Raw genomic sequence first — 72,089 nt, 5'->3', positions numbered from 1 at the left:
TTCCTTTCCAAGTATGGGTCTGATGATTACATGAAACATGGACCCATAATTCTGGAATCTGGAATTGCATTTGTGAGTCCATTACTCCATTCTCTTATTTCTATCTTCATCTAGTTTTTTTGTGCTTTGAGAAATGATGTTGAGTATTTTCAAAATCTGGAATTCTTTGGATTACAAATATCTACTAACAATGTTTACAAATATACTCCGTATATAGCATCAATATAAACCAATAGAATTATTTTGGTTTTTCACTTTCTTCATTTTCACTTCTTATTTTATTGTCCCACATATGTTTGTAAATAATGTTGGTAATATTGATCTCAGGCGTTTGCTCATAGATCACCTTTGTTACAAATCTTTTCTGAGGCAGTTATCAATGTCACTGAAAGCGAAACTATGATGGAAATGAAGAGAAGATATCTTGGAATATCCGCTCTTGATAAATCACAACCTAATCGTGCTCTTCCACAAAGTCTCGATGTTCAAAGTTTTATCGGATTGTTCATATTCATGGGAATTGTGATGATAGGTTCTATTATTGCATCAGAAATTTCCCTCTTTGAAAGGAATAATAAAGTCCAAGACCAAGATGAAGAAGAAGAAGAGCCGAAAGAACTAGCTCTGATATATGTTAACAAGTAAACTTCTAATTAGCATGCATAGGGACTGTAAACATCAGATTATTTGGCATATAAAATAGCTAACCATTAGCATATATTTCTGTTTGCGCTGCAAATGTAAGATGGGTTATACTAGCGAAAAAACAGATATCAGGAAAAACTAATAAACTTACGACTTTAACAAATCAACCAGGGAAATTAGCAAGCTAACCAGCACTTAACGCTCAATATATATATATATATATATATATATATAACAAATGACTATCAACTTGGCAACTAAGAAATCTGCCGAACTGGTGAACCAAGCAAAGTAGCGAACATGATAATCAACAAAAGTTCAAAAAAATACCGCACGTGAGCAAGAACAAGTGAAACCGAATCAACTTTGCACCAAAATTAAATCAATTTTAATTCACTACTAATCAAGCTTCAATTCTGATTCCGGGCTCTCATACCAATTGTAGGATTGAATTCATGTAAAGTTAAGGTGTTTTAATGGATAAATTAGGGTAGTGTGTGAAAGATGTGTTGTGTGTCAGTGTGGTTTTGGAGTTGAGAGAGATATGTGAAAGATCTGATTTTCTTTTTAAGCACGCGTTTATAATTGTTAATATAATTGCAATGATTGAGCCTAATACATTAATTTGAGTTTATTTTAGCTGATCTAAGGAATGTTTTTGAATTTTAATGACTTCTTTCACATGAAAGCTTTGGATTACAATCCTATACAAACTGGGGTTGCAGTTGCAGAGTAAGAATATCAATTTGTAAAACAGGTCCAATGTGTTCCCTGCTAGATGCATAGAAGCGATGTCAAAAAGGGGAGTTGGGTTGGGTTTCTAACCGTAACAAAGTGGTGAGGGGCGGTGAGTAAAAACGAGACGAAAGTCCCCATAAAACTTTCCCCCTTTGCTATACGGGTTACTTGGGGTGGTATCCCCTGGGTACCAGAACCTCTGAAGGCACTCCGACCACCCTAACAGTGAACTCAAATTTCATAGGTTAGTCCGCCGTCAATGCCAAATACCATGGACTAGTTACCAACTAAAAACTTAATATCGAGAAAATTTCCATACTCAAAAACATAATTCTGCAGAACTTTCTATGGGGAGGGTCAAGTGCGGGGTAAAAAATCATTTGGATTGGATGGGAAATTAAATGTGGATATGCTACAGAAACAGTGGACCATGCCTTACGGGGTTGTGTGGTTGCTAAGATTATGTCGAGGCCGGTGGGTGTTTGGTACGAGTGTCCAAGCTTGGCGTTGAGTGATTCGGTTGGAGATCTAATGTCCAAGATTGATATTCTGAACATTTCCCCCAAGAGAAAGAAACCAGTTAGAACTATAGCGATGGCAGCTATGTGGATGAATTGGGAAGCCAGAAATAACAAGGTGTTTATAGGAAAACATAGTTAAACATACATCCATCCTCAGTTGTGAAGAAATAAAGGAGGTGACTTTTTATGAATGAAACATAGGGCTAGGTGGTCGTTTTTGTCTTCTTAGTTTTGAAAGATGGCTTAAATTTGATGTAAATTTTTTTGGATTATTGTATGATGTCCCTGCTAGCATCTTGCTTGTAGGTTCGTTGTGTTAAATGAAAGGAAGCTCTCTTGCCCATTCAAAAAGAAAAAAAAAAAGATAAATTACCATGGACAATAGAAATAAATGTATAACAAAGACTTTTTTTTTTTTTAAAGGTATAACAAAGACTATTTAAAGTCAAGACCAAACAGTTGCATCAATGCAGTTGAATGGTAATTTAAGTCAAGACCAAACAGTTGCATCAATGCAGGACTACACCTTTTTGACCCAACCTCTCTAAAGGTACGTACTACTTTACAGCACGGCAATAGCTAAGTACATATTAACAGTAGTATGCCTGGTAGAAGCCAATTAAATTAACAACAGTTAGATAATGAGAAGTGATTCTTTTACTAAATATAATGAATGTTTTAATGGTTTGTACGGTATATTTAATTTATCAATATTTGTGGTATGAAAATCATTTCCCTTAGATAATAGACTTAATTTACACTAGTTAATTACCAAACATGAAACATAAGGGTACGTATTAGAATTACCCTCCGTTAATCATACCTGAGTGGAATGGTACCCTTGCAATGTCAACAAAGGCTGAATACTCATTCTTCAATGATTGTTTTCATGGTTCTCCAAAATTTGCATAAAAGCTTTTTTCCATGCTTCATGAAACGACCCAAATGCAAAACGACAAACTTATTTGATTTAACTTCTTATTTTAAAAAAATCGGCATGACCTATCCGTAAAATCATGTATCTAACCTGTATTTTCAAACTAGTTTAACTATCAAACTTACTAAACACAACTTTAAAATATACTATTACATGTCAAAAATACATTTTGACTAAAATATACGACTAGTCTAATGATCAAATCAATACATATTACAACCTTAACATTATCATTTGACCGATAGTTTCTTGAACTAAAACTTGACCAAATTACAACTCAAAAGACAACACTTTCAAAATATTTGATCGAGAGCTCGGTTATTAAAAAGGATTAACTAACACTAAATTTACACTATCTTTACTTCAAAAGCTCTACCTAGTTACTCCAACTTGGCTTTGTTCTTTGATCCACTTGAGCCTATAAAATATAAACAACTAAAAAGATAAGCAATTTGGCTTAGTGAGTACAAAATACAATTATTGTAACAATCGTAATTCTTGACTATTTGACCATGTGTACATTTTAACTAAGTAATAGTTAATCAATATATATATACATTCAAGTGCAAATTGAGGTTCAATTTAGTGCAAGGTGTTAATATGGGCCAATTTTTATGATTTAATTTGTATGATTTAATTTGAGATTTATGTGCAAATTGAGGTCATTAGCTAGTGCAAATCGACTCTCGTTTAGTTAACATCTAAGTTAACTAGTAGAATGAATATGGGTCATATCCATGGGTTCAAGCCCAACCCATGACCCATCTAAGAGATCCAACCCTATCCTTTTCTCTTTCACTCATTCTTCCTTCCATTCAATTCTCCTTCATTCTTTCTACACTAAATGCAAGAACATTCAAACATCTCTCTCTCCCTCTAAAACTTTAGTTCATTTAATGGTGTTTCAAATGGAATAATAATAAAATCATCATCCTTATAATCATTCTAGCATCATATCAAAAATCCAAGTTTCAAAGTCCAAGAAAACTCTTCATCTAGGTCAAATTCGGGTTTGAGTTCTTGTGGAGGTTTTGGTAAGTGTTTTCTAGCTCAAATGCACCATATCAAGTTATTATATATGTCTTTCATCTGAATCTAAGCATCCTTGGTCGTTCGGGCGTAAAAATCGGGTTTGGGTCAATTTGAGTTACAAATGGGTCAAGATCGAATTGAACAAGGAAATGTGTTAAAGGGATGGATTTGGATGTTGAAACATATTTAGTTATGTCCAATTATGTTTAACTATGCGTAAAAATGGGTCTTGAGGCTGTAAAAATCGATTTCATGGTCTACCTATCAAGAAATTAGGATTTTGGGTCGTGTTTGGGTCAAGAACACCTGCTGGTGTGTATCTGTTCAGAACCAAGCGTAACTTATGCCCCTTTAGGCGTAGCTTACGCCCCTCTCCATCATCATTTTTGAAATTTCCTTCTGTTTACGCCAAAACTTGAAAACCTTACGCCAAAATGCACAATTCCAAGGCACCGTAACCTACGCCCCTCCCTAGCCGTAGCTTACGCCAGTTGAAACTTGCCCAGCGTAGCTTACGCCCTCCCTAGCGTACCTTATGCCCTTTGAAATTTTTCCTCGCGTAACCTACGCCCAGATGGGCCGTAATTTACGCCCCCTCTAAAGTTCATTTTTCATGTTTTGATTTCTAGCTAGACTTCTAGTTTCCTTGGATCGAGTCGAACTTTAAAATGAGTCCCTTCTTGAGTTCTAAGGTATCCTACTCGCGTCTTAATACGTATTCAAGTCCCGAGTCCCATTTAAAAGTTCATAAAAGATAAAAGAGAACATAATTGCGTATATATTGATACGTACATGTATGTTTTGATAGGTTGTGATCGATTGACAATTAATTGACGTCCTAGCTCACTTTAAGTCCGATAATCAAGGCAAAAGTAAGCTTTCGTAGTTTCCCTTGCTCTTTTAAAAGTTGGGCTGAAGAGTGTACCTTGTGCATTGATGACATTTGTGATTTACATGTTGTGTGATGATTTTGTAGTCGTGCAACTATGTGTTTTCATTGTATGGTTATTGTATGTGTATGTTGAGATGTTTTTAGGATAGTTGTGTATATATGGAAGACGTTAATGCCTTTGAAAGGTTGGAGATGTGGTGGGAAGGCTACGGGTGACCCTATATATAAACATCAAAGGCTTTTCAAAAGTAGTAACGCACAAAGTATATACGCAAGGTGTTTCATTTTGTGTAGACAATGACGATCAAGTTACGTGCAATGAGCATAATGGGGTGCATGATGACTTTTCAAACGGGTACTTTTAGTACTTGATGACATTATACGGGTACGATATGTACTTGATGACATTATACGGATACGATATGTACTTGATGGCATTTTACGGGTACTTTTAGTACTTGATGACAATTGTTAATGATATGTGGACGTTGAGGGACATTGGGTACAAGTGTGCAAATCTTAGGTCATGTATGATGTTAATTATGTATTGGATTACATGGGTATGTGTTCTTGTTTATTCTTCCCTACGAACTCACCAACCTAGTGTTGACATTCTTTAGTACACTTTTCAGGTAACCAAGAGAACCCAAGAGTTTGATGTGCTTGCTAGATGTCGGACTTGACCATGGATCTATGATTCATTACCCGTTGAAGGGACCTTGCTTAGGATCATGAGCCATCTTTTGATATTGTTTTGTAAACTTTTGATGGTTGTATGCTCCTTATGCTTTTGTCACGTTGTAAACTAATTGTTGGGTTCACGGAATCCTTTTAAATTCATATAGTCTCGTTCTACGATAATTCCATCTTGTGTCATGCTCTTCAGTGCATTTCGAGCCTAGCTCGGGGTGTTACAATTATGCAAGTTATCACCTTATCTATTATCTTGGGCTAGCACAATCTTAACACTTTAACATATAATTTAAGCTACTTGTACTAGCCACCTGACAAGCATATGGATCCATAGCTACTATTTAACTCTACCTACAAGAATTTAATCAAATTCTTGAAGTCTTAAACTCTACATACAAGAGTTAAACCATAAGTCAACTCTTGTAGTCTAACTTTAACTACCTATAAGAATGGACAACGCCAACTCTTGCAGTATAACTACCTACGAGAATGGACAAACATAATTCTTGTAGTCTAATTACCTACAAGAATGGACAACGCCAACTCTTGCAGTCTAACTACCTACAACAATGAACAAACGTCAATTCTTGTAGTCTAACTACCTACAAGAATGAACAAACGCCAATTCTTGTAGTCTAACTACAAACATGAAGATACTGTGTACTCACCTTCATGGTTTAAAAAAGCGGTTTTGAGGCGCGCCTCGAGACGCGTTTTGAGGTGAAGCGGTCTTGTAGCGCGTATGAGGTGGCGCCTTAGGGTAGTCTTTTGGTGCGTGCGCCTCTGGTTGATGAGGCGGTAAAGAAGCGCATGAGGCGGAGAAACAGCCCGAGGCGTTTTTTTTTTGAACTGGCTGATCCAGATTTGTGATGCAAGTTTCCAAGTTTCCCCAAGTTTCCAAAACGTTTCTATTTAAATTTAGGATTTGAATGGGGTGAATTTAGACAGTATATTTGGCGGCGTTGATTTTTTTCACATGGTGGTGAGAGTTGAAGAAGGAGAAGTGAAAGCCAGGAGAGAGAGAAACAATTAAAGTACGAGTACATGATAATTTATACAAAGTGGATGTTAGGTCAAAAATCGACCAAGCGTAATTTGTTCAGAAATACTGAAGTTCAGAGAAAATACTTGTACAGAAATTCTGAGGACTCTCTCAGAATTAGTTCTCTAAAACTTCACTTCAGATCAAGATCAGCCCATCTGAAGACATTCATATGGAAGTCGAAGACTGAGACTGAAGAAGAGAATCCATTGAGAAGCAGAGCTCTGAGGAGATTCTATCTGATTGAAGATCTGAAGCTGCTCAGTGTAAAGTACTTACACCACTTTTCACTAATTATGGGGAAGCCTTTTTTACTTTACCATGCTTTATCCAGACAACAACATTGTCTCTGGAAAGCTTTTTGGTTAAATCAAATGGTTGGGAATAAAGTGTGAAATGTCACATCAAATGACTTTCACACTTAACCTTAAAATACACATTTTAAGGAATCTTATTGATTTCCTTAAATGTATCCCAATAAAGTACTGTACGGCCTAGTCCACGTCATCATGGACTTTGCCTATAAATACAAGGCTTCTCACACTTTGCAAACTGCTTGAAACTTTGGCATTGCAACTTGTGAGATATACTCTAAGTAATTCTTACGAGTATTTCCTAGTTGATAGATCATTTGTATTTCAAGGTTGTTTAGATATTTTCACAAGTGTAATTATCTTTGTTTCGCAACAACCTTTGTATATTGTTTATATCAATGAATAAAATACATTGAAAAATACATCGTGACTCTTTGCCTAATACTTGATTATACATATTATTTATATAGTTTCAAGCACTTGTTTCTCATATTTACTTTGTGTTCATATATATATCTGGATCATAATTCTGAACTAGTCTTTATCTAGATCAGAATTACTTGCCAGTCGGGTTACTTGATATACTTGTATTATCTTGTTATATTCGACTAACATCTTGTTTAGGGGACTTACATTTGGTATCAGAGCCTCCAGGTTAAATTTATAAATTTTACAACCTTTTTGATCCTACAAGATGTTTGGCACTGAAGAAACTAACCCTAATGTTAATGTTAATACTAATCCACCACCTCTACCACCACCTATACCTCAACATAGCGTTCTTGTGCATTTTCCAAATAACCCTGTTCCTAAGTTTAATGGGGATAGTGACTATTTTATTACATGGAAAGTTGTATGATGAAGTATATTGTTGGAGTTGAAAGACACTTGACCACCATTCTCTTAGAAGGACCTTATATACCCATGAATGCTTCAACTGTTGTCTTCAATGCCGATGAAACTCCTAGGCAGACACCTAAGGAGAAGGATCATTGGTCTGAGGAAGACCATAGACTGGCGGATCTTGATTCCAAGTTCCAGAATATGATCCTTTTCACAGTTCCTGAGAACTTAAAACCCACACTTGTTCTTCTTGAAAATTGAAAATTAATGTGAGAAGAACTGATGACACAGTTTGAAGGTACAAAGGAAACAGTTGTCACAAGAAAAGTTGCTTTAAATAAAAAATATGAATCTTTCTTTGCATACCCAAATGAAACTTTAACTCAGGCTTACATAAGATTCACAAATCTTGTAAACCAATTGAAAGCTTTGGGTGTTGAAAAAGACAAAGAAATTTTGTTAGAAAAGTTTTGTGACATTTTACCTTCTAAATGGGAAAATTTGATCTTAGTTTTGAGACAAGGAAAAACCTTGCACAGCTACACCCTTGCCTCTTTATATGGAGCTTTCAGATATACTGAGGAAAACAAGGCTGAGAGAGCTGTGGCTGAGCAAGATGCAAAGAATCATGCTTCTACCAGTTCTGCAATGGTTCAATATTCTAAGCCACATGGTACTGCCCTACTATCTTTTGAGAGTGACAATTCTGACTCAGTGAAGAAGATGGTAGCTGAATTAATGAAAGCTGGTATTACTGATTATGCAACACATGAGTGTGATGAGGATGATAATGATGATCTTGTTGCAATGTTGGCCAAAACTTTTAATCGTTTTAAAGCAAAATCAAATAGAAATGGCAAACATATTTCCTCAAACAATTCAATTGATAAGTCCAATCTTGAATGTTTTAAATGTGGAAAGAAATGACATTTTATGAAGGAATGTAGATCAAATCAACCCTCCTCATCACAATCTGCTCCTAATCATTCTATCTTTCAGAAATCTTGATGAGTCATATAAGGCCAAATACAAGAAATTGAAGACCCATATTGCACTCATGGCACAAGAAGAATCCAACAAGAATAGTTGGATGTTGGCAGATTTAGAAAAATGGGAGGATTCTGGTGTGTCTTCTGATGATGAAGAAGAAGTGAGGGACATGTGTTTCATGGCTCGTGAAGATCAAGGTCATGTTGTTAAGTTTGATGTTGAATATGGTCGTTGGGCGGATATAATCATGACAAAGGTTAGTAAATTTGGTTTTGAAAGTAATGAGGAACAAAAACTGGATTTTTTGTTCTTATTGAAGCCGACATTTCTTATGTTGAAACTGTGCATCCAGAAAGTTTAAAAATGTTTGAAAATAATGCCTCTGAACTGAATGCCAGTCAGGCTAGGCTAAAGGAACTAAAAGATGTTCAGTTGGCCCTGAAAAGTTATCAATCTTTAGTAGCCAAACTGGAACTTGAAAAAGAAGAACTGAGAATATTTCTTGAAAAAGAACAAAAATATACAATTAAATCATGGATGAAATCTCGAAACCAAGATGTTGCAATTAAAAATACTTTTGCAAATCAAAGAGCAGCATATGAATATGGTGATCTTCATCTAGCATATGTTATAACTGATTTAGATGCACTTCCAAAAGAAATGAGACCAGAAATTGGCAAACCAAAGAAGGAAACTGATAAGGCCTAGGAACAACTCGAGGGCAAATCTGAAGCAGCTCAGACCACTGCTTCAGATAAGAAGGCTAAATCCAAAATGCCTCCCCCTCAGTCTTCATCCAAGGTTCCTAAAAACCAAAAGAAGAAGAAAAATGTCTCCCCCTACTGAGCTATCTACCTCAAATTCAGGTAAAGCTCAGGTGTCTAATGATGAATCAATTTTGTTCAGGATTGAAAGCCAATTTCAACTATTGGCAAGACAAGTCCAAAGCTGTAATGCACGTTTGAAAAATGTTGAAAGCACTCCCCTTAATCCTAAACAAAATCCAAAACCTTTTTCAAAGCAAATCAAAAAGGACAAACAAAAATCTGAGAAGAAAAAGATTGAAGAGCCCATCAAACCAACTGTTTTTGTTTCATATGAAATTATGACTGAGATCCCCTTTGATCCTTCTGTTCCCCATGTACCAAAGAATTCTGTGGCTGCTAAGGGAGAGCCCATTGGACCCATCATGAGATGGGTTTCTAAAAAGATCTAATATTTGTGTGTGTGCAGGAAGACCGAAAGAAGTATATATGGTATCTAGACAGTACTGCTGGTAGAACCATGACTGGTAATAAAACCCTGCTGGAGGAATATAGGATGCAAAAGGGGCCCTCAATAACTTTTGGAAATGATGGCAATAGACAAACTGAGGGATATGGTGTTTTGAATAATGGACAAGTCAAATTCACAAAAGTTGCATTTGTGAATGGTTTGAAATATAACCCGATCAGTGTCAGCCAACTTTATGATGATGGCTTCAAGGTTTTATTCAATGTATCTCAAGGCACCATATTAAACAGAGATTGGAAGGTAGTATTGGTTGCACCAAGGAAAGGAAACATTTATGTCATTGGTATGGAAAGTTCACCCAGTGAACAATGCTCCTATACAAAGGCAGATGAAGACACAAACTGGTTGTGGCACAAGAGGTTATCCCATCTGAACTTCAAGAACATCAACAAGTTGTCAATAAAGCAACTCGCTAATGGGATACCACCAATGTCTTTCAATAAAGACAAGCCATGTCCAAGTTGTGAAGTGGGAAAGAAGAAAAGAGCATCTTTCAAAACCAAGCAAAACTTTAGCATCACTGAACCTCTTCAGATGCTTCATATGGATCTTTTTGGTCCTGTGAACGTTCATACAAGAGCTGGAAAAAGATACACCCTTGTTGTTGTTGATGAATATTCAAGATATTGTTGGGTGATCTTCCTCAGAACCAAAGGTGAAGCTGCTGCTGAAATTATTGCCCTCATCAAACAAATTGAACTCAAGCACAAGCGAAAGATACGTCAGCTCAGAAGTGATAATGGCACTGAATTCAGAAATTCCACTCTGGAGTCCTTCTGACACTGGCATATCTTAGAACTTCTTTTCAGCTCATACACCAGAGTAGAATGGTGTAGTAGAAAGAAAGAATCGAACGCTGATAGAAGCTGCCAGAAGTATGTTGAACGAATCTGGTCTTCCCAAGAATTTATGAACTGAAGCTGTTGCAACTGCTTACTATACTCTAAACAGATCAATTTATGTCAAGAGATACAAGAAGACTGCCTATGAAGTGCTCAAAAAAAGAAAACCCAATATTGGATATTTCCATGTATTTGGATGTCCAGTATACATTCTGAATGATTCCAGCCAGTTGGGAAAATTTGATGCCAAGGCTGATGAAGGTTACTTCCTAGGTTATTCAAAAAATCGCAAAGCCTTTAGAGTCTATAATAAAAGACTAGAAAAGGTTGATGAGTCAATTCATGTTACCTTTGATGAATCAAATTCTGCAATCTTTAATAAACCAATCTCTGAACCACCCTCAGAAAGTCCTATCAGTTTTGGTGAATCTGATCGCAATGCTCAACCTGATCAATTATCTGAGCGTCTTTCTAATCATCTCAGTTCAGAACCAGCAAATACTCAGCAAAGCAACATCCCATTCTATCCTTCAGTCAGTTTTAAACTACCTTCTGAAATGAGCATTGGATCAGACGTGCGTGTTGCTTCTCCTCAGATATCAGTTTCCACTGAAATACCTCAGAATGAAAAATTTCATGATGCAAATCATGACTTACAAGACGATGATGATGAGACTGAAATAGTCTTTTCTGAAGCTCCTCCTGAGACAATTCAGAGGAATTTTTGCACTGATATCATTGTTCATCCTGGTCATTACTCTAAATGGACTCATTCACATCCAATTGATCAAATCATTGGAGATCCAATTAGAGGTGTTCAGACCAGAAGAGCCACAAGCGATCAATGCTTAAATGTTAGCTTCTTATCACTGATAGAACCGAAGAAGATTGATGAGGCTATAAAGGACCCAAGCTGGGTGGAAGCCATGCAAGATGAGCTCAACCAGTTTAAGAGGAACAATGTTTGGGAGCTTGCTCCATGTCCCAACAATTTGAAGAAAGAACCAATTGGGACAAGATGGGTCTTCAGAAATAAAGTGGATGAAGATGGTCATGTAGTTCGAAACAAGGCAAGATTAGTTGCCAAAGGTTATGCTCAGGAAGAAGGTGTTGATTTTAAGGAGACTTTTGCACCAGTTGCTAGACTTGAAGCTATCAGAATTTTCTTAGCTTTTGCAGCTCATCATGAGTTCAAAGTCTATCAGATGGATGTTAAAAATGCATTTTTGAATGGAGAATTGGAAGAAGTTGTCTATGTTTATCAACCACCAGGATTCGAAAATAAAGAAAAACCTCACTGGGTGTACAGACTCAACAAAGCTTTATATGGTCCGAGACAAGCACCTAGAGCCTGATATGATACTCTAACTAGACATCTTTTAGACAATGGTTTTAAAAGGGGTCCAATAGATAACACTTTATTCATTCTTCATGAGAAAAGTGATATCTTACTTGTACAAGTATGAAATGAGTATGATGGGTGAACTGACATATTTCTTGGGTCTTCAAGTAAAATAAACCTCAGATGGTATCTTTATAAATCAAGAAAAATATGTCAGAGATTTATTAAAGAAATATCAATTTGACTCAGTTTCATCCAAAGATACTCCAATTTCTGCACCATTAACTTTAGTCTCAGATCCTAATGGAAAACCTGTTGATCCCACAAAATATAGTGGTATGGTGGGATCACTCATGTACTTAACTGCTAGTAGACCTGACATAATGTTTGCAACATGCCTTTGTGCAAGATTCCAATCTGATCTTTGAGAAGCACATCAGAATGTTGTGAAAAGAATCTTCAGATACCTTAAGGGTGTCCCCAGACTTGGTCTTTGGTATCCCAAAGGCTCAAGTCTATATCTAATGAGCTATTCAGATTCTGATCATGCAGGTTGTAAGATAGATAGGAAAAGTACCACAAGTAAGAAGCAGACTGCAGTATCTCTTTCCACAGCTGAGGCTGAATACATTTCTGCAGCAAGCTGTTGTGCTCAGATCTTGTGGATGAAGAATCAACTAACTGATTATGGTGTTAAGTATACAAAGACTCCAATTTTCTGTGATAACACAAATGCCATTGCCATATCTCACAATCCTGTTATGCACTCCAAAACCAAGCATATCGACCTCAGGTATCATTTCATTCGTGATCACATTATAAAAGGTGACATTGAAATTCATTTCATTCCCACTGATAAACAACTCGCTGATGTTTTTACAAAACCTTTGGATGTCAAAACTTTTAAACATCTCATTAGTGAGTTAGGAATGCTAAATCCAGTATAGCATTTCAGGGGGAATTGACAAAAAAAATTTTACTCTTAAAGGAAATTTTTCTCTGAGGGGAATTTTTGTCTCAGAAAATATTTTATCTGAAATGGTTCAGAATCTGAGAAGTTTCAGAATTTTTCGAATAAGATGGTTCAGATTGCACTAGCTAACCATCCTCAGAATTTTATCAAGTTAAACCTGAAGTAACTCACAATCTTTTTATATCTGTTGGATACTTGGTTGGTATGTGGACACGTGATTTTAATGTAAAACGATACCTTTTTGCTGACGTGTCACCCAAGTTGTGCCGTAAGAAAAATAAAATGATTAGTTTTGCATTATAAGCTTAAAACAACTTAAAACAGCCAAATCTTCCATTCTATTCTCGAACCAAATGATACAACAACATTTTAGACATATAAATGAGAAGTACCCACTAGTTGCCCAAGTTCTTTTTTCTCTCTTTTTCCTTTTTTTTTTTTTTTTTTTTTTTTTTTTGTTTTTCACTTTTTCTCTTCATATTGAACCATTTTTACTCTACTAGTAGGCACCCTCTTACAATGATGAACAATGTCTATAACAAAATACTTTCTTTGAACCATCCAAGACTATCCCCAATAGTTTGACCAATAGACGTATTCCCAAAGACAAGAATATTCCAACTGACAACCCACCGAAATTCCCCCAAACCGTCCAAACAAATCAATGACAATCAATGGTCCCCCAAAATTAGACTATCGGTATGGTGAGGTAAAGTTTACATATTTGAGTGCATTTATACAAAGGAAAAGGTTAAGTTCAAAAAGGGTGTCTAAATATATCTTGCACTAAAGACGAGTGCAACAAAGGTTTACAAAGAAAGAAAGTCACTGACCAAAGTAGCCAGCAACACAAAATGTGTATATGTACATGTATAAGAGTAAAGGTATGTATACTAAAAGTAAAAATATACATAAGCGAGGGGTGAATAGAAAGAAAATACGGGTAAAACCTAATATGCCAATTCGTCATCCGATGTACTTATATCACAAAAGTGATCTCACTGCAGTCTCGTAACGATCACCAGACCAAGTTCTAAATCAACACATCACTAGCACACTCATTTCAAAGAAAAGAACCCGGAAATGGAATAGATCAACTTCAAACGTGCACATGTTAGTGGAGAGTTCGAAGTGGAACCCTTACTCCCGAATAAATTTAAGAGCCTAAGAGAGGGACAAACTTACAAGGCAATCAAACCAAAACCGCAAACACCTAGCACATCTATAAATGAATCATGAATCTCACAACTTGGGTGTTTGGGATATTTGAGTATGCAAGTAGTGTTATCAATCCACAAGGATTAGCCCAATAACTGTTTAGAACACATTTCGCCGATTAAATTTGTACCAAGGAAAAAATTTGTAGTAAAATTGCTCATTAAGTTATTAATAATTAAGTTACAAAAGCAATTTACCACAAGGACAAGCTCAACTCAAATTTCAAATCATATCATCTTCCGTCATCCTACCAATTTGAAACAACTAATCTCAAACATGCACATTATAGTTCAGAGCTCGAAATAGAGACCCTTACCCTTGGATAAAATCCAAAAGCCTATGAGAGAGACACATCCACAAGACCGGTTGAATACTCAGTGGCAAAACAACAAAAGAGATATATCTGGTTGCTTAAACCTATTTGCCATCCCCCCACACTTACGAAGGACAATGCCCTCAATGTCCAATATTTGGTCAAAACTAAGGTAAATAGGGATAAGCAAGATGAATAGAGAAAGTGAGAACACATACCGGATTAAGAACACCTTCCGTTTCAAAACAAGTAAGTCGACCCCGCGTCACAAATGACGCTTCCTAAAAAGGAAGAACACTTTGCTTGACGGGAGGAACAAACTAGTCCCAAAATGGAAGGTGAGAGAGCTGTGTGTGCATTAAACATACCAAATAAAAATTTTGCACTGAACTTACTTCCAGCATATGCACACGATCACACAATCAACAATTTGATGCCACTGAATATAGGTGAGAAGAGAATCCAACGGGTCCCCCCCCCCCCACACTTGGGTTACACAATAGGTGTCGCCATCTATAAGGATAGAACCTGCTTCAATTGCATCAAGCAAAAACACATCCAACATTCCCAACAATAATCAAAATATCTAAAGTCTCATGCAGAAAAGTAAGGAAACAAAAAGAAAATAAAATAAAAGAGTATAAATGTTTCATCACTCCATAGGGTGAATACCAGACAAAAATAATAAAAGAGTACAATCATCCAAATACCAATATCATCAATCAACCAACTTATAATTCCATCTAACGGGAATGGATAGGAATCATCATTGCCTCACTGCTGCTGCCCGTGATAACCATATGGAAGTCCGGGTGGACCAAAAAGATCAGTAACCCAATTGCGCTCCTCTTCTTGACCCGAACCTGATCTTCCAGCATCGCCTCCGGCATCACTAGAACTCAAACCTGCAACAAAATCAGGAACAAAGGAAGAAGAACCACCCGCATCATGTCCACCACCCTGATAAGACCCAAACTGTACGTGTCCTCTAGGAGATCCTCCTAAGTCATGAGACCGTGGTGACATGTTCCCCGGGGCAGTCGGAAGAGGAAAGAACGACTGACCACCCTGGAGATAAGTGGGGACATGAATAGGAGGTGGTCTAAACTCAGGAACCGGATCTGGTGGAACAAACCCCTTCCTATGATACTGTGCATTCCACATAGGCTGATAATAATCCAAGGTATAGTTCGTGTATGCCTGCTGTGAACATGTCATGTCCTGATCCATCCGCCTCTGATATGCATCAAACTCCCTGCTGCTCCTCATATATATTCTGAATAGTCTGCCCCAATAGTGTAAGGTCAAATGAGCGAGGGACGGGAATGCTACGACCAGTCATCCTAAGTGGCTCCTGTGGAGGATCGGCCATCTCAACATCAGCCTCAACTTCAGCCTCCTCCATATCCAGAGGTGGTCCCTCAATCACTCCTGCATCATCCAACAACAGGTACGGCTCATTCCCCTTTGCTTTCTTAATTATCTTTGCCCGAAACAACTCATTAGCGGAGAAAGTCTCTTGATATATGGGCAAAGAAAGATACGTCTGGCACTCATCAGAATCGAACACTCCCATTCTCTTGTAGATCCTAGTGATGAAGTGACCGAAAACCATGTTTGAATTGGAGTGGTTGCACATACGGTCCAAAAGCACAAGAGGTGTTAAAGCAAACTTTCTAGGAGAGCCCTCAGAAAATAACTTCAATAATCACAGATCATTTTGGTATGCCTTCTCCCAATGAGTAGACCGCTGTACCAAGAAAGTTACAAGCATACGGTGGAGTAGCCTAAGTCTAACTTTCTTAATCTTTGAAACACTAATGGAGCCAGAGGAGCTCCAAGTCTCCCCCCCCCTGTTATCCTAGTGTAATAGGCTTCAATGGATTTTCCATCCCCCAGGTCGTTTTGGTAAAATACCCCTTTCTCAAAATTGCCCTCAGCTCCTGGCTCTACAATTCTTCCCTTGAATACATTCCCACATAATGTCGAAACTCAGCAATCGACAGCTTCCTCTGCTGTCCCCTACAATAGAACCACACGATCCTCTCTTCAAAAATATCTTTCACCTTCCCTAGCTCCCTCTTCAGTTTTAAAGTAGAATAGAATTCCAAACATAACTCACGGTACGCGGGTTCACAGTTACCAAACACTCGATGCCAAATTTCAGAATTCCCATCATGCCCCCGAGACCCCCTAGGCCCAACTCTCATACTCATCGAGAACCACCTACAAATGTCCTCCTGTACCCCATATAATTGAGCCTGAACAGGAGGTAAATACCTTGGTGGACAAACGACATGCTTAACAAGCTTAAAAAACTGATTCAGGTAGTTGTTCCTATGGGGCTGCCCAACGCACGTAAATTGTAGCCAAGCATGTCTTTCGTTCATTTGATCAGGAAAGAAACTAAGTGGAACCTCCAGTTGTTGCCTAGGAGTTTTGGTCGGCACATCAGCGGCTTCACTGGATTGTCCCTCGCCATCCTTTCGCTTAGAAGATGGATTCTGAATACACAAACATTAAAACGAGTAAACATGAAGGAATGCAAAACTGGAACCATGTTAAACAACGAAAAATTTTTGGCAGGGAAGTCACCCCACTGTGGCGTAGTGGGCATGAACAACCCTCACTGCGGCGCAGTCAGGCAAACTGATAAAACTGGGTCGAGGATTCCCACTACGGTGCAGTGGGACATCACACCCCTCACTGCGGCGCAGTGAGGCGGAAAATCTGGGCAACACTCCTAGGGTTCATCTCGACTTGCCATAGCAAATGGGGGCAAACAACAATCGATTTCAGGGAATAACAACAATAATCTCCACATAATACAACAAGAACCTCCCCCACACTTGTTCATCATAAATCCCCAATTTTTCCAAAACCCTAATTTTCTAATTAAAATCAAAATTGGGTGAACAAGTGATTAAGATGAAAGATTAAACACCCAATTAGCTTCTATAGCCCACAAACATCAAAACCCCTAAATTAATTCGGAAGTATAAACCCTAGAAATTGAAAATTCAAAATAAAAGAAAAATACAAAGAAATAGACTAGAAAAACTTACTCCTCTTCCCATTATGCAATGTAGATAGATGATAATCTAGAAGAGAGATTAAAGATGGAAGATTTGATGTGAATTAGTGGATGCAAGAGATGGGGTTTTTGATCCTTTTTTCGGTATTGAGAGTAGAGAGAAAAAGAGAGATAAGAATTTTATGGTGAAAAATGAAAACACCCATCCTTTTGACCCTTTGTTGACCGGCCTACCAAGTGCCTCACTGCGGCGCAATGAGGACAATGTACTTCTACTGTGGCGCAGTGAGCTGTTTTTTCAATCTTGTGACATGGATTCGGACTGCGGCGCAGTCAAGCAATTCCACCCCACTGCGGCGCAGTGGGGGACTTTTCTGAAAGTTTTTCTTTCTTTTCAATTTTTTTTGACAAAGCTCAAAGTACACTTACCCGGAACCTCTTCACATCAAAATCACACCTACACTTACTAATAAAACAAGATTAAATCTAACTAATTCAAAGAACAGTAAAATGCGATAAAATAAACACGGGTTGCCTCCCGAGAAGCGCTTAAGTTAGTAACGAGTCTTTAGCTCCACTCGACTAACCTTCAAGTTTCAAATTCAAACACGGGGATCTCATCAAATATCCCCTCAACCTGCTCCTCTTCTAAATATAGCTTGAGTCGATGACTATTGACAATGAACGACCCTTCACCATTTCGTTTGAACAACTCAACGTAACCCGATGGGTATACGTGTTTAATCACAAATGGTCCAATCCACCTAGATGTTAGTTTAGATTGTTTGATCTTAAATTTAGACAGGAACAACAACACTTTTGCTCCAACCTTAAACTCCTTTCTACGGATCCTTTTATCATGCCAAACCTTGGTCCTTTCCTTATAAAGCCCCGAATTCTCATATGCACCTGCCTAAGCTCATCAAGCTCATGAAGTTGCAACATTCTAAGTTCACTAGCCTCCATCATATCTAAATTTAAATTCCTTAACGCCCAATACGCCTTATGCTCTATCTCAATAGGAAGATGACAAGTTTTACCATAGAGCAACCGGTGTGGCGTGGTGCCAATCGGGGTCTTAAAAGCCGTCCTAAACGCCCACAAGGCGTCATTTAACTTCTTTGTCCAAACCTTGGGGTTATCTCCAACAGTTTTCTCCAAAATTCTTTTCAAAGCCCTATTGATATTTTTCACTTGACCACTGGTCTGTAGATGATATGTGGTAGAAAAATAATGGACAACACCATACCTCTTCATGACCTTAGCTAACTGATGATTTGCAAAATGGATTCCTCGGTCACTAATCAAAGCTCTGGGCAACCAAATCGACAGAACAACTGTTTTAGGAAATCAATGACTACACACGGGTAGTCAATGGCGACAAGAATATATTGAAACTTATTAGATGGTGGAAATGGTCCCATAAAGTCTATACCCCAGATATCAAACACCTCACATACCATGCTCTGTTGAGGCATCTCATCCTGTTTAGTGATGCTCCCTTGTCTCTGACAGATGTCACAAGTCTCTACCAAAGTCTGGGCCTCCTTGAAAATTGTAGGCCAATAGAAACCTGCATCAAAAACTTTCTTACCAGTAACTGAAGGACCGTAATGACCTCCAGTTGGACCATAGTGAAAAGCATCCAGAATCTATCTAGTCTCAGCTCCAGCAACACATCTCCTAACCATACCATCTGCACAAAGACGAAACAAGTATGGACTATCCCAAAAATAGTACTTAGCATCCGATATGAGCTTCTTCTTTTGCTGGGACGTGAAATCATTTGGTATCTCACCTGCAATCAAATAATTAGCCATATCTGCAAACCATGGAACTTCATCAGAATTAGAAATAAACATTAAAGATTCATCGGGAAAGTTATCATTAATATCCCCTTCTCGAAGTTCCTCACGGCGAGGGTCTTCCAAACGACTCAAACGGTCGGCAACCAAGTTTTCAGCCCCTTTCTTATCCTTTATTTCTATATCAAATTCTTGCAACAAAAGAATCCAACGGATAAGTCTAGGTTTAGCATCTTGTTTCAAGAACAGGTACTTCACGGCTGAATGGTCAGTAAAAACTATGGTCTTACTCAAAACAAGATATGATATGATCTGAACTTTCCAAATGCAAAGACCACTGCAAGCAACTCCTTCTTTGTAGTGGTATAATTTTGTTGGGCAGGGTTCAAGGTTTTACTAGCAAAGTAAATGGGTTTGAAATGTTTCTCAACCCTTTGCCCTAGCACAACTCTAACAGCATAATTACTTGCATCGCACATCAACTCGAAAGGCAAATCCCAATCTGGAGCTACCATGATAGGAGATTCAGTCAACTTTTCTTTTAACACCTGAAAAGCATTCAAACAAGCATCGTCAAAAATAAAAGGCACGTCGTTCTCCAACAAGTGGATCATCGGATGAGTAATCTTAGAGAAGTCCTTAATAAATCGACGATAGAAACCTGCATGTCCCAGAAAACTCCTTACCCCTTTCACATTGGAAGGCGGGTGTAATTTGGCAATTACATCTATCTTAGCCCTATCAACCTCAATCCCGGCCTTAGACATTTATGCCCTAAAACAATACCCTCGGTCACCATAAAATGACACTTTTCCCAATTCAAAACAAGGTGTGCCCTCTCACACCGTTCCAACATCCTATCCAAGTTACTTAAGCAAGTATGAAAAGAATCCCCAAAAACCGAGAAATCATCCATGAAAACTTCTACTGAAGTTTCAAGCATGTCCTGGAAAATAGCAATCATGCACCTTTGGAAGGTGCCCGGGGCATTACACAAACCAAACGGCATTCTCCGATAAGCAAAAGTCCCAAATGGGCAGGTGAAAGTGGTTTTTTCTTGGTCCTTGGGATCAATGGGTATTTGAAAGTACCCAGAAAACCCATTCAAGAAACAAAAGTATTCATTTACCTGCAAGACATTCTAACATTTGATCAATGAAAGGAAGGGGAATGTGATCCTTACGGGTGGCATCATTAAGCTTATGGTAATCAATACAAACCCGCCAACCCATAATAGTCCTAGTGGCCAAGAGCTCCTTATTTTCATTTTCAACAACTATTATGCCCCCCTTTTTGGACACACAGCAGACTGGACTTACCCATGAACTATCGGAAATAGGAAAGATGATCCCTGCATCTAACAACTTAATCACCTTTTTCTTAACATCTTCTTTCATGTTCGGATTCAGTCGCCTTTGTCTCTGGACAACGGGCTTAACATCATCAAGAAAATCTATCTTATGCTGACAAAAATTAGGACTAATACCTAGAATATCGGTGGTCTTCCAAGCAAAAGCCCGCTTATGGGCTCTAAGCACAGACAAAAGACAATATTTCTCGTCACTCGAGAATGAGGACGAGATAACCAAGGGTAAAGAAGATTCACCTGGAAGATATGCATACTCTAAATGGGTCAGAAGTGGCTTAAGCTCCAAGTCAGTAGGTGGTACGTCAACAGAATTAGGTACCTTCGAACTTCCATCAGCAACCACCTCCTCAAAAGTCTCATCCTCGGGAGGTGTCTCTTCCGAGCTAAGCGACATGACCTCTACAAACAAATCTTCATCGAAAATATCTCCAGATCCTAAATCAGCGATCTCTCCCTCTTCAATATCTGTTTCCATGAGTTCCTGAAATTCTCTGTCTAAAGCATCATCAACAACATCAATCCTGAAACAAGTCTCATCAGTAGAATAAGAATGCTTAATAGACCTCTCAACATTAAACACAATCCTATCATTACCCACACCCTAATAAATTTCCTTGTCTTTCACACGGATGATAGCATCCGCGGTATTAAGGAATGGTCGTCCAAGAATAAGGGATACCTTCGTATATTCCTCCATCTCGAGGATAACGAAGTCAACAAGAAAAACAATATGGCCTACCCGGACAATCATGTTTTCAGCAATCCCAATGGGATACTGAAAAACAATATGACCTACTCATGCGGGTAGGTCGAAGGACTCCCAAAGCTAACTTGGTCCAAACCGAGTAAGGCATCAAATTAATGCTAGCTCCTAAATCAGCTAGTGCCTTACAAGTAAGAGTTCTAATAGAACAAGTAATAAGGAAACTCCCTGGATCCTCAAGCTTGGGTGGAATGCGGTTCTGCAAGATAGTAGAACACTCGGCATTAAGAAAAGTAGCTTTCACCTCATCCAATTTCCCTTTGTCAGTCACAAGCTCCTTAATGAACTTGGCATAATTCGGCATCCCCTGAATAAGATCAACTAAAGGAACATTAATGTGAACATTCTTGATCATGTCCACAAACTTCTCATACGGCTCCTTCAACTTTGCTTTCCTAAACCTCTGTGGAAATGGTATCTTTGGCTTGAATGGTTTAACCTCAGGATCCACAGCCGGTTTTGGAGGAGTGACCGGAATCTTCACGGTCGGATTGTCCTCCATCTCTATCTCTTCATCAATATCAACATCATCAAATACATCATTGCTCCCCTTATCCTGCACATTTGAAACAACAACATTAGGCATAGGAGGAGGGTCATAAGATCTACATGTACAAGTGGTAATGGCCTTGGCTTGCTCTTGGCAGACTGGAGGTGGAGTGTACTTCTGACCCGTATTAGGTCCCTGATTCTGCCCCTGACTAAATTGAGGCCTCAGATTCTGTTGAGTGTTACTAGGTAAAGTCCCAGGAGGCCTAGACAAAGCAACCATCCTACTCTCGAGATCCTTAAAATTAACACACTGATTCTTCATATTAATTTCCACCTTCCCATCTATTCTATCCAACCTCTCACTCAAAGCCTTGGTATCATCCCTGATCATTTGAATGCTAGTGTTTGTTTCAGCTTGATTACTAACCAACTGCTTCATCATCTCCCTCAACTCGGCATTAGGATCGGTATTAGAAGAAGAAGAAGAACCTGATCCTTGGCCTTACTGAGTCTGCTGTTGAGGTTGATTCTGATAACTATCTATTTGCCACCTGTTACCTGGAAAACGAGTATTATTAGTCTGAAAAGAAGAGTTATAAGAAGAATTACCTGAAGATCGATTTTGGAAACCCGTGTTGCGGTGGAAGCTCCCTTGGGGTTGATTCTGAACATAGTTCACATCTTCGGGTGCCCAATTCGGACACTCATCAGAATAGTGCATATCACCACAATGATCACACCCATCGGCTAAGGCCTTAACATCCCTCTCTAGTGCTCCAAACCTAGCCTCTTGAGCAGTGAATCCCTTATCCATTCGCGCAGAGAGCCCCTAAATCTCTCCAATAACCCCTGAGTCATCGCTAGCTTTAGTCCTTGCCACTCTCCCCTCTCTTGTACCTTTCTTCATCTTTCTTTCATTCTTCAAGAACCTTTCGTCGTCCATAGTTGAGTTATCCTTTGCCATACCTTCTAAGATCTGATACCCTTCATTGGGTGTAATGTTATTGAAACTACCCCCAAAAGAATATCCTAATTCTTGTTTGGACTTCTTATCTAACCCATCAAAGAAAAGCTCCACATATTGTTCCCTAGTCAAATTGTGGCCTGGACAGTTTCTCAACATTTCCTTGAAACGAACCCAAGCATCCACCACATCTTCTCCATCATCTTGTTCAAAAAACCTAATCATATTTTCCAACCTTCTTTGAGTTCGAACTGAATAAAACTCACTAATGAAAGCCTCCTTTAGTTGGTCCCAAGTAGTGATTGAATTCTCTGGAAGATCATTGAAGCAATCAAGTGCATCTCCAACGATTGAAATGGGAAATGTCTCAAGCTTCAGGGCATTCATTTGATTTTGACCATATTGATAAAGCCGAGCTAACTTTTCAAACCTATCCAAGTGTTGGTAAGGATCCCATTTCCTTTTTCCATGAAATTGTTGCTCTTCTATGCTCTTGAGATGATTCCCTTTCAAATTGAAAGTATGATCGATAGCCAGAGGTCTAATGGCGGAGCCAAGGGTGGTAGGAATAGTTCGAGGCCTCTCGCCATAGCAAGTATCATTTGGATCCCTTGGTTGTTAGTCAGCCATCTCCTCTTGCTTAACGTCTAAATTGAAGAGTTCGTCAAAATAAAACCCTTCCTCGTCTGAATCAGGAGTGGGTTTAGCTATAGGTGAAAATGGTGTTGGTATTGGTGTTGTCGGTTCAGTGAAGTTAAACCGGCGTCCTCTTGGCCTTCTTAGAGTAGACAATGGACTATGCAAGGGTAGACCCGAAGAACGCAAGTTCATCAACTAATAAATATGCCTGCAAACACATCTAACACAAACACGTCAAATGCACATGTGATAAGAAAAGAAAACTATACTAATAAAACGAGTAACTTCCTCACGCATGAAAAAGGATCAAACCACTAAACTAACAACTAAATTGGCACACAATCCCCGGCAGCGCCGCCAAAAACTTGATGTGCAAAATCGAGTTTTAAATTTATAAACACGAATTACCCTAAAACTGACTACTACACACTCTCGGGCAGTGGACCCGTTCGTATATAGTATAGCTAAAAAGCAAGTCCAAGGTCGTTCACAGGGATTAGTTTTGAAGTAATTGTTGCAAAAGTAATTTTAGAAACAGGATGGGACCGTAGCTGAATTGCTACCTCACTTTGACAAATTGTAATTAAAGAAATTAAAATGACAAGGCGAGTAAAAGTAAAGAAATTTCAAACAATATAAATAAAGATCATCCACTTCGACTCCACTTGACTTTAGCTGTGATTGCACACGTTTAAGGACAAATCGGCGCAGTGGGGCACTACCCATCCCACTACGGCGCAGTGAATAACTAAAATCTCCGATCCTTCTCTATTAACAGCTCTCGAACACTCGGATCAACATCTTGGCCAAAAATCGTCATAAAATGCACCAAATGGACACGCAACCAGCTGAGAACCTAAAAGCACTAACAAGCACCATAAACACGCCAAATGCATAAAAAACTGACTTAAAACACATATGAAAAAGGCTAATAATGATGTGGGAGATTTATATAAATTGGTCACATACATTTACAAATGGATATAAAGAAGTAACTAATGTGGACTTTTCCCCGAAATATTAACCATGAGTAGTTATTAAATAAGTTAATAAGGTTTAGGTTGAGGAATAATTTGTACATACTTTCAATCTAACCTTTTTTGGTGTAATTTTATTTGATCAATAATATAACTTAATTAAATGGATAAATGTTTGAGATTTTTCTTGATCAAGTAACTTTGTAAAACATGAGCCTTTACTTGAAATGTTGCCTACCTAAGATTATAAGTCCTAACTATTGCTAGATGGTTACTGAAGATACATCTATGTCGATCGTGAGATAACTTTGCAATACGTTCACTGTATCTGGACGTGACCAGTTACAGTGAATAGTATACCAGGTCAACTGAAGATTACTTGATGGAGGCCCAAGTATAGAAGCCCAAGCCCTATTGTATTTAGAAGGCTAAGACATGATGAAAAAGAGGCCTTCATTAAAAAGGGCATAACCTGAGCTACAGGACTTCGTTTTGGGCCTATGACCAATTAAAACGACCGCATAAACGAGATGAATCAAGTTGCAAATGCCAAAGGCGATTTGGTCGGCCTTCGAGCCCTAAAACGGCCTTTTTCTATGAGTTTGGGACATTTTTATATGTTTTTTCGGTTTTTCTGGACTTTGTTTTGCTTATAACTTTTGGCCCACTTGTATTTTAAGGCCCATTCGAAGTTCTCCTCTCTATTTATATGTAATAGAACCTAGGGAAATGATCAGTTGATGATAAATCAAAATTTCATTTTTTCCCTATTTACAATGTGTGTTTAGTGTGAGAATCCAGATTATCGGAATTCAATCTGAATCAATGATAATTTGAAGAATTGTTTTCCAGGTATTACTTAAATTTCCGTCTGCATCATTACTTATTAAGGTGATAAACGTAAATAAGTAAATACAATGCAATAAAGTAAAGTACTTCTAAAGTAAATTGGTGAGACAATATGTATTTTTCAAGTGTATTTTATTTATTAACTTTAAATAAAATACAAGGTTGTTGCGAAACCAAGATAATACACGAATGTAAATATCATAACAACCTATGAAATACAATTGATCTAAATTTGGAAATTCTCCTAACAATCGAAACACTTAAACTTGTGAAATATTCTTTTTTGCGTTTGAGAGAATATTGCACAAGTCACCAAAAATACTGCAAAGTGTGTGTTTGCAAAGTTGTATTCTCGTTGTGCAAAGGCCTCTATTTACAGGCAAAGTTGTCATTGGAATTCCAACTTTGCCGTACAAATATGGTTGACAGCATTTAAGGAACTATTATTTAATTCCCTAGAATGCTTAATAAAGCAGGACTAATAGCTACTTTATTCAACCACTTTACACCTTTTGTACTTTATACACAGACAAGATTATTGTCCGGGTAAAAGGATGTAAAGTAAAAAGTCCTCCTCGTATGTCGAGATGTGTTTTGGAAAAATAAGCCGAAAGCCACCTCAAGAGAGAGAAAAGAGGGGAGGAGGTCGGAGCTATACCAATCTAGACCTCAAGGTGGGGACAGCCGAGAGCTACCTTGAGGAGAGTTGTACGAGAGGTGCTATGCGAGAGCTTTCGGGAGCAATTCTATGCTTGTTCAATTGTTACACATCTATACATAAATGTGTTTTATATATGCATATCTAATTTCTCGTATATATATATATATTAACCCGAGAGATGGTCAAGAGCTACTCTGTATGCATTGGAGATAGTCAGGAGCTTGTCGAGAGTTATTCATGACAAGAGCTTGATGAGAAGGCAAAAGATGTCGAGAGAAAAATAAGTATTCCAAGACTAGCAAAAATTATATTAATATGAAGGTATTTTTACCTAGTCACAAGCGAGAGTATGGCGATTCCGGTGAGAGTAAATCCTGCTGAGAGGATAAATGGGCTTAGGGCCCAATAATAACAAGACAACAGCTCTAAAGCCCACTAAATCAAAAGCTGTGCGGGAGCCATGCGAAAGTAAGCGAGAGAGTTATATGGGAGCAATAAAGGCTTATGCTCCTTTCGACTTACATCCCTCTTGACTCACCCTTGTTGACACTTGTTTCAAATTCAAGAAAGAAAGAGATAGAAGGTCACTTTTAATTAAGAAATCTATCCTTATTTATAAAAATTAAATTAAGAAGAGAAGAATGAAATCCAAGTCCTCTTAAACCAATTTTATGGCAAAATAACCTCAACTCGAAACCAAATATCTCTCGATGTTTATTGTACAACTACTCAATTATATTCAAAGAAAAGCTGCTCTGGATCCGAAAGATAAAGAAGAGAAGTTCAAACTAGAATTTTTTGAAGAGAAAATTATAACTTTGAACTTGGGGGACTTAATGAGGTAGGGAGTAAATTCCTACCCTAATTTATATATGGAAGAAGGGAAGAGGTCGAGAGCTATTTTGGATGGAAATATATCGAGAGGTGCTTGGGGAAATTCGGTAGGGAGGTGATAGACAAGAGAGAGAAACGGGAGGTAACTCCTGAAGGGCAGTCGAGAGAAACTCAAGAGAGAGCCTCTTGACTGAGAGTGAGGAGAGAGAGGCGAGAGCTAGTTTGGTGGTCCCAGGGTCGAGACCTAGTTGGGGATCGAGAGTGAATCTGGAAGGACAATAACAATATATTAACAATAATATATTTTATCTCCAACCTAGAGAATGATACGGAAGGAACAAGTGGGTAGGGTGGACCTTAGATGGAGCAAATAGGCTTAAGGCCGAGACCCATATATAAGAAATATACACTATATGTGTCATTATTTGCTCTGACTTTACGAGAGGTCTTAAATCCCATCCATCTCGACGAGAGTGAACTCAGGAAGTAGTCGAGAGTGGGTTGAAGCCCATCTACTTGGAAGAAAGTGAGTCGCAAAAGGATCTTTCCTAATGTGTCATGATTTTCACACATATTTTATATATGTGTCATGAAATATTTATTCAAGGAATAAGGAATAAACACAGAGTATACCAATCATTCTCGAAGGTTCTATTCTACACACGCTCTCTCTTTGGATTATGGCCTGCGAGTAAAGGCCCATATCTGACAGGCCCAAAATACAATGTAACCTAATTTGTCTTCTATAAAGACACAATCATTGTTGATTGTCAAAAAAACTCAGTCAACAAAACATTCAATATTCATTCATCACAATTCATAAAATCATTCATTCTTTCAATCAATCAAAAATACATACATCCTTCTAGAGAGATAAACCAAGAGCATTCTCACTTTAGGTTATCCTTTTATCACCTTAGGTTCATGAAAAACTTAGTAGGTTTGCACTCTAAAAGTTAAGGAGATTAAAAGGATAACAAGGTTAAAACCCCATTTTGATTGAGCTCAACATCTTATGCTAAAACACCCATATCTAGAAGGACCTGGCGAAAATTAATATTTTGGGATATTACAACTGGAGACTTACCCTGTCTCCAATAGTTGAGGTGTAAGGCATCCCTCAATGTTTCCTTTGTAATGGTACACTTGACTGATCCATCTTTGAGGGTGAAAGAGATAGATGAACACTCATCGGAAAGTTTGGCAGTGTACCAGAACTCACACAAGTAATCATGGTACATCTTGCGCGGGTTCAAGGTGAAAGACTCACCTAATGGAGAATTTCGAAGAAGGGTTTGAATTCGTCCAATAAGTGTGTCAGAAGTCTGAACACCTTGTAAACTTGCCATGGGGTTGTTTGGATTTAATTTCATTAATTTAGGGTTTATAGGGGCACCCACGGCATGTTTAACGTTTTCGGATGGATTATATTCGACAGTAAGTAGATTTGCATCACGAACACGGGATGATGTTTTAGGGGCCATTTTTTATCGATTGGGAAATGAAACTAAGAGTTTTGGAATTAGGGTTCTTGATTTATTGAGAAGAGAGGGAAAGGAAGCGATTTTGATGATTGAGAGTAAATGAAGGAATGTGAAAAGAAGTAAATGAGAAAATGATTTAAGTGGGGGTATTTATAGGAAATAAAATATTCCAAATAAATACTAAAATATAATTTTAATCCCTAAATTTTCGAAAACCGTTTGGAAAATTGATTTTTAGAAAACTTGAAATTCAAAAATATTTAATACCAACTTGTCAAGCATTTAATGCTACGACGGTTGGTATTCCCACGCACCCACTAACTTCAACAATCACCGTAAAAAGTGCATCTTTTAACAAAAATGGTTTTGACACGTCATGTGACGGTTGTGAGTGGGTTAAAACACTCGAGTACCATCGTGTCACAAAATTGACAAAGTATACTTATCGTTATGAAAATCTGGGTGACCACCAGTTTTAGATAAGACCAAACATGTACACTGGAGGATTAATCCAGCGCCAGTTTCAACTGGAGAGTTTGCCAGTTGCATTTTTCAACCAAAAAATAAATTTTAGTCAGAAAACATTTTGAGTCTTTTCCCCCTAGAATGATGATCCATAAATCAATTAGTGCCATGATAGTATCACAAAGGCGTTTGATAGCCTGGCGAGCAAATATTATATGGACCTCCTCAACTGGAGAACTTCATTAGTGTCACTAGTGCGTTCATAACAAAGTCTCCGGTTTTAAGGATTTAGCATTCCCAGTTCGCTGATGAGGTGTTTAAAAGTCTTTTCATCAAAAGGTTTTGTAAAAACATCAGCCAATTGTTTATCAGTGGGGATGAAATGTATTTCAATATCTCCTTTCATAACATGATCTCGAATAAAATGATACCTGATGTCAATATGCTTTGTCTTTGAGTGCATCACTGGGTTGTGAGATATAGCAATCGCACTGGTGTTATCACAAAATATTGGGGTCCTCGTGTATTTTTGACCATAATCTAGTAACTGGTTTTTGATCCAAAGAATCTGGGCACAACAACTTGCCGCAGAAATGTACTCTGCCTCAGCAGTTGACATTGAGACTGACGTCTGCTTCTTGCTAGTCCAACTCACCAGTTTTCCTCCAAGGAAATGACAACCTCCAGTTGTTGATTTTCTATCTATCTTACAACCAGGCTCTTGGGGATTGACGAAGACCATACAAAGCTTTGTTCAGTCTGTATACCTAGTGAGGATGCTTCTCATTAATGAAGCCTGGAGTTTGTTTAACATACACTTCTTCTTCCAAAGTTCCATTCAGGAACGCACTTTTGACATCCATCTGGAAGGCTATAAACTGCAGATGGGCTGCAAAAGCCAAAGCGTCTTCTTGTGTCGTTTGACATAGACTTACCAATTCTGGGTATGGCAAGCTGTTGCCACTGCTTCTGCCCAAAAACTGGTGGGAAGACATGATTCAGATAGCATGCTCCTGGCGGCTTCTATCAGTGTGTGATTCTTTCTTTCAACAACTCCATTCTGCTATTTCCATGTGTTTGGTTGTCTAGTTTACATTTTAAACGATTCCAATCAACTAGGAAAGTTTGATGCAAAAGCTGATGAAGGTATCTTTGTGGGTTATTCAGATATTTGCAAAGCTTTTAGAGTTTATAATTATAGACTCCAAAAGATTCATGAATCGATTCATGTCACATTTGATGAATCTAATGATGCAATTAATAAAAGGACAAATCTTGATATTTCTCCAGGAGTATAACGTTTTCCAGCTCTAGTTTGAACATTCGTTGGACCAAATAGATTCATATGAAGCATGTGAAGAGATTCAGTGATGCTAAAGTTTTGCATGGTCTTGAAACTGGCCCTTTTTCTGCTTGCCCATCTCACACCCTATACATGGCTTTTCCTTTTTAAAGGAAACTGGAGGTATCCCATATGCCAGTTGTTTGCGAGACAACTTATTAATATTCTTAAAATTGAGGTGGGATAACCTTTTATGTCATAGCCAGTTGGTGTCCTCATCAGCCTTTTGGAGCTAGTTCAATATCCATGATGTACACATTTCCTTTTCTTTGTGCAATCATCACCACTTGCCAATCTATGTTAAATATGGTGCCTTGTGTATTATTGAACAAAACTCTGAAGCCATCATCACATACATCTTGTAATCGTCTGGCCAGCTGCGTTGTCCAGGTACCATGTATGCTTCTTTCGATCGCCCTGCATACCCACAAAAATCATCAGTTATCTTTGTGAACCTATCTTTTCTTGATGGGTTCACTGGACTTCACCTGAGAAGTCTCAGTTGATTGTAGAGGGGTAGAACTAGAGGCTGAATCTGGAGCTTTTTCACTAGCTCCAGCTTCAGGAGTAAAAATGATTGGTTTGATGAGAACATCCCCCTTTCCTTTTCAGTTTTAGTTCCAGTTAGAACCTTTTGTTTGTGCTTTTTATTTTGTTTTTGAGGGGGTGCATTTTGTTTTTCAACTGGAGAGGATGAGGTTCCCTCTGGGTTTTTAATTCTGGCAGTACAACTTTGAACCTGCCTAATCAACTGTTGAAATTGACTCTCCAGTCTTAACAAAATGTCTTTTTCAGTAGGCTGCTGAACCTTGGACTTAGGTTCAGCTTGGTTTATAGTCTTAGGATTCTTGGGCTCTTTGGACTTTTGAGGTAAAGGCTTTTCACCGGCTGCCTTTTTACCTGGAGCTTTAGCCTGATTGGCTCTAGTTTTGACCTCAACGGGGGTGGTCTCAACAGTTTCAGTTTTGACAATCTTAGGTTGGTCATAATGAGAGCTGCCATTTGGAGATCTCCAGATTTCGATGTATTTTTCTAGGCATCAATTGTTCTTGAAAAACATAATTCTTTCCAGATGCTTTTACCCATGACTTGATAATCGTTTTTCTTTTTCCAAGTCGGATTTTAAACTTTGATTTTCAAGTTCTAAAGTTTCAATTTTCAAAACTGACTCTTTGAGAGTCAGCTGGACACTTTGCAAATCATTCAGTTGTGGTTTAATATTGTTTAGTTCAATTAAGATAGTTTCCAAATATCTTTCATTGTCAGCTTTAACAGTTTCAACAAATATTAAATCAACATTTAATGATTCAACCAAGTCCAGTTTTAGTTCTGGATCAATCTCATTGTCATAATCACTAACCTTCTTCTGTATGATGTCCACCCATCTTCCTGAAATGACATCATCTTTCACCACATGTTGCTGATCTTCGGATGCCATGAAGCACACATCCCTTATCTCTTCTTCATCATCAGATGACTCATCTGAGAATTCCTATTTTTCTTCAGTCTTTGCCATCATGCACTTGTTCTTTTCTTTTTCTTTTTCAAGTTACAAAAGGGCAATCTGGGCCTTAAGCTTTTTGTATTTTGCTTTATAGCTATCATCAGCCTATTATAATTTGGGACAGGGGGACCACTTTGGTTGCTCATCTGACTAGATCTGCATTCCTTCATGAAATGACCCTTCTTACCACACTTATAGCATGTAAGATTGGCCTTATCCAGAGAGTTGGAGCAAGAAGCATTGTTGGAACCATTAAATCTATTAGATTTATGCTTGAACCTGTTAAAGGTTTTAGCAATCATGGCTACCAGATTATCATCGTCAGTTTCATCACAACCATCACTGATTTCAGTGGTCAGGCAAGAGTTCAGAAACTATCTAACATCTCCTTCATAGAATGTGACTGGACATTCTCAGCAGACATTAAAGCATCACAAGGTCGCTCAATGAAGCTAGCAACCTTGGAACTCTGAGCATGGTTTAAAGCATCCTGCTCAGCCACCAGTCTAGCAGCATTATTATCTTTAGTGAATCTGAAGGCTCCATAGAGCGATGCCAGTGTGTGACTGTGCAGAGTCTTTCCTTGTCTTAAGACAAGAACCATGTTCTCCCATTTGGAAGGAAGAATATCACAAAACTTCTCAAGAAGTATATCCTTATCCTTCTCCACACCCAAGCCTCTCAACTGATTATTGAGGCTAGTAAATCAGGTATAGGTACCAGTTAGACTTTCTTTGGGCAGTGCAAAGAAAGATTCATACTTCTTGTTTAGGGCAACTTTTCTGGTGACAATGGTGTCATCACCTCCCTCAAACTGAACAACTAATTCATCCCACATTGCCTTGGCACTGGGATATAACACAAGGGATGGAATTAGGACTTTCTGGACAGCTCCAAGGATCATGTTTTTCAGTCTGGTATCAAGGTCAACTAGTCTGCAATCCTCATTAGACCAATGGTTTTTGAACTTTTCTCTTGAACCTCTTCTTCCAGTTGGATCTAGAAGAGGACTGACCCCATGGGGCATGGGTATATAAGGACCATCCTTAAGGATTTTCAGCATATACCTCTATCCCATCAAAATGCTGGAGCATTATGGCCTTTCATATCCCAAACGTCTCACTATTCCCATCGAATTTGGGAACAGGAGTGTTAGAATAATGGACATGAACATGGTTAGGGGTTGGAGGGGGAGGAGGATTGGTGTTAACATTAGACCCTGGTGGAGGATTATTAACATTTTCAACATTTGGACCAGAACCATTCTCACCTTCAGTAGAAATCTAAGCACATCTAGGCAAATATATTAGCCTTCTGCTCTGATACTACTTATAAGTCCCAACTATTGCTAGATGGTTACTGAAGACACCTCTATGTCGATGGTGAGATAGCTTTGCAATACGTTCACTGTATCTGGACGTGAGCAATTGCAGTGAACAGCATACCAGATTAACTGGAGATTACTTATTAAAGTGACAAACATAAATAAGTAAATACAATGCAATAAAGTAAAGTACCTATAAAGTAAATTGGTGAGACAATATGTATTTTTCAAGTGTATTTTATATATTAACTTTAAATAAAATACAAAGTTGTTGCGGAACCAAGATAATACACGAATGTAAATATCCTAACAACTTTTGAAATACAATTGATCTAAACTTGGAAATTCTCCTAACAATTGAAAAACTTAAAGTTGTGAAATGTTCCTTTTTGCGATTGAGAGAATATTGCAAAAGTCACCAAGAATACTGCAAAGTGTGTGTTTGTAAAGTTGTATTCTCGTGGTGCAAAGGCCTCTATTTGTAGGCAAAGTTGTCATTGGGATTCCATCTTTGGCGTACAAATATGATTGACATCATTTAAGGAACTATTATTTAATTCCCTACAACGCTTAATAAAGCAAGATAAATGGTTACTTTATTCAACCACTTTAGACCTTTGTACTTTATACACAAACAAGGTTATTGTCCAGGTAAAAAGATGTAAAGTAAAAGGTCCTCCTCGTAATCAGTGTAAAGCTTTGTAAGTGCATTTACACTGATGGATCTCCAGTTCATTGATCTGATAGAATGTCAACTGAGCTTCGTTGCCATTGTCATTCTCTTTCCTCCACTTGATGTCTTCAACTTCAACTGGAATGTCTTTAGGTGTGTTGTTCAGATCTTCAACTGGAGGAAGTCATCAGTTGCATAAACTGTACATTGCAACTGGACTTCTAATATTTCTGGACAATTCTTCTGCTCTTCAAATGCAACTGGAGAGGCTCCAATTAGAACTGGAGAAGCTCCAGTTTTCAGCAAAACTGGACCTAACAAAGATATCATTATTTATGATTGTTTTTGAACACTTTCTTTCGCTATAATAAATATTGTAATTATCCACAATTTTTGTTAATATTAATATTTAATAAGATTTTTCACGTTTTTATGCATGTACTTTGATGCTGTGAAAAATTTAATCGACGCTAAAAAGTACGTGTAAACTTTTAAAGTACTATTAAACAAGGAAGTTCATATTAAAATTTATGGTATTTTAAAAGTTCACATTTTTAAATGTGAACTAAATTATACACAATTTTGGTTAAACATAATTTAACATACATAAAAGCTTTACAAATTTTCATAATTTGTGTTTGTTCACACTAAGAATGTGAATAATTGTAATATTACTTGTAATGTTTAATTTCTTTTATTATTTTTTTTTTTTTGAAAGGTGAATTTCGTTAGAAACTTCGTGTCGCGATTCGACAGCGAGAGACCTAGTATACGTTGTTTTAACCGGGTCCGCGTTGGAGTTCTCTCGAATTAGAAATGCCTATTTAATATACCCGATGGGAGAAAAACCCCCTATTAATCCGCCTGAAGGCACGACGATTAATAGGGATAAACTCGATCTGCCCCATAGACTTGACTCTGGATATACCCATGCTAAGCTCTCATAACTGGACATAGTTCTTATGTTCTCTCCAAGCTTGAACACAAAATCTCTTAAAAAAAAAATGGTCTTTTAGCCATTGAACTAAAGCTCAAAACAGAGAAAATTCAATTTAACATTACATATCTTATGAGGATATGTCACCTTTGGCCAAATAATTGAACATATGGAAAATACAGTTATATTACAAAAAATATAAAATCGTACGCCTTTAGTTAATCGATCCCCGGCCACTGGTTTTAGTTTATGATGCAGCCTATTTGGAAACAAAAGTTAAATAAATTTTAAGTCGTTGATTCCTCAAGATTCAGTTTTAAACTTTTAATTCATGAATCTAAATTAAAGTGGATCTTAAATAAAGGCTAATTCTTTTGTCGCTAGCTAGCTTGGGGACCATGCATTACGTACGTGCCTTTTGTCCTGCACGTATTAGTGAAGTACGTGTTCTTTGACTGCTTGTTTCGTAATGAGAACTGATATTCGTACCATTTTTTTTTATAAATGTATCACTACGTACAAACTGCGTAGCTAATTGTACAAGTCAGTAATGCATAACTGTGATACATAAATCAAAATAAATGGTACGAATATCACTTTCCTTTCGTAAGATATAAATTTCTTATTTTGTGTAGCACAAAGTCTTGGAAAACTCTTTAAAAATCTTATAATCGTGATGTGATATAATGATATTTATATTTAAAAAATTTTTAGTGATAGTTTTAAAGGCTGTTATTAACACACACACATATATATAACACTCCGGTGACAATACTTTTAAAATAAGAACGGTGAAAACACTTAAAAACATAATTTTGATATATTAAAAGTCCATAAAACTAACATAGTGTTTAACTAATTATTATTATTTAAGTGTTTAATAACACATTGATCCGTCAAAATCGAAAAAATCACTTTTTTTGTGCATCCATCTTGGATGTATATTCATCAATATGATGCATCCAACAAAAAACGAGATTTTTTCGATTTTGACGGATCAATGTGTTGTTAAACACTTAAATAATGATAATTAGTTATACACTATATCAGTTTTTTGAACTTTTAATGCATCAAAATGTAATTTTTAAGTGTTCTCATTTGTTCTCATTTTAATTTCGTTCTTATTTGATTGTCCCTGTATCTTTCTTGTCAAAAGTTTACTCCTAACACAACTTATTTATATATGTTAGTGACAGCACATATAATTATTATTAGTAAAATCCTTATATAGTTATATATATTGGTTAATTGCCAATAATGACTAGTCCGTCCAACGGTAGTTAATTACGTATCCTTATCATCACCATGCATGAAAGCTTTCCTTTCTTTATCGCTTGCTTGGTTCTGGCCGGTTTCTTATCACATTCAGGAAGCATATATTTGCCACATATAATTCAGGAAATTTCTATGAAATATATATGGTAGTAAACTTCACATCTCGAGTATAGTCAACAAATAATTAATTAGTATACATAATTAATTTTCACATCGATCACTGTCTTCATCCCGGCCCTAGCTTGATCATGAAATAAGATAACTAGTAGTACTAGCAAGTTGCAATTGCTAGTCAAGCAAAAAACATGAACTGCATTAATGCAGATGTGTAAGTAGTATATTTCTTTGCAATGATTCTGTTAACCTATTTTGCCCGGCCTATATATACCGCTCCTTCAATTCTCTATTATATATTCTAATAACATTCTTGCTGATAACATAACCACCCAAATATATGAAGCATCAAGGTGGTTTCAATTTCCTGGTGCTCTTTTTACTTTTACTTTGTGTGTTAGTAAATTCCTCCGTCGGATATAAATTCTGCCATACAAGACGCTTTGTCCAGGAGCAAGAAAAAATTAACGGATCCGTAGTGTGTGCAGGTATATATATATGTGTTATTTCAGCCAATATTTTTGAGAATAAATGTATCAATAATAATATTATCTATAATCTATATCTATCTTAAGTTACGAGAGAGGTACTCGCGCCCATTGGCGGATATGAGGCCTGAATTTTTCCATTTAGTTTTTCACTAAATTCTTTCATTCAAAATTTATACTATCTACAAATGAAATATGTAAACTATAAAACATATATGGGTTTTTATGTTCAAGACTAGACTGAAAAAGTATGTCCTATTATATTTTTAGGCAAATAACACATTAGTTTCAAGAAGTTATAATCTACTCAAACTAACCGGGACATACTTACAATGATTATATTACGCTTTACGTCTCAATTTAAGTGTCTTATTTTGACCTTTTTAGTCTTATTCTTTTAACTTTGACTGTAAATATTGATTAAGTTTAACATGTAATTTTCATTTATATAACTTTCATCAACTAATATATAACACAAATAAAGATATTTACAGTCAAAATCAGAAGAAAAAGACTTGACCAATCAATATTGCACAATTAAATTAATGGGACGGGGGAGTATATAAAAAAGTTATTATAAATTTACAAATATTACCTCAACTTGTCACTTTTTACTTTATTGAGTTCAAATCAAAAAAGTGTCATATTTTGAAGAAAAAACCGCTAAAACGTCTATTGTGGTTTAAGCAACAGGTTACTAGTCATATTTTAATTTGTAATTTACTTTTACATTAAATAAAAAAACAAAACAATAAAGTGTATGACATATCATCCCATATCATCATATTCATATTATCTCATCATCAATATCATCTCAAATCCAAAGAATACGGAGATCAAACCTCACAAAAACCAAATCAATTTACTATCCAAGTCAAATTAAAATCAATCTAAAATTTAGTCATAAAAGTATTCCAAAGTTCAACTTCCAATTTGATGAAGATCTGAATCTGATAGCCAAATATAACCAAGAAAGAGTAACGTTGGAGGGTTGTGGCGGTATGGTGGTTACCTTCAGGAGGTGTGGCGGCGACGGCGCAACTTGGGGTAGCGGCAGAGGTGGCGTTATGTGGTGTTGGGGGTTCGTTAGTTGCCCTTTGTTGCTTAGATTACGATGGAGGTTATTTTTGTAGCGTTTTTAAGGTGTACCCATTTTTCCGGCGAGATGGAATAAAAACATACAACATACTCACCTTTTTAGTTGATTATCCGGCCGACCGGCCTAATCCGGACATATTTTTCAATTATGTTAGATATACAACTTCTCGATTTTCCCAACAGCAAAATGTTGCCACTTTGCCAGTGCCAACACGGTCAAATTCTTTGCTGACCTTGAGGATCCTGCAAATGCAGATATTGTTCACAGATGCCTTCAAATCATTCTTAAACAAGGCTTGCGAAATTCAATGTTATTTGTTGCCCTCTTCTTGAGAAATTCAATGTTATCTGTTGCTATGGGCTTCAGAACCTTAATTCAAAATGTTGGGGTTTACTATATGAGTGCACTTGAAGAAATAGATATTCAAGCTCCAAATCTAGTTCATACTGAGTTATTAAATATGAGCGAAAGTGATATATTATATATATATATATATGGTTGGGGGAAAGATAAAATGAGTTGAGCCTATTTTGAGTCAAAAAAAGTCCATTGATTTTCTTCCATCTCCTCCAATTCCAACCACCTCCTACCACCACCATCATCATCTCCGACCACCACCATGATCATCCGGCGACGGCGACGGCGACCATCTCCGGCGAGACTTACACATGTGTAAGTTATGCGTAAGTACAACTTATGTACACAACAATGAAGGTTAAAGGCGGGGCCTGTCAATCCATGGCACTATGGCAGTGGCCAAGGACGGAGCCCGTTAGTCCATGGCGGAGCGATAGCGGCTAAGGACGGAGCCTGTTAGGTAGATCACCCATCACCGGTCACCCCTTATGACCTATCACCCTCTATGACCTATCACACTATGACATATCACTCTCAATTACCTATCACCCCCACCACCTTTGGTTTATGAATATCCTTAAGGGTGAAGCTCGCTCCGAATCATAATTTTTGAAGCCACCACCATCGCTGGAAAATTAACTTACACATGTGTCAGTCTCGTCGGAGATGGTCGTCGTCACCGGAGGATGATGATGGTGGCCGGAGATGATGATGGTGATGGTGGTGGTGGTCGGAATTAACTTACACATGTGTAAGTTACATAGACTTTTTTTGGACTCAATTTATCCCACCCCAGGGGTTGGGTATTGTAAAACAAGTATTAAAGTAAAATAACTAAGACAAGATCTTGACCCTTAGATCATAGGTAAGTTGATACACGAAGATTCATGAGGCAATTGATGCATGATGGTTTTATGATGCACGGTGATTTTCACTAAAGAGAAACTTATTATTTTATTTGTTTTACTTTAATACTTGTTTTATTTTACCTGAAACTATATATATATATATATATATATGGGGGGGATGAGAATATAAGGTTGTCGGGTATCCAAGTTTAGGTGTGGAACACTCACATATTGTTTTTTTAATCTATAAAAATCATGGGGGCCCATGCATTTATTCATTAAACAAGAAATAATAAAATATTAATATGTGAGGGGTTCCACACCTAAGCTTAGGTGTCGGACAACCTTATATTCATTTTTCCATAGATATATATATATATATATATATATATATATATATATTGTTAAGTGGGGTTCTTGGTGTACCACGTAAGTAATGACCGGCCCCACATTATGCCTTAGCCGGTACTGACCTATAATAGACGTTTTAGCCGGTTTTTGTCCCCAAGACAGGACACTTTTTTGTTTTGACCTCATTAAAGTAAAAAGTGACTCTTTGAAATACTTTCCAAATAATTAGCCCTACCCAAATATAATAAAATCATAACTTATTAGGACCCATCTTTAACTTTATTAAAAAGGTTGATAACATATTAAAATGTAATAACAATACTATGTATTTTATTATGATAAATAATAAGTTTTAAAGTTTAACGACTAAACAGAAACATTAAGATATAAAATGGATTTAAAGTGACAAACATCAAAACGTTGTCATCTTCTTCCTAATGATAAATCTACAAGTTATACACCATTTTAGGCGTTCAATTAACCACAATCACAAAACGTTAATTGACATATAGCTTTCTTTCTTTATTCTCTGATTTAGTTAATGATATAATTATAGATGTTTAGGCTCTATATATATATATAGATAAAAATTGGAGAGTTTTAACGATAGTATATATATATCTATAAAATTTAGAATCATTTGTTTTGATTGAAAATGGTTTATGATATTGTTTTAAATATAATGATCTATTTAATAAGGAAAAAAAAATCTAGAAAAAATGAGAGAGCACTTAGAATAAATAGGAGAGAGTTTTAGGCTAAAAAAAGGTTTTGGCAATGTCAAGTGTAAAATCAACATCCTTTTTAAATTATAATAAAAAATTACATTTTTGGTCCCTCAACTTAGTAGGATTTACAGTTATTGCACTAAAGTGAATTAAACCCTAAAGTTGGTCAATATTTTCATTTGTCACTCTGAAACTAACAACAGTCTATTAAATCCGTTAAGTGAAGGGTAGATTTTTTTTTTCTTCTACACTCAAACACAAACACAAATTTTGAACCCTTTTTTTTTTAATTTCATGGAAGATTAAAAAGTGAATTTGGTAAATGAAGTTTTGCAGAAAACGAAATGTCAACTTAAATCACGGTGGCCAGAAATTAGAAAATTACATCGAAAAAATTAAAATTAAAATCTATCTTTTGTTTCTTCGAATCAAAACACGAAATTTGTTACAACCAACTTAGGATTCAATTCTGCACTAACCCTAACCAAAGTAAATCACATATATAAGATTAAAATGATAAAATATTTAGGGGGCGTTTTGTTACAAAAAACATCCTTTATTTTTCATTTTTGTTTTCCAAAAAAACATGAAAAACAGAAAATGTGTTTTAATTATACTTTTCTAAAAATGTTTTCTACGAAAACAAAAAACAATGTTTTCCACTTTTCAATGAAAACTTGAAAAAATCTTTTTCTTTTTATCATTTTCCAACATCTCTAATATGTTTCATATTTTTCCAATTAGAATGCGTTTTCAAAAATTTTATTTGTTTTTTATAAAATAAAAATCGCTTTCACTTTTTACAAAAATAGAAATAAAAATTAAAAATATTTTCTACAACCAAATTAACGGCTCTTAAGTTTTTCACTTTTTCTTACTAGACTGAGGTTCAAATTCCGGTTTGGACCTTATGGGGTTTTTGGAATTGTACAACTAGACCATGTTGGCCGTAAACAATAAAACTAATTAATACAACTATATAAATTTCACACCTTTGCTATATGAATCATAATCTTCTAATTAAAGACCAAATAAATTAAAATTGTTATTAATTTGATCATAAAATCTGTTTCGGCATAAATGTTTCTGTAATTGTATTATTATTTTAATAATATTGAGGAGTATGTTTTGACATATGATTCCATGTTGAAGACATTACAGGGTCGAAATGGAAGATGAAAAAGCCAATGGAAAATTCATGCAAAACATTAGAGGTGTGGGTTCCAAAAAAAGTAGGTTTTACTGAGTTTGTTAACGTCAACGAGCATAATGAAGTTGAAGGAGGGTTCTCCATAGCGATTTTTTGTTATGTGTTGGAGACGTTACCCTTCAGCATCGTACCTAATTTCATACCCTTTGTCAATGCGACAGGGCATATGAATGGAACCTATGATCAACTTCTAAAGCAAATTGAAAACCAGGTGTGTGTACCCGGTTCTGCAGATAACTTTTTGAATATCCTGCACTAAGTAATTCTTATTTACACATTTCCGGCCTAATCTTTTGTATGCCACATTCTTATTTAAATGAATATATATTCGCCTAAATAATAGTAATTGGTAGCCAACATATTAGAAATTTTATTTACTGTAATAAAGAACCCGTAGGTAACTTTCAAAGAAAGCAACTATGTGTTGTAATAAAACTTTAATTATAGGCTCAAATATATCAATGGTTAATTTTATATCTTGTAGACTTGTGCGGCCGTGGCAGGTGATGTCACTATACGGGGAAATAGAGCTCAGTATGTTTCATTTACGGCTCCCTATCTAAGCGCTGAAGTTTATATGATTGTGGATGCTACACGTGCATGGAACCAAACCTTGTGGACCTTCTTAAGACCTTTTACCAACAGAGTATGGATCACATTAGTCTCTGCATGTATCTTGATTGGAATCACGATTGCCATTTTAGAATACCGGGCTGAGAACCCTAATTTTACTAGCCCGTTTTATAGGCAACTCATCATGGTCATGTGGTTTCCTATTTCGACAATTTTCTTCAATGAAGGTAGCTAGTGATCATATCAAGATACATTATCAATATATAGTTGAATGCCTCCCCTTATTCCATATATACTGAAGGTTTTGTCAACCTTAAATGTTTTTTAATTCACATAACATCTTTTGAAATAATTACTCTTTCTATATAATTCTTTGGATCGATTTTCTTCTCTTTAAAAATATAACATGGTTAATTAATAATCAGACGTATTAACAATATATCAAACTTTAGCATAATATCTAAGAAAGTTGTTTCATCATACATTTTGCAGGGAAGATACGCAACAAAGGCTCTAAAGTGATTCTAGTTGTGTGGCTTTGTATGTTTCCCATAGTAGGACAAATTTATACAGCTAGTTTATCCTCATGGTTGACACTAAATCAACTGCGTCCAAATTTGCCTTCAAGCTTTTGTGATGTAGGAATAGGATATCCAGCCGGTTCCTTCATTAACGACCTTATTATCAAACAATACAATTGTAGTTCTGGAAACAAGCTACGAGAGCTCAATGGTTATGAAGAATACAGAAAAGCACTTTCCGATGGTACTGTAATTGCTGTAATTGATGAGCTCCCATACGTTAATCTCTTCCTTTCCATGTATGGGTCTGACTACATGAAACATGGACCCATAAATCAGGCATCTGGAATTGCATTTGTGAGTCCTTTCTTTTCTCTCTTTCTTCTCACAATATTTATGTGCTAAGCATCGAGTATTTCCATCTTTATCTCGTTTTTCTATACTTTGAGAACTGATAGGGATGAGTACTTTCCAAATCTGGAATTTCCTAGGATTAGCCTTAAAGTGTTTGTAGTTTACCTTATGGCCAAGAGACTAATTTGGAAATAAAGGGAACCTAATTAGTTGTCGTCTATTAAAAGAATTTTGTTTCTAAATTTTTCTCAATAAAGATAAGATCGCTAGTTTTAAACATTAGACTTCCATTAACCTCCGTTAGTTTTTAATGTCCATATAGACTGTTGAGTTGACATGTACATATCACACAATCCATTTCCCAAACCATCCCACCCTTTTTCTGATCTGCTTCTTGATTCATAGCAAACAAACTAAAACCAAAATCAAATTCTAACACTAAGTACATTTGCATCTCAATATATATATATATATATATATATATCAATCCCCAACTGCACCTCCTTATATTGCATTTCATCTTATTCTCAATTCCAAATTAAGATTTTCAAAACCCCCAAATTCAAACAATATCCGGCAATCAACCTTAATTAAAGAAAGAAATCAAGTAGGTTGTGATGGAGATGCACAAAACCACATTTACTTCTGTTCTTGTTATCCCATTTCTTTTAACGAATCTGAATTTAAAAATTAGATATTGATACGGAAGGTGATGGAGATGCAGTGGTGGTTCGCAGTGACGGGGCGACGGTGGTGGTTCACGATGGTGTCTGGAAGACGGTGGTGGTTTACGGTAGTGTCTTGATGGGGGCTACAGGTCTACACGGTGTGGTGCTGGTGGCGTGACAGGTGATGGCGGTGTGGTTATTATTATAAAAAGTAATTAATTTAAAAGGGGTAGTGCAGTTATTTTAGGAGCTGATAGGTCTATGTTGTAATTAATTTCATTAAGGGTATTAAAGGTATTTTATTAAGTAGACATGTTTTTTAAATTAATGAACAAAAGAGGGAGAATTATTTAATTTATTAAGGGTAGAATGGTCATTTTACGAGGGGACATTCTTATCCGAGAGAGTGTTGAAAAGTGTTAGGAGTTAAAGTTTGATAATTTTTATAAAGTAGTAGATATATATATATAATATATATAGGAAAAAGGGAATATAAGGCTGTCCGACACCTAAGCTTAGGTGTGAAACCTTTCACATCCTTATATTTTATTATATATTGTTTAATGAATAAATGTCTGGGCCTCCATGATTTTTATGGTTTAAAAAATTAATATGTGATTGTCCGGCATTTAAGCTTAAGTACCTAACAGCCTTATATTCTCATCCCATATATATATATATATATATATGGGTGAAGATTTCATCAAGTTACTATTAACTTAAGGGATAAAGTTAGAAAGATTTTAACATTTAATTTTGATTCAATGGCAAAATCATTTCATCTTTACCCTTTAAGTTGAGGTAACTTGTGAGGATCACCATCATTTATTAATTATACAAAAATATTAAAATATATTATGTGACGGTTTTCACCTAAGTTAAGTGTGTGACAAGCCCCTACACTTATTTTTATTATCTTTCTCCTATGTACTCTAGTTATCTTTCTCATATATATATATATATATATATATGGGAAAAGTGAATATGGGGTTATTTCTCATCTAAGCTTAGATGGGGAACCCCTAACATACAAATATTTTAATATTTGTTTGAATTTTAAATAAATACATGGCCCCCCATGATTTTTATGATTATAAAAATCAAATGTGAGGGGTTACCTATCTAAGCTTAAATGGGGGACAACCCGATACTTACTTCTCCCTATATATATATACTAGTGTTCAGGCCCGTTCAATGAACGGGTAGTCTCAAAATATATTAATCAAGCCTAAAAAATTAGAATTCAAATATATTAAATAGATATACCGAAATCAACTTGGAAATTTGCTAGCTGAATAGCCACTTCATTGGTCAAAATACTCCTAAATTTTTCCGTCAATTCACCATTGACCGAGGCATGTATGATAGTGCGCTACTAATAGCATTAAAAACATGAAAAAAACTGGTAAGTTTTGTTAGTGTGTTTTTATGTATTTAATCCAATTTTAAAAAAATAAACCCTAAACAAATATAAGAATCGAATAAACATCTTTGCATACAGATCCAGAAAAATTATTCAGGATAAAAAAAGAACCCAACCAAGAACATTTCAAACATCAATCAAATGATTTTATCGGCTAATGCAAGAAAGATAGAGAAACAAATTGTTGATAAAAAAAAAAGAGTCGAGCCAAAAACCTTGCAAAGCCATCTCCTGTTGTGTTAAATCCTAAACATAACATGGATCAAAGGATTTTATCTAAAGTTCCAGTTTACCCTTTTTTTTCCAACTTTAGTTAAATAAAAAATTTACAGTTTCTTATATTTTAAAAGTGTAAACTATATAATTTGAAAAATACATATCAATTCATCAACAAAGACCATCTCGAACGTTTTGATTTTTTTTTTGTTCCACTCCGAAACAGTCCATACATGCATAACACGGAGTCGTAAATGATGGTTAACATTTGTTGGCGTAAGATCTTCAAGATGAACTAATGTGGTCATATTTTTTGTTGTTGAAAAAAAAGCCATAATGAACCTCAAACTAAATTAAAAGAATTAATAATAACAATAACATAAGAATTCAATGTTAAAAATAATAATAATGATTAATTATGTGCAAAGTACATAAAAAGAAAACCCTTTTGTAGTTAATCGTAGCTTCTTCTTTTTTTTGTCGTACGCGAGTTATATTATAGATTACCAATAAAACCGAAAAGTGTAAATTAATTATTTTTAAATTGGGTGAAATTGTAAATTGGTGATGGAAAACAAAAAAGTGTAAATTAATTATTTTTAAGTGTAAATTGGTAATGGAAAACTAAAAAGTATAATTAATTATTTTTAAATTGAGTTAAAGTGTAAATTGGTGATGGAAAATCAAAAAGTGTAAGTTAATTATTTTTAAATTAGGTTAAAGTGTAAATTGTTGATGGGAAACCAAAAAGTGTAAATTAATTGTTTTAGATTGGGGTTAAAGTGTAAATTGGTGATGGAAAACCAAAAAGTGTAAATTAATTTAGATTAATATTAGAATATTAAAGGATTACTAAGGATGGAGGATTAGGCTAAAGGAGGAGAATTAAGGGTGTCAAGTGTACCCCAACCCCCTCTTTTAGTTATATTATAGATATTTTTTATACAACCTTCGTCCATAATTTTTCCATATATGTATAATATGGATTTTATATACACCCATCATTTAAAAATATGGATCTTCAAAAACTTTCGCCTAACGGCGTCAAAGAAAGTGGAATTAAACTTTTAAAAGTCCAAACCAATAAATTCAGTTTGGTTTATTCATTAAATGGTGTTACTTGCCATATCATAGAAACAAGTCTAAATGGAAATCCATCGGTTGCCCAACATTAAACAATCGATCACAAGTCATTACAAGTCTTTAAATACCAAAACATAATTCAAATGTCTAAAAGGAGCAACCACTATGGGTAAACTATAGTCATCTTCAAATGCTATCTACCCATGCCTCGCTCTTTATTCATCAACGATCATAAGCTTGCTAAACCTGAGGGAGCAACACATTTCAAGAAAACAAGTGTTAGCTAACAAATTAGCTAAGTAAGAGTACACAAGGTTTAGGAAGCATTTGTCCAATTAAAACAGCATATAAAAGTCGTATTACATCATTAAGGCATATATCATCACATAACGACACATCTTTGCATTTATCATCTTTCATGTAGGATAGATCATCCTAAAGGTGCCTAATCATATTTAGCATCTTCACATATCACATCTAAACATCTTTTAAGTGTAACTTAAGTCACACCCGACTAGATGAATTAACCTTACGGCTGTCCATCATTGTCGATAAGGAATGGCAAGCCAATCCAAGAGTAATCCGTATGTTCAATGATAAATGGGGCGGGTCAGACCTCCCGTATTACTCTTCACATCTTTGACCATGTTGCAAGGAGCCACCCGAGCAACCACATCTACGCACCCGTCAGGAAAGGGCAAGTACGAGTTAAGCTAAACACTTTCACATCTAAATTATGAGCTCGATTTCACATCTCATATGGTTTAGGTGTTTACACTACCTAAACAATTAGCACATATACATCTTTTACGTTTGGGCCCTTAAACGTGCACGTGACATGGCAACTTAAAGAGTCTAGTGAACTAGATGAGCAAGCCATACAAACATGCACAATATAATACATCTCAAAACATAGCATATCATTTCATTTCATATTACATCATTTCATATCATAGGGACTGCATATCAGGCATCAAAGGTCATTTACATAGCCTATGTCACCTCCCGTGTATCCCAATTACCCATAAATGATCAAGATATCAAATGGAAAGTTATTATATGAAAACCATCTTTTGTTGAACCCTCAGTGTGTCAAAGTAGTGTATCTTACCTTGATACAGCTTACCAATGAGTTAAGAGTATCTTATAGTGCTTACTAAGTGCTCCCGACAACCTAGAACGAGTATAAGATTTAAATATAAGCTAAACGAAGCATTTTATGCAATCTGGGTATCAGGTGCATCACACCAATTAACTAAAAAATTCAGATCAAATACAGGTACGTCACACCAGCCCTTGGTGCGTCGCATATCGGGCTTCGATCGAAAATCAATTTTCCCAACCTGGGTTGTGGTGCGTCGCACATCGGGCTTCGATTGAAACTCAATTTTCCCAACCTAGGCTGTGGTGCGTCGCACCTCCCACTGGGTGTGTTGCACCTGGGGTGCCGACCAGCAACTCAATTTTTAAACTTGCTCTAAACGATTCTCATTCGATCTAAAACCCTTAGTCCGACTGGAGACATAAAATTGACCTCTTTAACAACACTTTTGATGACTTTAATCCATCAATCAATCCTTTAGTCCTTTACAATATAAATCAATCATTGAATCACCCGAATAACATGAAATCGGTAAACGTTTAATCAATTAACCCAGCCCAAACCCCATGGCCTGGATTGAATACTCATCTATGACTCATAAGATCAGATTCCAAAGAGAATATTACCTATATTATCTGTAGATGACTAAGGGGATTCAAAATCTTGACAAAACTTGGATGAAACACCTAGAAACGAAGAGTTTTTGATGATGAATTGCTTTGGGAGGGAGATAGGATCGGCTGGAGGGTTTTTCACACATACGATGCAGAAGTTTTGTGACAATTAGGGCTACCTAATTGCTCACTAACCCCTGGCCATCAACCCATTATGTTACACTTAGAACCCCTCACTTCTAAACTTAGCTTTCCTAGCATATCTTTTTACCGGGAGTCTTAACACATTAACAAGCACCTAATTACTTAACGTTACTTTCATTACTTTCATTAAACATCACATTTACATATTCATATACATACGCATTTAATCATATAATCACATATAAGGCACATAAACTTAATGAACCTAACGTTAACTAACGGAAAGTCAAATAGTCAAATACGAAAAGTTCAGGATGTTACAAATATCAGTCGATACGTATCGGTATTTAAAACACTGCTTCCAAGAGTATAAATATGAAAGACATAATAATTGACCTTTCAGTCTTTCATCGGTTTGATTTGTTACTAGTCAAACAATTTGTTTGTCTTTTTACTCATCAAGTGTCATATTTAAAAAAGGGTAAATAAATCTACAACAATTTAAAAAAGATAATGATAAATTTACTATTAGACATCTACAACAAATGTATATAATTTATATTATATAAAGCTATAAAACAAACATTGTCATGGATGCATGGATAAAATTTGTTATAACTTCATCATTCCCCATTTAAAACGTGTTCATGTGGATGAATAGTTGAATATGCATGGACGGTAAAAAAGCAACACCTTTGTCACATTTTGAGTTAAGTTATTACTAATTATTAATGACAGATTAAGTATATAAGTAAACTTACAAACCTTTATTTTTTTAACAGCGAGTTAGTTTTAGTAGTTAGCAGTTAGTATTTGAGACACCACAGTGACATCCAATTGGGCAGTATGCGGAGCTCGAACCACGCATGTTTGGGATGAAACACAAGACTCTCGAACCCCCCCCCCTCCTAATCCACTCCTACAAATATAGGAAGTGGGATTCAAACCCTGGTGAATTTTTCCAAGGTCAAAGACCTTTATGACTTATTACGTTAAGATATTTTACTTTTTTTGTCAACTAATTAAGCTTTAAAACAAACACCATATCTATAAACCTTTAGAAAACAAACTCGTCTTCTTAATTTTGGAAATTCAACACTTTTTCAATATTCCCAAACTACCCCTAAATAACCCTAACAAATATATTTAAAAAATGAATGATAAACATGGTTCGATACCTCATCGCTGTATCTCATGAAAGTAATCGTTACGGCATCTTACGCGTTATAAACCGTCACCGCTGCAACGTGCAGGCACCTTTCTAGTAAGTTCGATAGAAATATACACTTTTAAGTCTTAACTCCTAAATACGATAAAGTAATTTCAATGGCTTTATCAAGAAATAATACTAGAAGTTAAATTGATAATTTTGACTAATTAATTAAGTGGCTTTAGTGACAACACAAAAAATTTCTACAATGGTTAAGTCAATCATTCTAATCTTTATTGATTCTCAATCTTGCACATCATTATGCATATAATAAAGCTAGCTCCTATCTAACTTCATGTGTTAAATGTCAAATTAGGCATTCCCCTTAAATTCATCTCTACTATCAATCTTTTCTGAAGCAGTCATCAATGTTACCGAAAGTAAAAATATGACGGATATGAAGCAAAGGTATTTTGGATTACCCACTCTTGATGAATCACAACCTAATAGTGCTCCTCCACAAAGTCTTGATGTTCAAAGTTTTATCGGATTATTCATATTTATGGGGATGGTGATGATAGTTGCTATTATCGCATCAGAAATTTCTCGTTTTGAAATAAAGAATATAGTCCAGCACCAAGATAAGGAGGAAGAAAATTCGAAAGAACTAGCTATTCTTAAAAGTGACACTACACTCATTACGCCCCCCATTCGAGAATGCCCACGTACAGACAAGTTACAATAGTTTATCTGCACTTGGGTAGAAGTCTTCAAATTTAATACCTGTTAGGCCGTTAGTCTTTATTTTTCTAAGTTATTTTCCTGTGTTAGCTTTTGACTTATTGAATAAGCCGTGGGTTATGCTGTGCATACCCATTTGTTGTTGGTTTACTAATTAAAGGAGTATGCCCCTTTAAATAAGAAAAAGACTCTCCTTGACTTATTGAATAAGCCGTGGGTTATGCTGTGCATACCGGCCCATTTGTTGTTGGTTTACTAATTAAAGGGGTACGCCCCTTTAAATATGAAAAAGACTCTCCTTGGCATTTTATTTTGGGATTATTACGTATTTATTAATATTTTCTAATAAAACAAACCATTTTTTTTCCTTAAACTTTCTGCCTTTAAAAAATCAAAAATATTTTTCTTCTTTATTCACTAATTTAAATATCTCTATCTAATTTACATATAATACCCTTAATGAAATAAATTATTTTTATAGATTCCCCAACACTTAAAATAACTATAATACCACCTTTAACAACTACTTTTACATTTACCACCATCGTCGCCCCCATCACCGTCCCCACTGCCGCCCCCACCACCGTCCCCACCACTACCCCTGCTATCACTACCCCCACCGTCGTTACATTGCGCGGGCATAAATCTAGTGTTACATAAAGATTTGTAAAATATGTCATCTAATGAACTTTTAAATTTTAGTTGTCGGATGTACCCGACCAATAAAAAACATAAACTTAGCAGGTTATATGGTGAAGTTTTTTCTAAAACGGACGTATTTGACGGATGTTTTGTCAAACAAGTTTTTGTCAAAAAAAATTATAAAACTAGTAAAAACGAATTAGGGAAATCCGGTTTCGTCCACATAGACTGAAACTGGTTTCAAAGTTTTGAGAAATCCGCTTTCACTTTTATATTTGAACAACCAATTGGGATTGCCGGTTTGACAGAAATGGGAGTATGGCAGTGCAGACCTACACAGAGGGGGGGAGAGTGATGTGACAATAGAACGTGAAACCGGAATTGGGAAATCCAGTTTCACACAACATGACTGTTTGATCAAATAATTGCATTATGGCTTAACCAAGGGGTGTGATTGTTTAGGGGGTGATTTGTAGGTGATTCTCTATTAGGTCAGAGGGACCAAAGCCACTTTACCCCTAACTTATATTATATTGTCTTACCTGGCTTGGGGGCCGGTGTGAATTATATGTGAAGAGAATGTGTAAATGATGATGTATCGTATGACATCTCCTCTTTATATATAGGGTAGAAAACTTGAGGAGGGGGATAAGAGAGTTAGGATAAATATCTTCCTTTTTTGAGGATATCTTTAATCTTTTAAATAAGATTGTGATCAGATTATAGTAAACCGTGTCCGAAGTATTCGTATTTAGATAAATGTGGAAATGATTCGAGTGTATCTGATACTTAGTAATTCTCTGCGGAGTCAAGGAGACTGTCCCTAAGGCTCTAGGATTATTCTGTCCACGGAGGTATTGCTCTGTAACTTCGACTACAAAAGTGAGGCTTCGTTGCATAAATGAAGTGTTTTTGCCGTTACGAAGAGTTCTTTGTGTCCTACTTGGATACGAAGGTAGAACTCTATAGGGTATATATATATATTATCAAGCCCCCAGTTTAATCGGAGAATCCATCTTTACACTGTCTTATTATACTAAAAAAAACGTGCTCTAATTGCTTCGTAATGCCACTTGCGCCATAAATTCAAATCAGACGGTGTTTATTCCTCCGGCGATAGAGAGTTAATAGTGGCTTGTCCGCTCAATAGTAATTACTCTTAGAACATATTGCAAGATCTTCGTTCTTCTCAGGTACGCTTAATACTTTATGTCTTTATATTCCATATATTTAATAATGTTGAAGAGGGGGATTAGCGATATTCATAGCGTCTTGAAGCGTTCGGACTATCAAAGTTTCGTAACAAAATATTTAGCGCAAAACCCTAATTTAGTGTGGTTCCCTAAGAGAGGGCAATCTATTCTTAATCCTTCTTATGGTTTCTTTGGCCAGTACATCAAGTCTTTCACCCTTGGTAATCTTAGGGTTCCGTTCTCTTTTTTCCTTTTAGTAGTGCTAGACTATTATGAGTGTCATATCTCTACTGTTCATTCTACTGGGATAGCAAAGATCATTGGTGTCCAAGTTATATGTAGTGCTAACAAGATAGAGCCTTCAATAGCTTTGTTTAACTCTTTTAATAAACTGGCAGAGTTTGGTGATTGGGTTAAGGTGTTGAAGAATGGCGAGTATGAAATGTTCATTGTTGGTGGTACAAAGGTTAGGGATTGGAAGCATTTGTTTGTGTTTGTTGATTGTTCGTTAAATCCCTTGAATCATAGCGGTTTGTTGAGTGTTGGTAGGTTGGAATACCAATCTATAGGTGTCCCCGATACAGATGGTGTAGAGCAGTCTTATGTTGATCTTCTTTCGACTTATGCTATTAAGCTTTGTGTTTATCCTGAAGCTATTTTATTTAAATCTGGTGTTGCTTCGTGTTAGGAGCATGGTGCTCGAGATTTCACCATTAAATGTGATGGTCAGGGTAGGTTGCCTTCGTTTTTCCTTTTTTTTTTGTGTTTGTATACCTGTAGCTCTTTACGCACCTTATGTTTTTCTACAGAAATAGTTTTTAAGTGTAATAACCGTTATTTAAAAATCTAGATTTTTAAAACTTTTGCCTAATGGTGGTTAACTTTCCGAAAAACAACATTTACAAAACACAACTAACCTGTAACAGTTAATTCATTAACTAAAGGTAGTGTTACGAATTCATATCATTACAATAATATAAGATAATCCAGAAATGAAAAATCATAAATGTCATCATAACAATACATAAGTGTCATGATGAACAATGAATTTAAGAGATAGAAAAACATTGGCACATATAGGTGTTTTTACATAGGCTATGAAGGATTTTTCACATAAATACATACCGAGTTGCAGTCGCAGTGTAAGAAATATGAATTTGTAGGACCTCAGAGAACCCCTAATGGGTTTTTCCAATACACCCCAATACACTGTCACATCAACGGCACATCAGAAAAACCTTTTTCCAATACATTTCTTCCAATTCACACCCAAAACATCCAATACACTCCAACATAGTTATTTTCAAACTTTTAATTAATAAAACCACAAATATAATTTATAAAATTAATACATAATATTATATAAAATCCTAAGAACACCATTTTATTAATAACAAAACATTACAACACAAAAAAACATGAACAACACATTAAAAAAACACTTCAAAAAATAAAAAACAACATCAAAATGCATTAAAAAAAACATAACAAGTAATCTACTCGTCGTTGTGTTCGTCTTCATCATCGGATACCTCAACGAACCCCTTGTACTCATCCAACACCTTCGCCATCGCATTCTCGATAAACTTTCGTTGTCGAGGATTCGGATTTGATTGACCCTGATGTGTAAAAATCGGATTTTAAATTTATAAAACAACTAATACCTAATGACCGACTACTACACACTTATGGGTAGTGGACCCATTCGTATATAGTATAAACTCAAGGGTAAGACCAGTTTGATCCACAGAGACTAACAAGATCAAGCGAGTTTTAAGTAGTTTAGAAAAGATTTTGGATTTTAAAGACTCCCGGCATATTGGATTTTTTGAAAAGTTAGTTAATTGAAAAGAGTTAGAAATTTGTAAAATTAATTGAAAAGAGAATTGTATTATATCAAGAAGAATTAAAAGATCATCCACTTTGACTCCATGGCACAACTATTTAGGTTGCATTTAAGTTAACACCAATTCAATTACGTTGATTCTATAACAAGGTTAAACAAAGAACTCACTAGTAGCACTCCTATCTTATTACCCTATCCAACCCATTAACCAATCTTTCAATCCCTAAGATCCGGTGACCACCTTCCCTATCAAGACCTACTCAATTTACGAATTTGTATTGTTATTGTAAACAATCTTGTCTATCGATTTTACCAAACCGTTAACACTTTGAATTCTATTATCTATAGTTGTTTATTATCTTGTTACCACAAGTTAACACCTATCAATTGTACCCAATCGACTAGAATAATGCACTCCTAAACTTAGATACCTCTAAATCATTCATACATTATCAACAAATCAATAAATAAGAACACAAGTACTCAAAGCATTAAGATTTTGACAAAACGTTTAACAAACAACTTGAATTCAAAAGATTATGCAACCATTATTCATTGTGTCACTCCATCTCAGTGGTGATTAAGTATTTAGCTAGACATAATCATAAATAAATCACAAATTGCAAAAAAAAAATAGTAAACATCTTGTATCAAAGTGTGAAAGACAAAGAAAAACTAAAGAAATCGATGTTGGAATGCCTTAAAACTCTCGAGCAACCCTTAGATCTTGGTGGACGAAAAAGCTGCTGAATATTGCCTCAAAGAGCCCTAAAATCGACTGGAAGTGAAAGTATGTCGAATGGGAAGGTTTTCGTCTTGTATTTATAGTGTAAAACAAAAAGGGTTTCAGCCGACCTAGTTTATGCGCCGCACATAAGATATGTGCGCCGCACAAAATCAAACTTTCCAAATTTAGGCACCCGATATGCGTCGAACACCAGCCTTGTCCGCCGCATAAACTCATCTCCAAATTCTTGTTTGCCCGTTATGCGCCGCACACCATTCCTGTGCACCGCATAAACTCTTTTCCTCGAATTTGCCCAACATACTGGTCAAAAATACTAATTCCATGTGCCGCACAAACTTGCCATGCGCCGCATATGTCATCAGATTACGCAAAACTTGTATTTTCCATTCCGACTTCACACGAACTCATCTAAGAACCATCCTAATGCATCTTTTAACCTTCCAAATGTCATTTCTACTCATTGTACCTGTTCTAAGCCTGAAATCACTAACAATACCATCAAAGCATTGAATATATATGTAATTGACACATACTTAAGCTTAAAACGACTAAGAAACGATATGGGAATGCATGTATAAATGGACATATCAGACCCACAAATGAAAATGCCGCGTACATGGTACATTTTTTTGGTTCCTCGCGAATGTAATCGAGGACGTCTTATTTTTTGTCAATAAAAGCTTGTTTGGAAATTCCAAGTTGTTCGAGACGCGAAGGCCAATTCAGATGCACTTGAACGAGATGAGGTCGCATCCGACGATCCTGATTTTCATCGCGTTTTCTTTTTTGACTTTGTGGGGGGCGTAGAATCGCATCCGGGCCGAAGAGGTCGGTGTCGAGTGGCTCTTCTTCGTCGAGGTTCATGAGCGGTTGGTCTCCATCACTAGACTCGATGATACGGGAGATCCTTTTCTTCTTTATCACCATGCCATCGATACCGATAAAAGATAGAAACTTCGGTCTATCTTTTAAAACGGTCCAAGCTTCGTACATTGTAAATTTCCCACCCGTTTCCAAAGTATACGCTTGCCTAACTTGTTCCATCACTTACACGTCACTTTCGCCACTACGTCGGTCATCATCATACTTTTTGTAAATAGAGTAAAACTTCCCGACTTGCTCTTTGATGAGACGCCATTTACCCGTGATTTGATCGGGTAACCGCGACATTGTACATGTCAAAAACTTTGCTTCAAAAGTGGTCACCGGTTTGTGAAGTGCCAATGATTGGATCTTCAGATACATCGAGCCATTAAAGGGCTAGGTGTTTTTCTTCCTCCCCCGACCATGCTACCTTTGGCTTTTTGATGACTTTCTCACCCACGACTTTCTTCCCTTTTTCCCTTCTTACGTCTAGTACTACTTTCAGGTTGCGGTTCGAGTTGGGGTGCAAGCTGGGGTGTCTCAGGTATGGGTTGGCTTGGAGGGGTGTTGGGATAGTAGCCGTTGTTGGTATTGTTGCCATTGTTGGAAGTTTGGATCGTTTTGGTATGCCAGGTAATAAGGTGGTACGAAAGGTGGGGATGTAAATGGTGGATATTGTGGTGTTGATGGTTATGTATCGGTTGAATGAGCACCCGTTGATGAATTAGCGGGGACGAAGTTTTGAACCGCGTTGAAGAAATCGTCGGAAACGGGACGGTTATAAGCCATTTTGAGAAGAAGATGATGATGTTTTGAGATGGAGAAGTTTTGAGATGGAGAAGATGATGTTTTAAGAAGAAGATGTGTGAAAGGTGTCGTATTGTATTTAACTATAAATAAGAAAGAAATAAAAATAAAAAAACTAAACTAACCGTTTGGTACTCAACGGCTACAAAGTTTGAATAAGCAACATTTGAATAAAAATATTATAAAAAAAACAAACAAACAAACAAAATTTCACTTGCTTCTCCCTATTCACCACCACGCTACCTCCAATATGCAGCCTAATACTATGCCAATACGGTCCACACCCAATGGTATGTACCGTATTGGAACTCGAATACGGTGCTAGTATTGATACATTGGGGTTGCTCTCAGTGGCTCAGTTTTGAAAATGTCATGAAAGAATACATACGAAAAGTCAAAGAAGTATAACTTTTGTTTTTCAATTCGAAGGAGTTCATAACATTAAATTAGAAAACATTTATTTTATTGTAACACCCGTGAGTCAAATTTAAAATTTTAAATACGAGAATACGACCTCGTAAAGTTAGTCGGCATCGTAATTGTAAAACGACCTCGTATTCGTGTATCGACCTCATATTTTTTTTGGTATCAACATCATATTTGTGATACGACCTCGTATTTCTGTATCAGCCTCGTATTTTTGATTTGGCCTCGTATTCATGTCTGGCATTGCAATTACGTATCCGGCATCGTATTTTTGTGTTAGCAAGGAAGCACCTCTATTTTACCCTACATATAATTACTCATATTCTTTCACAAAACCCTCATTTCATCAACTTAGCCTCCAAGAAAAACACACACAAACCCTTACTATCTCCCTTTTGCTACCCCAAATTGCTACCTCACTTTATTACCCCATTTTACTACCTCACCTTTACTACCCCATTTTACATCAAGTTTTATGAAAATCAAACCTTATTTTGTTTAGATTTAGCTTTAATAATAGTGTTTTTACGTCCTACACATCTTTACAAACACATATTTTACAGATTCAAGGTATAAAATCAAAACCCACTTTATGCTCTTCTTTTTGGTATTTTCGGTTTTTCTTTTAATACACATACTACACCCGCCAAGTATCAAACTTTTTACGTCCAAAACGTTTAGAAACATATATCACAACTTTTGTCAAAGTTTCGTGTGATTTCGTTAACAAAATGTTGAGATTTGAGGATTTTTATACAATTTTTGTAAGCTTTGTTCAAATGGGTCTTTAAGATTTAAGTCTGTTATCGAGTTTCCGACTTTGGTGTTGTTTTCCCATCATATTTGTGGGTCTAAAAGTACAATATGATGTTAAAAACACCTTCCAGATCGAAAGAAACGATTAGGGTTTTCTAGAATGAATTTTGGGAAGAACGACCCAGTTTACGACCGTGTCGATTTGCAACCTCGTATTTCCAGTTTGCGACCTCGTATTTCAAATGTGACCTCGTATTTTCATTTGCGACCTCGTATTTCAAATGTAACCTCGTATTTCCATTTGCGACCTCGTATTTCATTTGTGACCTCGTATTTCTAAATAAGACCCCAGATTTACTAACCTCTCAAATTTAGCCTCTTTAATCTAGCCTCTTAATTTTAGTTTTGTCTTTTAGTGAAATAAGACCCCGAATTCAGTTTAAGACCTCAACTTTCAATTGAGACCTCTAATTTTGATTACTAACTCGATTTAGTCAACTTTGGTCAACTTTGGTCGGTTTAGTCAACTTTGGTCAACTTTGGTCGGTTTAATCAACTTTGGTCAACTTTGGTTGATTTGGTCAACTTAGTCAAACTCGTAATTTGGTCAACTCTGGTCAAACTTGTAAAATGTGGTCAAAGTCAAACTAGTACGCTTTTGGAGAACTTAGTCAACACTTGGCGACACGTTATGAGCACGTTTACCTATATTGAATGAATACTTAATTGTGATAATTTGGTTACTTGCATTCTGATATCTTGTGTAGCTTAATCTTGTTGCTACCGCTCAGGTGAGTTTCGTAGCCCCCTTTTTACACTTTTTCATGGGGCTGAAAGGATACAAACTGTTTTTCTAATAAACCGTATTTATTGGAAACTATGCGATAATAATTTTTTGGAGGAACTTATTTTGGATAAATATTTGACTACCTAATCTGGAAACTCGTGCCTTTGTGTCTATCATCATTTATGGCTATTTGACTGTACTGTATGATGTGCATTGTGATACTTGATACTTGACACTTGATATTTGATACTTATGTTGGAGTTTGAAATGCTTGATACTTGATACTTATGGTGGAGTTGGAGGCACCAGATACTAGATACTTGACACTTAATACTTGATACTTATGTTGGAGTTTGAGATGCTTGATACTTGATACTTATGGTGGAGTTGGAGGCATCAGATACTTGATACTTGATACTTAGGCCTGGTATATCGTAAGTGCTGGTGGCATAGAGATACTTGATTCTTGCTATCATAAGTAAGTTGATAGCCATATTGCTGTGTAGATCTTGATGATATTTCGACCTGGCACAAAACTTGATACTTGTTACAAAACCTACGAACTCACCAACCATTGTGTTGACGCTTTTGAATATCCTTTCAGGTGAGCATGTGAATCGTATTAGAGGTGGCTAAGGAGCATAGCATGGTGACCTGTAGCAGACCAGACTAAGGTTTTGGAGTTGCATTAACTCATGTTTTGTTATGGTTGCTATATGTTTAGACTATGGCATTATGCCTATGAGTTATTCCCCTACATGAGAGTTTATCTATGTTTTATTTGAATCTTGACTCTATGTTGGATATTTGTGTTTGAATTTTATGAAATGCGCGTTATTTAAGCATTCATGTAGCTACTCTACGTAACATCCATGACGCGTGTACTTTGCGTTGCATCCCGAGTTTTCCGTCTTAGTCGGGGTGTGACATTTATGTTTTCCACATTTTTCATATTTTATAAGTTCTATTCCAATTTCTAACCTTAATCATCTTACTCTTCATGATCTCAAGTCTGAACCCCTAATCCTCACGAACCTCCTATCATTCCATCCCTTGCTGTCCGATTAGGCATGAGCTTTTGGCCAAGAAACCCGAAGCCCGACATTGACCTGCCCGAAACCAAAAAGACCCGACCCGACCGACCACCCAACAGGCTGGGCTTCAGTCTTGCAGATATGGGTATTCTCGGGTTCAATCCGGGTCATTGCAAAAACCGACAGTTTACGGTCCAGGCCTGAGAACCCAAATCACCTTGGGCTTAAGAGAGTGTAGGGCTTTGATTGAGCTATGCATATATGGAGTGAAATCTCAGATGGGTTTGAAACTTTGAATCGTAGCATGTCATTTGTTTCCAACGAGAAATGGAACGAAGGAGGAGACGGTTTACAAAAATGTAAATGTGTAATGATGGAATATTTATATGTATCTTATTTATTTATCTCTGTATATCGAGATATGATTATATAAAATATTATTATATGTATTATTCTGATGATAGATCAATTTATGTTGGAATGGGAGTTTAAGAAAAACAGATACTTTATCTTTAACCAATGATAAAAGCATAAGAAAAGTGACAAAAGTGACGGTGGATAAATTTTGTTTACAGCTGTCATGTAAAAAATCTTTTATACCCTTAAATTTTGACCATCAAAAATAATTTGATGTGTCATTTTGTAATTCCATACAAGTATTTTTATTAACGACTTTTATATCATTTTAAATCTATATGACTTTGTATTTAATGCTCTTTCACTAATTTCTCAACATCATCCACAAACAAAACATTCCATTGTCATTTTCAAATCATACTTCAAGCCCAAACAGGTATTTAAGGATTTAGCCCAACAAAATATCAAGCCAATGCCATTTTCGGTCCTAACCATAACATACCCGAGCCGACTCAGGCTAACCCGGAACTGAACCAGACCGCCCGTGCATGTATCAGGCCAGGCTTCGGTCTGGGTTCTCTTACCATGTCGGTCTTCGGGTAAAGCCGGTCCGGTTTTAGGACCGTGCTCATACCTATGTCCGAGCCACCAACATTTTTATAATGTTTGCATTGTTTATTTTTGAACACATTTTTAGAATTTTGAATTGTTATCTAGAAATGAAAAAACCATTTTATCTTCTAAAAACTTATAAAAAAATTTTTCCACAAGCCTAGATATATGTCACATTAGATGGTATTAAAGTGGGGAAGATCAGCTACTATCGACAATAGAAATAAATGTAATGACTATTTAAAGAGTTTCGACATATTTCACGTCACAAGCAACCAGTTACATCATAAGACTACATATATAGCTTTCGGACCCATCCTCTCGGAAGGTTACTTTACAGCATCATACAACTAAGGCAATAGCAAAGACAGTTTAACAAATGGGTAAATTAGAACACTACTAATTTACCAGCAATTCAATGATAGAATTAATTTACACTAGTTACTTACCAAACATGAAACATAAGATTATCTGTTAGAATTACCCTCCATTGATCATGACTGAGTGGAATGGTACCCTTACAATGTCGACAAAGGTTGAAAACTCGTTCTTCAATGGTTGTTTCCATGGTTCTCCATCCATCTGCATAAAAGCTTGTTTCCATGCTCCACCCCTTAACTCAAATCGAATTGCAGCAGCCTGATCAACAAAAAATTTGACTCAGTTTCAACTTACAACAGTTTGTATAGCACTATGACAATTACACTGACTTTGACTTTGATGATGTGTCCTGGAACACGAAATACATAAAGGTACAATTTCAAGAGGTAAAATTGCAGTTATCTACAAGGTATGGGGGAAGGCAATTTTGTTTCTGTTGGTCCGGTTTGGCCACGTTGGCATTCTTATTGTATATTATAAACACAATGAACATATTGTTAACTTGTTAAGGGCTACCTGTGCTATATGTTTGGCTGATATAAGCTCAACCATCACAAATGATGCATGCCATCCTTGCTTGAATCCAAAAACTTCTAGGAGGCCATCATCAGCATTAGCCTCAACAAAGCCTCTCTGCATTGAAACCAATTGCAATCAAGATGACTTAATACTGATGAACATTAGAGGGTGATTCTGGGCTCTAATCATTGTATGCTGACAGTGCAATAAAAAGAGGGAACACATGCAAAAATGTGTCAACTCTCAATGGTCACAGTTTTATATTTCGTCAAAAAGCAATAAGGTGCCATTCCACAACCACTCGGGCCCAAAAAATGAATTCATCACAGCTCCATATAAGATAGATTTACCCTCTTTTGTAAGTCTATAAACTATTCTAGAGCAAATATACATTTCCCTGAAATGATGTGTTAGCATTTTTTATGGAGTCCGAATGCACGTACTTGATATTTGCTTGAGAGAATCCTTACACATGAATAATATTTAACATTTTCCACAAAGTACGACGCTAGTAACCATTGAAATAATTATGGGACTAAATAAGCAGTTCGGGTAATATATGTAGATCTATTGTAATATGCACTAATAATGACAAATTAATGCTTACCTTGTCCATATATTCTGGTTTCAATTTACCCCATGGATTTCTTCCGCTTGCATAGCTATGAAGATTCAAGGCAACAATAGACCTAACACTGGAAGACGACATATTAATGATAGGCCACAAACACCAAGTAACGGGTACTTCCTCATCGATGCTATATTGGCTATAACTCCACAACTATCCAGTCTTAATTAGATGACACACGTAAAACAATGGTGGATTGGGCAACGGGTGAAAACAGGTTCAGATTAAAATGGGTCATTTTAGCACACATGGGCCGGTTAACACTCAGCAATTACTATGTAACTAGTTGTTAAAACTATGAAAACAATGTAATTACAATACTAATCAAAATAAATTAATTAAGAAAGGTTCATGCATTATAAATAGATTTCGGGTGACTTTTAACCACTTTGACCATTCTGCCCATTTGACCTGTTTCCATCTTGGCTATAATATAGAGAAATATATAAACTGACCCATTTGAGACAACGCAAGACCCAAGTTGTCCCATAACTCCCATATTATAGTCAATATAACTTCTTAAGTGACCTTACCTTGATGGGATAGGGATGAGTTCCCACTCTGAACTATTGAGCCTTTTAACATGTAACCTCAAAATATTATTCAATCCCCTGCATTTAAAACGGTGTTAGAAGCTCAAAGTTTCCACTAATATACTACACGAGCTATTTTAAAATATCTAATCTTCATAAAGGATAAAAATAAGTTCTTCAAAGTGAGAAACTCTTACCTCAAACCAGGATTAGCTATACAAGGCGTAAAAAACCACCCTTGTTTGCAGCTATATCCAGAGTAAATGATCTGTAAACAATAAAAGAGTAAACTAAATAGAAAATTAACGACCAACTAATAAAGTACATATCTAATAACCATATAATATATTCACAATTCTTATGTAGCAAAATGGTTAAGCCAAGCTGGTTGGGTAACAGGTTGAAATGCTCACATTAAACCAGGTGCTTTGCTAGTATGGATCAAAAAGGGTTGGATTGGGTCAGATTGACCCAGAACTTTTCACATGTGGTATTGAATTTTTTTATAACTTCCTAGTGTCTATGATTGTTAATGTTAACTATTGCAAAAAGCAATCCAACCTTTTAAACGACTATCAGAAAGAGGTTTAATGCATTAAAAATACACTAGGGTGATTTTCGACCATTACGACACGTCTTCTTTTAAGCTAAAAGTTTTGTTACCCTTTAAACTCGTTACAGATAAAGAAAACCAGAATTAACATCACCAAAAGTAAATGCATTAAATTACTAAAGTTTAATATTGATCAAAAGATGCTCATCTGCATTAAATTCCTAGAGTTTAATATTGATCAAAAGATGCTCATCAATTTTTGACCTTGTTTGAGATAGGACCTTGAGCAAGGTAAGGTTTCTCATTCCTTAAATGATGGAAACCATAAGCCACTTGAGCATCCATTCCTACATCAAGAAAGCTACATGGATGAGATATTCTACAGAAAGAATAAAAAAATGATAGAATCAAAAATAACAGGAAGAAGAAATACAAATTGCATACCTAATAGGACATTTAATATACAAGGCAAAGAAATTATTAACAAAGAAGAAAAGAATAATGCATACCTATGCTAAAATAATTATAGAATACTCCTTGATAGCAGGAAACTTTCTCGGGTAACTTGCCCAAAACTTCTATATCCTGCGTAAAAGACGCTAAAATTAACAATTTTAGTAGAAGCCATTACTTATCATGGATGTCAAATTGTTAATAAGCCTGAAAATTACATTGGTTGATTGGTTCAATCCTGGAAGAACAAACCTGATCAAGAGCAACCTCCTCTGTTTGCTTCAAAGAGTGAGGGGTTTCCAAAGTTACACCAGACGGCATGGATATTGAAAGATTCCAACTTCACATAACAAAAAGCTATATCTCACAACTTGATGCTACTATATCATCAACTTAAGAAAATTATGCATAATTGCCTAAATAACAAATCTCAAAATAAACCGTTCGAAGAACTTACCTATCAAGATGGCTAGTTGGAGAATAAGTGGCCTTATCAAGAGTTCTTTTTATGGCTGCTCTCCAGCATAAAGGAAAAGAACCACCCTGTACATATGTTAAAGCCCAAGTCAAGAACCAGAATGAGGCTGAAAAACTTTTGGAGTGGCAATTTCAACACATATATTTGTAAATGATCGATTTGATTTGCGTTTTATCTCAAAAGGATTAAATCAATAAGCTTGGTTAAGGGACACATTAATCAAGTTAAAAGCCACCCGGAGTCTAATTTAGTACAGAAAAATAATTTAACAAGGAAGAAAATATAAGTGCATGGAGGTCAACCAAATTAGACCCAGCGTGTTTCGACCAAATAATTTGAAAGAAAATGGCCCATATGAGCCCTGAAAATGTTTTGACCCATTCCTACCCGCCCTGTTACCACCTGTAGAAAACTTAATTTGTAAAGAGATTACAAAATTACCCAACCAAAACTCCTGGATAAGTCATTTCCTGTACCAAGAGGTATAATTGCTGTTGGTGGTATGGGGTTCCTTCCCTGTTTGTGAAGCTCTCCAAGGCATCCAAGAACCCAACCAACGGTTCCATCACCTCCTGCAACCTAGCATATGAATTTACGAATATAATTAAATAATTAATTCTGTTCTTACCTACACACAAAACTCATCACCCATGCTAAAAATAACTAACCTATTTCTCCATTCTATTAACGACGTTGAAAAAACATAATATGTCGCTTCTTTTTCATAAAAATGAAATTTTGGTTGTTTATCTATTATTTCATTACATAATCAGAAGTTGTCAGACATCTACTATAAGATAATAAAATAGTAGATGCACATCTAAAGCCTATTAGCCTAGCTTCTATTGTCTGTTTAATTACAAGTAATTAGCTTTGTGTTACGATAATTTGGATTAGATTCGCCTATACATTGCCACGTTGGTGATAGCATATTGTGGTGCTTACTCATCAAGATCATGGCATACCCCTACTTGGAGTATGACTTATTCGATGTACGTATTTTTTCATCTCCAGACCAAATTAATGCAATATAACCTTATTTGATGAACGATATTTTTAATATATTTCTGATTACTCCCTGCAGCGACATCCAAACAAACCCCTTGGTGACAGGTTTAATCAAACCAGGCGCAAAGCCAAACGCTGCTTTAAACTACGAACGAGCCTAGGATTTTATATATGAGAAAGGATAAATTAGAAAATAGCAAAGCATTTAAGTTCGTTATACAGTATACACATACCACAACCCTCAATCTTTCGCGAGTTTCTTTTGCACAATTGTCTCCAAGGGCAGCAAACTTCTCCAAGCAACCCAGCCCGTACTCAACAAATTCATGTGGCGTCACACTATTAAGGTCAAAAACCTAACAAAAAAGAACTTACTTTAACTAAAGAAACTAACTTCCATTAACAAGAAAACACTATTATTAAACCAAACAAACCCTCTTTAACAATATAATTTTCTTTATTTTCCATTATTGTTAATATTGTGACCCAATTTCCTCAACTATATTCATAAAGCATATTAAACATATAAAGCCAAAAAAGTGACACAATCATTGAACTTTTTTCAAAGTATTGAATAATTTGCAATAATAAGTAAAACTTTTTTCTTTACACATTAACTTAATTCAAATCCAACCCTTCATTAAAAGTTTTTAAGTTTCATAAACAAACTTTTATATACACATTTTAATCATATAAAAACATTTTATATATGTTAACGGTGAGAATGTATCATATTCACACATATACATAACAAAATCACACATTCACATTCATACATCTCATACATATGTCAACAAAATGATGTCATATATCACACAATTATGTACTCTGTATATGAAATGATGTCATGTTTCTGAACTCTAGACCATTCTTTGTTACAATAATTAATATATTTTATTTATAAGAAAACACACACACGCCCATTATTTAAACATATATTCATCAACATAACAAAAACCAAAAAAAGAAAAAAGAAAAACGCACTTGTTCTTACAAACAACAAATTTATCATCAATGAATCTAAATTATTTTTCCTCTATATTGTTAAGTTTCCAAACAATTATTTGCAGCATAACATTTTTCAAAATACACACACAGGACAGAATACTTACACATTTGTTAAATTATTCATCAAGTAAATATAAAAATTAATTAAGTAAAAATTCACGAAATATAAAAACCTGTTCTTCACCCATCAAATCTTGCAATCTGGCTTTAAGTGCTGGTCCATGCCTACCACCACTTTTACTGTTAACAAAAACAACCAAAGGACATTCACTACAACTACTACCACCCCCATTAATGACGTCATGATGACGTTTGCCGGCATCAATATCTTTTTTAGATATACAATCACGTATAGCAAATCTTAAATATTCAGCCATTATAATCTTATTTCTTAACTCCTCTTTTGGTATTCTTATTCCTGTTAATGAACACCCTTTTATCATATCTGTCACTTTTGACCGTACACCCACCGTGTTCACCATCTTTTCCGGCGCCGGCGACTCCATTTTTTTTTTCAGTCACTTCCTTTCTGGGTTTTGATCTTCTCTAAAAAGGGTACTCGAAAATATAAAGTTTGTTTCAGAATGGTGTGTTTTACAAAGAAAACTGTCGTTGTGTGTGTGTTTTAGTGTGTGTTTTTGGTGTGTAAAAGTGGAAAAATGGGGCCGGCGAGAAAGTGTGAGTTTTGAAATCCGGTTGAGTTTAAAATGTTTATTTTTATAGAAAATTCGAATGGAGTTATTTGCGAAATAGATTTTATTTTATTTTTTCTTAAAATAATAATTGGTTATTTTAAAGAAAGTAGTTTTTGAGTTATTGGCCTTACATATTGTTCCACGTATGTCTATACTTATTTTTGACATTTATTGATCCTGTACTTATGTTTTGTCCCCTTTAACTATATGGTTTTCTTAAAGGATATCCTTTTTTTTTATTGTGAAATATGGGTTTTTAGTCTCCAAAGTTAGGTTCGGCAAAAACCTAGCCTATATAGCGTAACAAATCTAACACAATATTAAGGTTCATATTTGCAACAAATTGAAATTGAAAACTGTTAAAAGCGAAAAATGGACGAAAAAAAGAAAAAAAATTATAGAATTATTATAACAACACAACCCCATTAATATGAGATTCAAAAGTTTGACGTTTTTACAAGTTCATAGGTATTTTACTAATATTATATTATTGTCTCGCGTAATACGTGAGATAAACATATTATACTTCAGTCAAATGTCATTTTGATTCGGATGCTATTACAGAAATATAAGGAAGTGTTTTTTGTGTTTGGTGTTTCACAACATCATTTATTTAACCAAAAACCCAAGACCATATAAGAAGGAAAAAGATATATTACGGCAAATCGCATAAAGTATGAATTTTAACATTGTCATTAACCAATTAAGAAGTCGAAGGTAAAATCATTAATATAATCTAATAGTTCAAAATTAATATTGTAACTCATACAAACCCCATGTGGTGAGTGTTTTTCTTTTGTCTAGGCTTAGCTGTAATGAGGTTTTTTCACACATTTTGTGATGTTCGCAGGTTAAGCCCCCAGCAGAGTTTAGATTATATTGCTGGTTATTTCTAGATTTTGTTTTTGTATTACTGGATGTCTAGCACCTTGCTAGACGATCTTTTTGTATTAAATCAATAACCACTTTGAATGTCGTTATTGAGGTTTGAATCATTAATATATAATATATAATTGATCTCTCACAACATATGTAAGTTCTTAAAAAATACAAGTACAGTACCCGCACAATGCGTCGGTGGTCGTGACGGCGACGGAGTAGTGGTGGGGGCGACTGTTGGTGGTGGGTGCAGCGCCGAGTGCTGTAAATAATTGATGTAAAAAGGTCAATGGAGATATTTTAAAAGATAAATAATTAATAGTATAGTTTAATAATTAATGTTAAAGAGATAGTGTAGGTGGAATTATTTTAAGATGTACTAGATGAAAATATTACATAACTTTTTAACACTTTGAAAAATAAGGGGTTGTTTTAGACTTAGTAGTAGATACTAGATAATATAGACAGATGGTAATATTGTAGTTGCTGAAGAATTAAATGATTAAGATCTTGCCTCAAGTGCTTTATATATAATCCATTAATTAATCCGGTAAAAATTAGTCAAAAACTCAAACAGACATAAATTTTGCATCGAATACACTTTTATATTTGGAGGGTAAATAGGTACTACTCTGTATTAGCTAAGGTTCATTTGCAAAGCTCATAAAGGCAAGGGAGGTGAAAGTAAAAGCTATATTAAGATTTAACATAAAATTATCCATAGACCAGTTCCAAGGATGACAAATAGACTTCCCAATTGGATCATTTGGGTCGTATCTACAAGTAGGCATGGTAAATAACGGGTTAACCTACCATATAATTAGGTCCCGTTTTGTTTCTTACTTAATCAATTTAATAATTAAAAATTTAATTATTCAGTTAAATTTTATAGCTTTTTATTTAATAAATAAAAATAACCGTCAATTACTTATATTTTACTTAATACAGACATTATTTATGCATTCAATCATTTAATAAATTCAAATATAGAGACAGATTTAGACCATTAACAAACACAATCATGAATTATCTACACATTAAAATAAACAAACCAATATAGATATTTTAAAACCAATTCAGACTTAACATGAAAAACTCTAATAATTTATTTCGATGTACTTGAATACAGGGACGGAGCCAGAAAGTTTTTTGCAAAGAGCAAACTAAAATATTTAAGTGTATCAGGTTCTAACAAATAATTTAGTCTTTATCTAAACTAAAACTTGATGTGTTATATACCGAGATGTTAAAATGAAAATTTAGAGCTATACATGAGAAGGAAACAAACAAACAATCAACATGATGAAAACTTGTCACTATATATATTTATTAGAAATACATTTGTGAAAAAAAAAAAATTCAGTAACTTTCTGCTTTAAAAGAAAACAACAAAACTAAAAGTATATATTTTTTTTGTAATATATTTACTTACGTTGTCATGCAATTTCTTGATTTATTTAATTATACTATAACATTAATGTATGGTTTGGAGAACTAACTGAGATTTCATATAAACAAAAATAAATATGAGAAAGACAAAAGGAAAAAAATATGGAAGTGTTGTAGTCAAGGATTGAACACACCATCTCTTATCTAAGAGTTTGGAGGAAGTCCACTGGGTTATAAGTGTGTATTATTTTACTTATCCCTATCTTTAATTATATATCTATGTAGGGGCAAAAAATGATATCTGAAAAAAAATACGTTACGCTTTCGAAACTTTATGGGGGCGGTTGTCCCCGTCGTAACTCCGCCCCTGCTTGAATATGTGACCTCATTATTTTCCATACTAGATATCTCACATCAATCACTGGGTCTGGGAATTATCTGCATACAAATGATATTAGATCATTTTTAACCGTTCATCTTTTTCACCAACATTTTTTTCTGTCACATCAGCATCACCTACTCATCTCTCTCACTTTATCTTTTTCACCTTAACCATTCACCTACCATTAAATCCCATTTTTATTTTATAAAGTCACGATACATTTAAACTTAAAATAGTTCTTAAGGCCAAAGAGTCAGCGGAAAAGGGGGGAAGCTCTCCATTCCTGGTTCTTTTCATTAATATTAATATAAAAAATGTCATCACTGGCCTCGGTGATTGCAATGACCGAGCCACTCATCACCGATCTCATCACCTTCCACACTTTAATGGTTTTATTGAGAGAAATAAGTGGTTACAGACTCCTATTATCTATCCTTACAAATGGTCTTATGGATAAAAGTTCTATATTGTTTATTTAAAAAACCAAAATAATGCTTATTTTATCTAATTACTTTTAATAGCCTTTCTAACGAGGACTCGCCCGTGGCGCTATTCGGGCTATCGAGAGCGCGGGCCTTGAGATGGTCGTCTCCCCCTCCGGTGGGGAATCCGCTCCCGGGTTGTCGCCATTAATTTAGACAATTACATACCAGTTCATAGTGAATCATAAACATATATTTAATATGAACACAACCCTACCTTTTTTCAAGTATCTATAAATATTTGTATGTGCTAAAAATAGTTTTAAGGGGGGTGTATTTAACAAAACTCTAAGGGATCGAATTTGATAGAAAAATATTTAGAGTTTTTATGTTAAGTTGTTAACCAAATGCGATAAGAAAGAAAATTAAAATTCAATTCTACCAAATCATAGATATTCTGTTAACTAAACCACTCCTAATCTTTAAATATACGATAAAATAAATTAGCCAAAAGGTTAACTGTTTAGGTTAGCAAAATTAACCAAAATCTTTCTCACTAGACGTATTCGTTGTCACATGCACTTCAAACAGAATGTGATACTTGTTTTTGTGCTTATATAAAATTTGACTATTATTGAGTTGATCGATCTAGAAGAATAAAAACCTCGAATTCCAGTCAAGGCAAATACACTTATTGACAAAAAAAGGAAAAAGTTACTAGATATTAATTAGGTGGACCGTTGTTGAATAATATCATTGAAATCGCTATGAAAGCTTCAACAAGAATATTAATTGAAAGCATTCACAGTTGGTTGTTTGGTCTCTATCATCTAGTTTGTAATGCCAAAAATGTTCAATTGCGAATTATACAACCCTCGAGAAATGAATATAATTGGCCAAAAACTAACTACGAACACAGGTTGTATTTTCTTTTCACAGAATATGAGTTCGTATTAAATTAACGGGTGAAGATTCCCTCAAGTTAGTATTACTTTGATGGGTAAAGTTAAGAGAATCTCAACCATCGATTAAAAATCAATGGTCAAGATTTCATAATAAACTTTGAATCTTAACCCTTGATTTTTAATCAATGGTTGAGATCCTCTTAACTTTACCCTCAAATTGAAGTAACTTGAGGTAATCTTCACCCTAAATTAACTATCTATCTATACTATACTATATTATAAAGCAAATATCCCTTATTTAAAATTTTAAGTTTCAACATTTGAAATATCTCTTTTATCTGTTTTATATTTACCTAAAAGAACTATACCATTTCTCTTTCCTCAAATCTCAACCACTCATTTTTTTTTTCTCTCTTTCATAGATTATTTTATTCCTCTATTTTATTCAAAATATTTTATCTCAAAAATCATACATCGATAAATTATAAAAATTATATAGATATTCTTAAAATTTCATGCTCTTTCATTAAAGAGATCATCCGATATATTTTTGACGAATTTTTATATCCGAGGGCGGAGCCCATCAGGTAGATCATCCTATCACCGTCACCGCCATTACATCACCGCCCCGCCATCACCTTCATCACCACCGCAATGCGCAAATACTTTTCTCTTGTATGACTCAAATGAGGAAAAAAATACCAAAATTTAATTATAAACCATTAACCAATCTTATACTTTACCCATTTAAGATAAAATGTGAAAAAGTCTATGTCAAACCTTACTGTGGTCTATAATTCTGTTATAAATCAAAAACTATATTTCAATTATTTTGCATGTATATAGGCCTGATCGAATGTTATGTCATTTTGTACGAGTTGTGTTTTGGAGAAAACTGGTTGGGAATGATGTTTTCTTTTACCAGAAGTGATATTCATACAACAGAATTTAATGATATAAAAAAAAAAAATTAATGCACAGAGTAATGTGATGTTTTTTTCAAAGGAAATATGGGAGTATTTTCTAATGCAGAAACAAAGAAATTTGGGATGGACCATCAATGATTTTTAACCTATAATATAATTATATATGTGTTACGTTTTTAGAAACAAAATATAAGTTTATTAACTTAATAGTACATACTCAATAGATTTGAGCCATTCATTATAAACTTATAATTTATCTCCATATTCACAAAGATCAAAACTACATAAATAACACACAAAATACTGTAGCAATAAATATAATACACAACCATACTATCAAACTACAATAATAATAAGTGTGCGACTCGTGACTTGGTCCACTTTCACACAACGACTCGTAAGGGTCTGGACAAAAACGAGTCACCTAGCGAGTCGACTCATTTTTTTTTGTAAATCGACTCGACTTGTAAGAGTCGACTCGTGACTCATAAGAGTTTAACAACCATATGGTTATTAATGTATCTTTTTAAAAATATGAAATGAAATAAAGGTGATATTAGATGAAAAAAAAAAAAAAAAAAAAAAGGTAAAAGTCGGGTAACATTTTTCAAAGCTCTTCTAATATAGAATGTTAGACACGAAACAAACTTCTATAACTCGAAGCATTTCAGAAAACACAATGTCAACTTTGAAGCCCCGACACTCAAACACTTGGTCGAAATGAAACTAAAGATTGCAAATCTTAGGAAGAATGACAATTTTGTATTAATATGTTACATGATACATATATAATTTGAAAACAAAAATTCCGTTGATAATTGGTAAATGAAAAATGGAAATCTTAATTAAAAAGACAATTTTGAAGATACGATATATTGATGGGTCCATGGAGTTTTAGTTGATCCATAACGGTATGCAAAATGACGTGCGTCATGCCAGATGAAAGTTAGGCATCTCCTTATCAGAACTCATTTCTTTTCTTATTTTTTCATTATTTATCAGTTTTTCTCTCTTTTAGAACACCTTAAAAACACCCCCTCATTATAAGAACCTAT

The 72,089-nt window shown here is 35.6% G+C and overlaps 3 protein-coding genes across 5 annotated transcripts in view; 2 read left to right on the top strand and 1 right to left on the bottom strand.

Moving 5' to 3' along the window:
- The window catches only part of LOC122599278 (glutamate receptor 2.8-like), a 3,346-nt gene extending 2,628 nt beyond the window's left edge, over window positions 1-718 (top strand). The window contains exons 4-5 of the mRNA XM_043771765.1: window positions 1-72; window positions 328-718. The exon at window positions 1-72 is cut by the window's left edge and continues 299 nt beyond it. Of these exons, the coding sequence (XP_043627700.1) occupies window positions 1-72; window positions 328-645 (390 nt within the window). The 3' untranslated portion in view covers window positions 646-718. The remainder of the gene's footprint in view (window positions 73-327) is intronic.
- A 35,737-nt stretch (window positions 719-36,455) lies between these two features.
- LOC122599276 (glutamate receptor 3.1-like) lies at window positions 36,456-58,717 on the top strand. 3 transcript variants are annotated; one of them, XM_043771763.1, is made up of 5 exons: window positions 36,456-36,621; window positions 41,157-41,425; window positions 41,699-42,014; window positions 42,280-42,665; window positions 58,477-58,717. In XM_043771763.1, the coding sequence occupies exons 1-5, from the start codon at window positions 36,474-36,476 to the stop codon at window positions 58,486-58,488; spliced, it is 1,131 nt and encodes a 376-aa protein (XP_043627698.1). In that variant the 5' UTR covers window positions 36,456-36,473; the 3' UTR covers window positions 58,489-58,717. The 3 variants fall into 3 exon arrangements, with proteins under 3 accessions (XP_043627698.1, XP_043627695.1, XP_043627696.1); XM_043771760.1 differs by lacking the exon at window positions 58,477-58,717 and adding an exon at window positions 49,439-49,881; XM_043771761.1 differs by lacking the exon at window positions 58,477-58,717 and adding an exon at window positions 43,357-43,554.
- A 1,367-nt stretch (window positions 58,718-60,084) lies between these two features.
- On the bottom strand, window positions 60,085-66,162 carry LOC122599277 (diacylglycerol kinase 4-like). The gene is made up of 12 exons (XM_043771764.1): window positions 65,610-66,162; window positions 64,662-64,784; window positions 63,862-63,999; window positions 63,400-63,485; window positions 63,195-63,282; window positions 62,999-63,074; window positions 62,754-62,836; window positions 62,134-62,204; window positions 61,937-62,014; window positions 61,383-61,470; window positions 60,773-60,889; window positions 60,085-60,514 (listed from the first exon to the last, which is right to left on the bottom strand). Exons 1-12 carry the CDS (start codon window positions 65,940-65,942, stop codon window positions 60,356-60,358), a joined length of 1,440 nt encoding a protein of 479 aa, XP_043627699.1. The 5' UTR covers window positions 65,943-66,162; the 3' UTR covers window positions 60,085-60,355.
- Window positions 66,163-72,089: the final 5,927 nt, after the last annotated feature.

Source organism: Erigeron canadensis, chromosome 5, assembly GCF_010389155.1.
Source record: "Erigeron canadensis isolate Cc75 chromosome 5, C_canadensis_v1, whole genome shotgun sequence".
Classification (NCBI taxonomy): Eukaryota; Viridiplantae; Streptophyta; class Magnoliopsida; order Asterales; family Asteraceae; genus Erigeron; species Erigeron canadensis.
This window is presented reverse-complemented; position numbering and strand designations above follow the sequence as displayed.

Bases quoted from the DNA above. Each gene is read 5' to 3' on its own strand.
- LOC122599276 (XM_043771760.1), top strand. From the start codon at position 36,474: ATGAAGCATCAAGGTGGTTTCAATTTCCTGGTGCTCTTTTTACTTTTA. The intron at 36,622-41,156 runs GTATATATATAT...TCCATGTTGAAG, and splicing joins CGGATCCGTAGTGTGTGCAG to ACATTACAGGGTCGAAATGG. The intron at 42,015-42,279 runs GTAGCTAGTGAT...TACATTTTGCAG, and splicing joins GACAATTTTCTTCAATGAAG to GGAAGATACGCAACAAAGGC.
- LOC122599277 (XM_043771764.1), bottom strand. From the start codon at position 65,942: ATGGAGTCGCCGGCGCCGGAAAAGATGGTGAACACGGTGGGTGTACGG. The intron at 63,283-63,399 runs GTAAGTTCTTCG...TGTTATGTGAAG, and splicing joins CCAACTAGCCATCTTGATAG to TTGGAATCTTTCAATATCCA. The intron at 63,075-63,194 runs GTTTGTTCTTCC...TCTTTTACGCAG, and splicing joins AGGAGGTTGCTCTTGATCAG to GATATAGAAGTTTTGGGCAA.